At 36.5% G+C, this 72,089-nt stretch overlaps 6 protein-coding genes and 1 long non-coding RNA gene across 9 annotated transcripts; 5 read left to right on the forward strand and 2 right to left on the reverse strand.

Annotated features, from left to right (window-relative positions):
* Positions 1–22,313: 22,313 nt before the first annotated feature.
* Positions 22,314–25,728, reverse strand: LOC132631243 (uncharacterized). The gene is made up of 2 exons (XM_060346844.1): positions 25,348–25,728; positions 22,314–24,823 (listed from the first exon to the last, which is right to left on the reverse strand). Exon 2 carries the CDS (start codon positions 24,108–24,110, stop codon positions 22,314–22,316), a length of 1,797 nt encoding a protein of 598 aa, XP_060202827.1. The 5' UTR covers positions 24,111–24,823; positions 25,348–25,728.
* A 3-nt stretch (positions 25,729–25,731) lies between these two features.
* On the forward strand, positions 25,732–32,258 carry LOC132632160 (serine/arginine-rich splicing factor SR34A). 3 transcript variants are annotated; one of them, XM_060348001.1, is made up of 14 exons: positions 25,741–25,878; positions 27,437–27,895; positions 28,040–28,158; positions 28,899–28,964; positions 29,113–29,187; positions 29,292–29,406; positions 29,522–29,568; positions 29,649–29,706; positions 30,528–30,577; positions 30,898–30,954; positions 31,236–31,321; positions 31,406–31,480; positions 31,598–31,694; positions 31,853–32,258. In XM_060348001.1, the coding sequence occupies exons 3-14, from the start codon at positions 28,072–28,074 to the stop codon at positions 31,871–31,873; spliced, it is 834 nt and encodes a 277-aa protein (XP_060203984.1). In that variant the 5' UTR covers positions 25,741–25,878; positions 27,437–27,895; positions 28,040–28,071; the 3' UTR covers positions 31,874–32,258. The 3 variants fall into 3 exon arrangements, with proteins under 3 accessions (XP_060203983.1, XP_060203985.1, XP_060203984.1); XM_060348000.1 differs by lacking the exon at positions 27,437–27,895 and having other exon boundaries at positions 25,732–25,878; XM_060348002.1 differs by lacking the exon at positions 27,437–27,895 and having other exon boundaries at positions 25,732–25,878; positions 31,409–31,480.
* A 135-nt stretch (positions 32,259–32,393) lies between these two features.
* LOC132632161 (large ribosomal subunit protein P1-like) lies at positions 32,394–35,126 on the forward strand. The gene is made up of 4 exons (XM_060348003.1): positions 32,394–33,033; positions 34,286–34,380; positions 34,503–34,712; positions 34,837–35,126. Exons 2-4 carry the CDS (start codon positions 34,309–34,311, stop codon positions 34,888–34,890), a joined length of 336 nt encoding a protein of 111 aa, XP_060203986.1. The 5' UTR covers positions 32,394–33,033; positions 34,286–34,308; the 3' UTR covers positions 34,891–35,126.
* Positions 35,127–36,222: 1,096 nt separating this feature from the next.
* Positions 36,223–36,992, forward strand: LOC132632162 (uncharacterized). The gene has a single exon (XM_060348004.1). It carries the CDS (start codon positions 36,568–36,570, stop codon positions 36,874–36,876), a length of 309 nt encoding a protein of 102 aa, XP_060203987.1. The 5' UTR covers positions 36,223–36,567; the 3' UTR covers positions 36,877–36,992.
* Positions 36,993–38,448: 1,456 nt separating this feature from the next.
* LOC132632163 (uncharacterized) lies at positions 38,449–39,219 on the forward strand. Its single transcript, XM_060348006.1, has one exon. It carries the CDS (start codon positions 38,795–38,797, stop codon positions 39,101–39,103), a length of 309 nt encoding a protein of 102 aa, XP_060203989.1. The 5' UTR covers positions 38,449–38,794; the 3' UTR covers positions 39,104–39,219.
* Positions 39,220–41,199: 1,980 nt separating this feature from the next.
* Positions 41,200–41,941, forward strand: LOC132634086 (uncharacterized). The gene has a single exon (XM_060350393.1). It carries the CDS (start codon positions 41,509–41,511, stop codon positions 41,818–41,820), a length of 312 nt encoding a protein of 103 aa, XP_060206376.1. The 5' UTR covers positions 41,200–41,508; the 3' UTR covers positions 41,821–41,941.
* Positions 41,942–56,701: 14,760 nt separating this feature from the next.
* Positions 56,702–58,099, reverse strand: LOC132632164 (uncharacterized). The gene is made up of 2 exons (XR_009579269.1): positions 58,012–58,099; positions 56,702–57,792 (listed from the first exon to the last, which is right to left on the reverse strand). It is a non-coding gene; the product is annotated as an uncharacterized LOC132632164 (long non-coding RNA).
* Between the last annotated feature and the right edge of the window lie 13,990 nt (positions 58,100–72,089).

Consider the following 72,089-nt stretch of genomic DNA (forward strand, 5'->3'; position numbering starts at 1 on the left):
AGGAATTGTAATTTTTCCTAGAGTATTTTTCTTTTCGTTCCCATTACCAATTCACATTAAGTAGTCGCAGAAAGCAGGATCTATTTTTGCACGCATATTTTCTGTCAATTGTAAAATTTCAAGTTGATTCCAAATATCAGAGCACAATAAACTCTCACTAATAAATCTTGTTTTTTCCACTACGTACAACGGGAAGGGTCTGTATAAAATCACCGTTGAAAACAACTACTTTTCCACCAAATAGTATATTGGTCTCCATTAAATCTTTTAAAAGTAAATCTAAAGCCTCAACCATTTTCTATTTCGCCATTGAGATTTCATCCCATACAATTAACATAGTGTCTCGAATCAAAGAAGCTGATGAACTTTGTTTGCTTATATTACAACTAAAATTTTCTTCAATGTCAATGGGTATTTTAAAGCGTGAGTGAGAAGTTCCACCTCCGGGAAGGAGTGAAACCGCTACACTTGAGCTTGCTGTAGCTAAAGCTATGAACCCCTATGTCTAATAGTAACTAATAAGGCACATTATAAGAAGCTTTTGCCAGTTCCACCGAGGCCGTCAATAAAGAAAGCGCCTGATCAGTTTGAAAATATTCTTTCAATTATGATATGGTAAGCTCTTTTTTGTTCGATATTTTTTTTTCTAACAATAAATCTTGCTCACTAACTGTAATACTTCTTTTGAAATGAACATCTCTTGCTTCTTTTTTCTATCTCAGGGTTTTGTATCATTTCCGGTATAGGTTGGAATTCGTTGATATCACGACCCATTGAATGCTAAATATCATTAATATGATTTAATACTCTATGACGTATAACTCGTGTTCCTAAGTTGGTATATTTCTTAAAATCCTTAGACAACGGGTTCTCAAAATTTTCCCACAATTCTTTTAGATTAGTAGGATTGCAATAAGTTAATAATGTAGCAAATAAATGCCTCAGACTATATGGCATTCGGTAACTTATAGCTTCAGACATACATTCTATCAAATTGTTATCACAAAGTAACAATCCTTTTTTTCGGCTGGTTCTCGAAGTGTATTGTATGGTATTCTGTTTACAGTTTGCAAATCTTGATAAGATTTTGGTCCTCTTGCATTCATTAGTAGAAATCTATGATAATATCTTTCTCCTTCTGTTGGATGGCATGTTACAACATGACCAATAACTTTTCCTTGTTTGCGACATGACCATGTTTTATCTATTGACCACACAAAGTATTCTGGAAATTCTCGGTATAGTAAATTAAGGTTTTTAGCATCTTCAGCATTCATCAAGAAGAATTTTGTCAACATTGTTTTTCCGATCATAGGATTATTTAGAATTTTAGTAATGTTATCAGTACTTTTGAAGGAAACAAATTGTTGTCCTTCTAGATGTAGTTGAAGGTGATATACACTTGGAATCATTTCACTGATATGAAAAGCAAATATACGCCATGTAGCTTCTGGTGGTGATACCCATCTAGCAGATTGATATTGTTTTATTTCATCTATTTCTATATTTGTATCATTTGAATGTACATCAAACACAATTTTATCATGTCCTTTGCAAATATACTTAGAGCTCGTTTGGATTGGCTTATAAGTTGCCTATAAGCTGTTTTCAGCTTTTTTGAGTGTTGGCTGGCCAGCTTAAAGCCATTTTGTGCTTAAAATAAGCCCAAAAAATTAATTGGGTTTGTTTGACTTAACTTATTTAAAGCAGCTTATAAGTTGAAACAACTTATAAGCCAAAAAAAATTAGTTGGACTACACCAACTTATTTTTTTTTTACTTATAAGCTATTTCCAACTTATAAGTTGCTTTTTTTAAGCCCATCCAAACAGGCTCTTATAAATGTATTTAATAACTTTTATATCAGAACAAATCTCTACATCCTAAATTTACAAGTAAAGATGGATTATAAGATACAACCCATGAATTATCAATTAGATGTTCTCTAATTTTTACACTTTTGCCGGTGTTTCGTCTTCTATAAATTGGATATGAATTTTTCCCCTTGTTTGTTCAACAAACTCTCTTGGATATTTAAACTTGCAGTAACCTTTCTTTCTAGTACACATACTTGTTGGATTTAACACACCACAAGGACCATGAATCATATGTTTTGTAACAAGTGCATATAATTCAGGATTGGTATCAGGATCTGGTAATTCAGCACAAACATATTTTTCACATGCTCGAGGAGTCAATAACTTGTATCACTCCTCTAATGTAATGAGAAAATGAGCATGCGGAAGTCCCTTTTTTGGAATTCTACAGTTTCCATAAATGCCGCAACTTTACCAAATATATTTCTCCTTAAGATGTCTTTTTTTAACTCTTCTAATTTTGCATGAAATATCCGGCTAACTAAATCCGGTCTATTATGTACTTCATCTATTTGTAGGATATTAGATTTTATTTCAGGCCATGCAGGATTACATGTCATAGTTGCACCAATGCAATAGCATCCATATATCGGCGGCGCATGTCTCTTGGACCTCCTGTAAAGCTATGAGGAAGATATCTATTTCTACCTATTTGTGAAGCTTCTCTTTCTCCATGACATAACACATCTAAGAGTCCTCCAAACATATCTATTATAAATAAATCTTGATTAAACGAAGTAAAATCTAATCATTGACTTTCAATTTTAATCCATTCATCCACTGTATATTGTTGAAATAATCTTCCAGAATGCAAAATTATATTTTCATCATCTCTTATTTGCAGTTTGTAACAGTAATACTCATGGCAAGAAACAGTATTTCTTTTGCGTTTTCCTTTTTACATGTTTTCAGCTTCCATATCAAGAAAATCATCTATTGAACACATATTCCTTACACTAGGCAATTCTTCGTGTTCACAATACATTAAGTTGTTGGGTCAGACAGTTGAAGGTTTTATTTTTTTAATACCGCAGTGCCATCCATTTTGACCATAAGGGAATAGTAATGGATATTGTAATGAATCACAACAACCGTAATAGTAATTTACTAGTTGACTTCTACTACTTTTTGTGTATATGTGAATATGCGACGCAGACAAACAATTATTATTATCATCTTCTACCCATATCCCAGTAATTTCTGAAACTGTTGGTAAGTTGTAGATTCGTTGATCTAGACCAGTATCACATCTAAGGGCAATGTAAAAATCAGACAGTTAGGAAATGTTTATTAAAGACTTCAAAAACTTAGAGTAGGGATTGTAAGATTTTAAGATGTCCATCAAATATTTCACAATTTTTTCATTAAGCCTGTTTGAGCATGCCATTCGATTCCGCAATTCGTTTTCACTGTCAAAGAAATACAATTGTAAGTTCTTAGCTTTTTGATTAGTTGGAACCAAATCATTTATAAAATGGTACATTCGTCCTTGGACATTAAGGCCTCATTTGTTTGCACTTAATGGAAATCTGAATCTGAATGGTTCAGATCTTAAGTCATTAAGTGCATTTGTTACATTCAGATCTAACCACTTATTTGTCTGAATAAGTCTAAATCATTAAGATCTTGAACAAAGTCTGAATATCATTAAGAGGTATTTTGTATGGATAATTTTTACCACCGGCTCCACCCCCTATACCAACCCTCACCACTCACCCCTCAACCCTACCCCCTCTCACCACCAACCCCACCTACCCACCATTACCCACCACCCGAACATCCCACCCACCACCACCACCCAACCCCCGCCCTACCCCCACCACCCACCTACGTTAGCCCCAATCACCACCACCCACTACCACCATAATCCTAGACCCGCCACACCACGATCACCCACCTACCTTACCCCTAACCACCCCTCACCACCACCCACCCCCACGCTAACCCAAGACCCCCAAACCATCACCACTCACCCCCCACAACCCTCCACCTACAACACAACCCCCTAACCCTCCCACCACCACCCACCCTCACCCCCTACCACCCCCACACCGTACCCCACTAACCACCACACAGTAACCCCACCCACCACTACTATAAAACATCTCCACCATTACTAGCGAACATAAATATTTCAATTTTTTGTCAAATAATATTTTTATTTTATTAAAATTTGTATTTATTTTCTAATATTTTGTTACTTTTTAAATTAAATTATATATTTATTATGTTTTAAAAAAATGTTATGCACATTCAGATGTTGAAAAAAAAAGTCTTAATCATTCAGTGTTCAGATCTAGAGTCAACATCTTAGTCATTTAGATGTGCATTCAGTTTCAGACGTCTTAATCTTAATGAAAACAAATGAGGCCTAAAGGTATAAACTCCATTACTTCATTTTGCCAAATTTTTATCATAAGTTACTCCGAGTGATATGAAGGCGAATATGTTATTGTATGTTCTAATGTAAGCTCGAAATTCCTTTGATTCCTCAGTGTTTTCCAAATACAAATTTCTTAACTCTTGTGGCATTTGATGTGAAATTAAGTGAATCGAACCATTACTACAACAAAATGCAGGTGGTTCACATTCAAACTCTTTGGCTCCACAAAATTCACAATTCGAAACATCTTTCAAGCTAATATAACTGGTTTTTGCTTCTGCACTACTTGAGGTTCCAACTTGTATGAAATCTCTTCCTGCATATTAAACTTTAACGTAAGGACGAAGTAATAGGAAACCTAGGAAATGTGTGGTGATTCTTGTTTTTAGTGAAACGGTTGGAACCAACCTTGATTTGTAGTCACCGCTGACTTTTTACCATGATGTGCAGGCTTTGTGCCTGACGATGATCCTGTTCATTGAATAAACAAAACTTTTTAGCTTAAGTTATTTTTTAGGTAAATTTGTAAGTTGTAGAAAAACTGTCTAACCTGTTTCACCAAGAAGCAATGATGGTCTTACAACAGAGGAAGCCTGCTCCGCGAAAGAAGTGCTAACTTCAAAGGATGATGGATTAACTGAATTAGCTAGAACTGAATTGTCGTGCAGACAATGCTTTTTTATTTTAGCTTTGTTTGCTTATTGTTGAGCTAAACATGCCTCCTTTTTTTTCCAGGTGCCATTAGCTTATATAACTCCCGTTGCCTAGCCCTTTTCTTAACATTTATGGTTTCATAGGTTTAATCTTTTCTACATTTATCATCTGACATTACAAAAACTTTTCTAATATTTTTTGTAATAAGACTTTAATGAGTGCCATATATTCAGTCTGACTGTATAATTTTAAGAAAACAACTCAAACAAATGTAGAGCACATATTTTCTATACTCAAAGTAAATATACAACAAATAAAGAGATAGGAAAATCCCACAACAACAAAATAAATTGAAGAAGCAAAGCGACAATAATCAAACAATGTAGAAGAGTGACACTTACTTAAATCAAAGAGGCTAAACACGCATATGAACACATTTACTGCAACACATAGTCAAACTTGCAACAAATAAGATCAAACATAACATAGCAATCCGACTATTAGTAATATAAAACTTATTGTTATTTTCTACTCTTTGCAGCAATCTGCTTTTATTCTGCATTAGGAATATATTTATTTGGTACAAACATATTATGACATCTATTACAGGCACTGCATGACACTATCTTATTGACAATTTTCAACTTCTTGGATTTTATGACTCTTTTCAACTCAATTTTCATATTTTACATTATGAATGTCATAGAGTAACATGCAGCACAATAAAAGGCATCACATTATCAATACAAAGAAATATACAACTATAGGAACCAAACTCTAGATCAAATTATTAACCAATATTAGCACATTCATATTTATCCAACAGAGCCATTACTTCAGAAGAATTGATATCTTAGTGGAATAGTACATGAAACATCAACAATGAGAAATTAGTCCACCATCGGATTTTCCTTTTTGGATTTAATAATGTTTAGCTATTTACTACCTCGATGAGTCATTATCTCGGAAAACTTATCAATGATTAAGCAATAAGTAATTGTTAGTTCAATTATGGCCTTAGTTGAAATAGCCAACTTCATTGGTGTAAGTTGATTAAGGTCATTAGCCTCTATTTTGTCACATACTTCAAGGATGTTTGTTTGCCAAAATCTCCTAAACACCATCTTCTTCATTATTCCTTTTTTTTCCAATCCAACATTCTGTAGCTTCCCTCACCACCAGTATCTTTTTTTTTTTCTTTTTCTTTAAGACAATTATTATTCCTTGAACTCCATATTAATTCAAGTAATAGCATAAGTTGTCATTCTTTGAACTCCTCATTACTGGAATAAAAGCATGAGAACCCATATCTATTACTAAGAATTTCGAGATTGAAATAGATGCTATAATTTAAAAGCATGGAAATCGATATATCATGAATTGGCTAGTCGATTCTTATTAACTTAATCTTTAAGCAAAACCCCATTTCTCGTCAAAATCTCGCCTGATTTTTTTTTTTTTTTTTTTGGAAAATCTAAAGTTGTAATTGTTATAAAATTAAGCTACTTATACCTTATAGATAAAGAGTCTTATCAAAACCCATTACACATCTAAATCTTTGTAAAGATCAAAATCCACTACACATCCAAAGAATGGTATCAAAAATCAATTTTTTGCAATCCCTTTTTGACTCATATCTTGGTAAAAATAAAAAAATTATGAAACCATAGAACTAAATCCATCAAATGCCTAAATAGATACTGATGTAAATCCAGAAGAAGAGAGAAGCTTGCAGAGCAACAGAGAAGAACAAGGCGAAAAAATGCCTGAGAATCACAGTAGAGAAGATGGGGGATGCAAGTGAGTGAGAGTATGATTGAAAGGACATATAGCCTAACTAAAGAGGGGATTCATAAAAGGACTAAAGAGGGGATTCATAAAAGGACAAAGCTTATTCAGCAAAGTTGTTTTTCCCACGTGATCTCCAAAAGAGTGGTGATATCCAGTGCAACAGATTCGTTCGAGTGATGATATGATTGATTTGTTCAGCAAGTCTCTACTGACTGCAACTTTCGCAAAGATGATCAAGATTGGAATGTGAAGACTCAAAGTATTTAGATTGAAGTTCTCATCTGGGGGAGTTAATACGCGTCGTACTCTTTTTTCCTTAACCAATGTTTTGTCGCAATTGAGTTTTTTTGACAAGGTTTTTAATGAGGCAGCCGAAATGCGTATTATTAGAAATGTGTACTCTTTTTCCCTCACTAGAATTTTTTCCACTGAATTTTTCTAGTAATATTTTAATGAGGCACATTATCTATCGAACAGTCATTCAAGGTGGAGTGTTATAGAAAATATCTTTTGTTATAGATGTCTATCATATCATAGATAAATATCATTATGTCTATCTCTAAGAGAGAAATTAGGCTTTGAACTTTGATATTAAATCAGGTTTTCCCTAAAAATAGAGGTTCTCCGTCATTGTAAAACATCCCTCAAGAAAAATAGAGAATTTTCCTCTCTTCTCTCTTTCTCTAAAATATTATTCTTGCTTGCTTTATTATTTTTAACACATAATAATAATTAAATTACTATAATAATCCAATTCAAACTAGGCGTAAATGACTCCCTTAGAATTTTTTAGGAGGAAATGATGAAATGGCCAATTACAATTTCAAATTGGGTAAATGACCCTCTTAGTTTTAGCAATTTTTTTATTTTTTATTTTTCTATACATTTTCCTACATGGCATTTTACGTGGCAACAAAGGGTATGTTTTTGTAAAACTGAATTTAGAAAGGGTATCTCAGCAAAACTATAAAAAATTGTATTAATATCAAAGCAATACAAATGTCATTCTGTGCAAAACATTTGGGTCGTGTTTTCCTCAAACCCTAAAGCAAAGTTTCTTAACTCCTCTTAACATCAAAAATGAATTTCTTCATTGATTTTCCATTAGCTGCAAATTGAGCTACATTCTCCATTGATTATCAAAGTAAAGTTCTTCAATCTCCATTTATTTTCTTCAATTTTATTGGGCTACAAATTGTTCCCTTGTATTGGATGTAAATTGTTCTCTTAGCTTCTACTCTTCAAGTGTTGCTCTTTTTACTTTTTCATTGCATTTGATCTTTAAGAGATGACCAAAAAAGCTACTTCATCTAAATCTATTGGGTCGGAGTCCCATGGAAATGACGCTGAATTAGAAAAAGTTTACAATTAAACAAACGAGAAGGAGAGAGATGAAGAGCAGGCAATTGATGAGGAGAAAACAATAGAAGAAAGTGATGGGAATGAGTCAGATAAGGATGAATCTGCTGCTCAGGAAAAGAGTGACGATGAATCTTCTGCTTAACACGGAGATAATGTCGAAGTTGGGGAAAACGACGTAATTCAATTTTGTTGTTCGGCTCTCGCATGATAATGGAGGAAAATTGTCATTTCCATAATTTTTTAAATGAATTAGTCAATACTTTGTGGGTTCAAGAACCTTGGTATTTTCATAGGTGGTGTTGTTTACTTTTATGAGGAATTGATATGTGACTATTATGATCATCTTTTACGAATTAGTTCCAGTGCAAAAAAAAAAAAAACATGTATTTTCTAACTTCTAATTTGGTTTATAATTTTTGCAATTTTTGTAGTTAATAATCTTCTCCGTTTACAATCTCTTTGAAGGCAACAATCTCTTACAATTATTGAAGTTAATAATCTTTTGTTTACAATATCTTTAATTTTATAATTCAGTTAAGTTTATGTTTAAATCAGTCATCTCTTATGTTTTGTTATATAATCTCTTGTTTAAAGTAATATCTCTCCTGTATTGTTCAAATATATCTTATGTTTGTCTGATAATCTCTTGTGTTTAAAGTAATATCTCTCTTGTATTGTTCAAAGATCTCTTATGTTTGTCTGATTATCTCTTGTGTTTAAAGTAATATCCCTCCTATATTGTTCAAAGATCTCTTATGTTTGTCTGATCATGTCTTGTGTTTAAAGTAATATCTCTCCTGTATTGTTCAAAGATCTCTTATGTTTGTCTGATTATCTCTTGTGTTTAAAGTAATATCTCTCCTGTATTGTTCAAAATCTCTTATGTTTGTCTGATTATCTCTTGTATTTAAAGTTAAATATCTTATGTTTTGTTCTAAAATCTCTTGTATAACTAGTTGAAGGTCTTGCTACTCTATCTAGTCTATAGTTTGTACCATAACTAGTTAATAGTCTTTGCTGATGTATGATCAAATATGCAGGAAAACTAGTAATTCAGTTAATGGTCATTGTGTTTAAATAGGTGATCTCTTATGTTTTGTTTTATTATCTCTTGTGTTTAAAGTTTATCTATTATGTTGTGTTTTAAGATCTCTTGTATAACTGGTTGAAGTTCTTACAATTGTATTTACTATACAGTTTGTACAATACTAGTTAAAAGTCTTTACTGATTTGTGCTTAAATATACAGGAAAACTTGCATGGGGATTCACCCCCTACACCTATGAAGTTGAAATTCATTTTTAAAATGGTTCAATGTGAAACTGGCTATTTCCCCGGTAGAGTGACAGTTACGTGTAGAATAGGATTTGCTATAGAAAATCTGAGAAATTCCCTTGAAATGATAGAATCCGATGAAGTAGTTCGTCCCTTTTTGCGTAAGGCCTGCCTAGATCAATTCCTTGACATAAATGTTGATTGTTGGAAAAATAGCTTTCACGGTCTCTTGTGTCATTATTTGTTGCTGAGGGAAATCAAGACAAAGAAAAAAAAAATGAAATGTGGTTTTTGATTCGCAACAAACTTGTCCGCTTTGGAATGAAAGAATTTTGTCTTGTTACTGGATTGAATTGTGGTCCTTTTCGTATTAAAGCGAGTGCTATCAAGTATATCAGCGTGGTTTGAGTTTTGTGAGCAGAGTGAAGGAATATTGTTTTTCATTGAATGTGTCACGACCCAATTCGGGGTCGTGCGGGCACCTTCCTTTCCCACCTCGATAGGTGAACCCTCTCATTGAATACACATCAATTAAATAAGAACAATTCATTTAAACTAATAGACATTTAGAAATAACAACGGAATATCATAATATTTGTGTAATAAACTCAAGTGTTCATATGATTAGAACAAATACATGATTACAGACTCAATCAATCTTCCCATGACCTGGTCTAGACTAGTACAAGAGCGACTAATGACTTCATATTACCACTACATTCTATAACTCAACCTCCGTCCCGGAATGAAATAGGGGGGGGGGGGGGGGGGAGAGGCCTTCCAGATGGGCATCGCGTATTTCCACATATGCTTCGATCAATCACCTGAAACAATCTACACCTCAAAAAGTGTGTAGCAAGTGCAATATCAGCACAAACCACGGGTACTGAGTAAGTATCATAGGCCGACAATGGTTAGTAACACATATCAGTAAAAGAATTCATAGATAAACAGGATAACAACCCAATCAAGTCATACGTCTATCTATCACACACTGTATATCAATACCCTTAAGCATTAAATTCACTCTAATAATTCACCAGTCAAGCTCACAACGATCTCGAAACTCACATATCATTAAGTCGATCGTTTCAGTCTAGTAGTCAACTTATCATTCAGACACTCGTTATCCTGCATCACATAGAGACCAAACATATAATTGATCTTACGGACGGTCTGTGGGATACCTCAACAAGTTCGATCAATAAATCCAGATCCAAGTACATGTCATTGTCTAAGAAAAGCATCTAATCCCAAAATGTGCCGAGTTTGAATAAATCAATCTGAATCCATTCACCACAAGCAAACATCAAATCATCTCAAACAAGCCATAATGCAATGCAATGCAAGATGTATGAATACAATGTAATGCCATGCCATGCAAATGAGGTGTACACATGTACTCCGGACGAAAATATCAACGTCTCAGTAGCACAACTCAGTGTGACTCGCGAAGTCTAAGTGTCATCCGTCCCGGATCTTTGCCCAACAGACAGACGGTACCCTGGCTAATTGCTCACAGGGGGAGTCTCAGCGGCACCACTTTGGGGGACCCGCCGAGTCCATGCACTAACAACGATTCCGGGATAACATCGGAATCAACCATGCAACAAAGATGCCTGAAATAGCTCATCAGACATCGTCCTCCTCACAGTCAATCAAATAAAAGAGTCTGTCAAATATCAGTTTCACACAATCAATGATTCAGGAATTAAACCTCGGACATCGGCCTTCTCACAATCACTCAAGTAAAAGAGTTCATCAAAATATCAGTTTCATAAAATCAACGATTCCGGAATGCATCTTCGGACATCGTCTTTCTCACAGTCACTCAAGTAGAAGAGTTTATCAAATATCAGTTTCGCTCAATCAACGATACCGGATCATCACTGGGTATCAGCCATGCATGAATATGAGAGAATGCGTGCAATGCATATGTCAATCATCAACAATCAGGTTTAATATCACAAGTACCAATAATGGGGTATGCCAATAATGTATCATATCATAATACCAACAGTGGGTATGCCAACTAAATATCATATCACAATACCAATGACGGGTATGCCAATCAACGATACCGGATCATCACTGGGTATTGGCCATGCATCATGAATGAGTGAGGATGTATGCAACACATGTATCAACATCAACAACCAAGTTTAATATCACAAGTACTAACAATGGGGTACGCCAACAATGTATCATATCACAATACTAACAGTAGGTATGCCAAAAATATATCTGAACCACAAATACCACAGTGAGTATGCCAATAATATATCTAAACTATGACGGATAACGAGATCTAATCTCTATCAACAACGTATGGCATCGAGCCAACACAAAAGAACTGTCAAGCACAACACAACGGGGTGCCTAGTCCCAACACACAATAGGTCAATCAATCGATATACATTATTATCACTTCCTTAAATTATCCTATTAGTTTAGAACAAGTAATCTCACCTTACACTCACAATTATTCGTCACAACTCTTTTTAGAACTCAATCACAGTCGTTGGTGTATTTTATCCTCCCAATTATCAACTAGGTTCACTATTAATGGTATAACACAAAAATCACATATTACGGGAATTTCTCATCATTAGACACAACAATAGGTTTCACCCGCTACTTCCAAGTCACATATAACCACCGATATTAAAGAAAAACCACATCAAACAACCTAAAGAATCTATAAGGCAAAAGCCCGAACACACAAATCACACAAAAATACCATCCTAAGATTCCATCCCAATTCTCCAATTCCTATACATGCATTCTCCGTTTCTTCTAATACATGAATATATGAAACTAACCGGAGTCTACCGAAAGGGAAAGCCATAACCTACCTAGCAACCGAACAGGTGCCACGAACATCTCCAAATAATCAAACTCTATCACATATGAATTCTATGTAAGAAACTAGGAATAATGATATCCATATTGGCTACTTTCTATTCGGGTCAAATTCCAACCCTTAATTTAGGAAAAAGGGGCTCCAAGGGCAAAACGAGAATTTTATGACCAAAATACCAAATTCAATACTAAAAGGTCAAAACCTATTAATTTAATCATAGGAATACTCAATTAATTCTCAAAATCATCATTTATATGAAAACCCCCAAATTTGGGTCCAAGAACCCTAACTTTAATTCAAGAATTTCAACTCTAGAATGGAAGATTATTAGTTAATAAGCCTAGATATATCATTATCTAGTATAAATAGTAACATTAACATCATTTATTCACAATCTGGGAAGCCATTTCGTTTTGAGAACCTTTTCAAGAAAATCCCTTATAAGCCCTCTTTTAGTCTTAAGCTTCTAGGAATTTCTAGCATGGATTCTTACTTAGGAAGGGAAATGGAAGAGATTAGGATTAGGGAGCTTACTTCCAAGATAAATCTGACCATTAGCCCCTCAAGTTGCCTCCAAGGTGGTAAGAAAATATAATAGAAGTTATGGCAGGAAATAAGAGTTTTTAGAGGCTTTAAAACATAAAAACTGCTCGTCGACCGCTACGGCGGTAACCTTTACCGCAGTACCGCAGCGGCGGTCATCCTTACGGTTGCGGCGGTCACACTAGACACCCGAAAATCTGGTGTCTTCCAAACTTGAAAACGACACCCGGAATAATCCCGGAACCTCTCGAACACAAATCAAATATGCAGATATACATAAAAACGCTCTACGAACGCACTCGTGGTCTCGAAATTTCCAACGGAGGCTTCAATGAACAAGTCAACCCCTGATGGCCTAAATATCAACTTTCCAACCCAAGTCTCAAAACGCAACTGAGTGCATTAGGAACCGAACCAAACCCGCCAATCAATCACAAATGATTATCCGGACCTCTCAGAATTAACGGATTTCCGAAAAAAGTCAATTTGCCCAAAAGTCATCTCCCGGTCAAACGATTTTCGCTTAAAGCCAAATTTTTCTGGAAAACATTCTAAAGCCCAAAACGTTGCCTAGGAAGTTATGCCAACTATTTCCACGGGTCTAAATAGTTCTAACGAGACTCAGAAACGGGTCAACGAGGGCAAAAATGGAATAATCACGGTAACGATAAAACGGATCGTTACATCAGATACCAATTAAATAATCGCTCGTCCTCGAAAGCGAAGAAAGAGAGTAGGACATGCTTACGGTAACCAAGGAAATCATATCCCAACCAACATGAAGCTCTTACAACAAGAAGCAAACCCAAATCGCAACTCGCTCGCACTCAGCCGAAAGACCCAATTACTATACCTCTAAAACAAACAGGGATCTCATATACATAAATCGAATGACACAAACCTTTAGGCATAACTAAATCATAAAACACTCTTATCTGATAAGATATTCCGAGCTAGCTAATCCTTTTGATTTACCCTTTTTCCAAGTCGTTCCTTGAATTATAATTTCTTAGAAGTACACAATACAAACCGAAACCACGACTTACTCTTCCCCAAAAGAGAATCCTAAACCTTCCAGAAAACTCTAAGCTATTTCATTGGAACTTATCTTCCTCGTAGCCAACTTGGTCAGTCTTAAGTCTCCTTAGCTTTTCAATCACTTATCTAGGAACTTACCATCGAGTACCGCATAGAGCAGGACGTACCAACATCCAATGATCAGAACGGACCCTTATCGCAATCCTAGAATCTTTCTGAAGCACAACCATTATCATTACAACCCATTGTACTAACCGAAGGTTGACTCTAGTGAGATACCACAAGGACTACTAACAACAAACCTCAAAAATCATGCGTTCCTTATCACATACATAAATTGATTTACTTGGAACCCATCAGTTCTCTTGGAGTTACAACCTCGATTTAACCGGTTCCATTCAAACCATAATGATCCACAATGAACGCACCATTCCAGAATATATCAGTAATCACACAACTGATTCCAAGATCCGAAACCCATCACACTCTTACTGTGCATAGCAAACCATAAGTTATCGCTCTCGGCTTTAAAAGCTGAAACTTATCCAAATTGTTCTCAAGGAACCGGATAACTAAATCTTGCGAATGCAACCTCGAATTCCTTAACATTACCCAATATGCATACTTCGTACAACCCAAATTTTTCGACACTAAGGACATATGTACTCATAAATCAATCCTTTAACTATCACACTTTCCATTGTAATACCTGAATAACCCATAGTACTTTCGAAAGCATCAAAATCTCATAATCCCTCGCGCTAACAAGCATAATCACTTCGGATCCATCATATCCAAAGTCATTCCGTCAATGTTGTTCATAACATAAATCACTTAGCACAACCCGATCCCATCTCGAAAACACTGATAGCCATAACATACTAAGAATTTCTACAAATATTTTCTCTAATGCATACACTAACTCATTCACTACAAATTTAACTATCCAAAGGGGTACCACACAAGCCACTTCTTATAAATTCAACATGTCGGTTATCTGAAATCTCACTTCTCACTTAGCCACTAGTCATAACATCTTATCACTTACCCATTCTGTAAACTTACTTTCCCAAAATCACACAACAACCACAAGCTCGTCTATTCCATATTAGACAACAATACCACTGTTCAAATAGACTGGATTACTCCCAAGGGCGCACCTAATTCTTGCCACTCTCGACTAACACTAACCAATTCTCAAAGCCACTAAATCGATTACCGCAAATCATAAGTCTTGCACACTACCGAACCAACCTTGGAGATAGAATCACACCACACATTTTACACATTAGAGTTACCTTTCAATGCATCGGAGTCTAAACCTACTAAACTTTAAATCCAACAAAGCATATACTTGGTCTACAATGACCCACTTTCCTCTACCGAGGTTCCCTTATTACATTCCTTATTTTGAATTCCAAAATGATCTAGATAACTCAAATAGGTTTAAGCGTCATCTCTGATTCACTAAATTAGAACGTCCCCATTGTCGAACCTAAACACACCTATCCATTCGAGCGTCTATACCATCAACTCAACAGGATAACAACATTGATAAATAACAAAACTCACTGAAGCCACACAACAAGCACAAAGGCTCTCGGCCTCAATCCGATACTGGATATAACTCCTAACAGTTGCTTGGTTACTAGAATCTCACTCTCATAACAGTCACAAACACATTCTCATAGGCATGCCAAATACCATTTATTTCCTTCTTAGTGCCCAAGAAGTTTCCATCCAAATCCTCTTTATCACGACTTAATTCCATGTACACAACAAGTACCAATACCAATCCCCTTAAGAATTCGAATTCTCCATGCTCCCTCACAATATCATCATGTTAGTACTAACTCTCAACTCCTCTTATCTACCACACGCAATCACTATACTCGTCGAATCTGGTAATCCCTACCGGACTCACTCTCGTCCTCGCATACCAATAATAAAAACTTAGCCATTGCGAAATCATTGTCTTCCCTAAGTTCACATGTGCCACGCATGCTATCACAACCCTTTCGAAGTCAAAACCTTCTTCCCACGCTAGAACTGAACTAGGCCACACATCTAAACTGAGATGACACCTCTCATACCATACCACCACATAAGAAGTGTTATGATATAAGTTGAGCTTGAATTAAGAAATAATAAAGTTTATAAAATGCTATCACTAAATATAACGCTAGAGATCTAAGCCATGGTCTTAAGAGATGTTTAATTGTGCATAAGAGATTATTGTATGTGCATAAGAGATTATTGTATGTGCATAAAAGATTAAGATTGCAAGTTGATAGATAGCACGAGTGATAGACCAATAAAATAATCCCGCTTATTATTTCACGAGAGATTAAGAGGTGTTATGATATAAGTTGAGCTTGAATTAAGAAATAATAAAGTTTATAAAATGTTATCACTAAATATAACGCTAGAGATCTAAGCCATGGTCTTAAGAGATGTTTAATTGTGCATAAGAGATTATTGTATGTGCATAAAAGATTAAGATTGCAAGTTGATAGATAGCACGAGTGATAGACCAATAAAATAATCCCGCTTATTATTTCACGAGAGATTAAGAGGTGTTATGATATAAGTTGAGCTTGAATTAAGAAATAATAAAGTTTATAAAATGCTATCACTAAATATAACGCTAGAGATCTAAGCCATGGTCTTAAGAGATGTTTAATTGTGCATAAGAGATTATTGTATGTGCATAAGAGATTATTGTATGTGCATAAAAGATTAAGATTGCAAGTTGATAGATAGCACGAGTGATAGACCAATAAAATAATCCCGCTTATTATTTCACGAGAGATTAAGAGGTGTTATGATATAAGTTGAGCTTGAATTAAGAAATAATAAAGTTTATAAAATGCTATCACTAAATATAACGCTAGAGATCTAAGCCATGGTCTTAAGAGATGTTTAATTGTGCATAAGAGATTATTGTATGTGCATAAGAGATTGTTGTATGTGCATAAAAGATTAAGATTGCAAGTTGATAGATAGCACGAGTGATAGACCAATAAAATAATCCCGCTTATTATTTCACGAGAGATTAAGAGGTGTTATGATATAAGTTGAGCTTGAATTAAGAAATAATAAAGTTTATAAAATGCTATCACTAAATATAACGCTAGAGATCTAAGCCATGGTCTTAAGAGATGTTTAATTGTGCATAAGAGATTATTGTATGTGCATAAGAGATTATTGTATGTGCATAAAAGATTAAGATTGCAAGTTGATAGTTAGGAGGAGTGATGGCCCAATAAAATAATCCCGCTTATTATTTCACAAGAGATTAAGAAGTGTTATGATATGAGTTGAGCTTGAATTAAGAAATAATAAAGTTTATAAAATGCTATCACTAAATATAATGCGTGAGATCTAAGCCATGGTCTTAAGAGATTATTGTATGTACATAAGAGATTAAGATTGCAAGTTGATAGTTAGGACAAGTGATGGCCCAATAAAATAATCCCGCTTATTATTTTGTGAGAGATTAAGAAGTGTTATGATATAAGTTGAGCTTGAATTAAGAAATAATAAAGTTTATAAAATGCTATCACTAAATATAACACGAGAGATCGAAGCCATGGTCTTAAGAGATGTTTAATTGTGCAGAAGAGATTATTATATGTGCATAAGAGATTATTGTATGTGCATAAGAGATTAAGATTTCAAGTTGATAGTTAGTGTTATACCCCATTTTAACCGGGGTTAGAGCGGATTACAACATATTGGAGATTCCTAAATTGCTTTGTTTTAAGAAGTCTCCACCTAATTGATTTTTACGGTGAATTAGGACACCTAATTTATTAACTAAGGTAAAACTAATTAAACCTCCGTTAATAGCCTGCTTAACCAATGTGATTCTAGGTAAGGGTTCTACATTATCCTTAAGGGAAGGGGTTAGGCATCCTTTAGAATCCGTTAACTTACGGTTATCCGGCCAAACTTAAGTTAATTAATTAAAGCTAAAGATGCAAATGTAGGGTTTAAATTTTAAGAAAAACGGCTAAGAGATATGGTTAAAATTTCTAAAGGAGAATGTAATAATATTGTTTAAAAAATAAGATTTACAGAAAATAATGACTTGCGTAAAATATGATTTTAAATGCTATTTAAAATAATGCTTATGTTATTAAGATTTAAACATTTGTATATGATAATGCTATATATAAAATAAGGCTTGTGATTACTTGTATATAAAAAGAGGAAGCTTTAAAATGTGATTAAAATAAAGCTTATAAGTGTTGCTATTGCTTCAAATGAAAGTGTAATAATCCTATTCAAAAATAAGATTTGTGAGATATGATAATATGCATATAAGCAAAAGAAAAAATGCGAATTTATGCCGTGTTTTTGATAAATATTTAAAACGACCAAATGAGGAGGTACTAATTGACTTTGTATTTTTTAGAATAAACAAAATTATGTTTTATTAACTACATTCGACTAAAAGTATGCATAATTTGGATAACCTTAAAAGATGTTTACAAAATATTCTTTAGTTCTTTTCTTAAGATAACTACCCATTCCTAAACTAAACCTACTAATTCATCAGGTTTTATCTATACTAAAAAAGGGTTAGTCAAATAATACAAATTAATGTGCGCAAAAATAAAATGAAAGGGGCAATATTATCAAATGGGCCAGCCCACTTTTGAGGGACTGCTGCTGCTGCTGCTGTTGGGCTTCGGCCCAGCAGAAATTTCACAAACTGCTACGGATGGGGCTGGACACGGAGGAGATTTTGTTGGGCTTTTAGCCCAACACTGAATGTGGAAGAAGGAAGAGTCCCTCGGTCCCGTATGCGATGGCCATGCATAAAAATGAGAGAAAAGGAATCAGTATATAATAAAGGACTAAAGCATAAGGAAAGGAACTACGCTCATAAATTGAATTAGCACATAACACAACAGTAGGATAATTAGAGAGAATATTCAAACCCAAATAAGACAATGATAAAGAAACGACAGAAACCCATGTGGTTTATTTCATATCGCTGAATAGTTTAGACCTAGATACCAAACAAAATCGTAGCAGCTGTTTAGGAAAAGACAACTTAAGACAAGTAGTGTCTAAGCAAGAAATGTAGCAGCAATAGGCTACCCAAAGCAATAGCTACTGCTTCAAGAATCACCAAACAATGCACTAACGGGGCCTCAACTTGCAACTCAAAGATAGTAACAACTGGCCAAACGCATGGTGGTGAAGTAATTTCAGACAAGCGTAGATGTAAAACACCACACAAACATAAAGGTTCGTGCAAAATCCCAGGATTCCAAACAGAGGCAAAGACACAGCTGAAACTAATGATACCTTCCTACCAGTCCTCCGATACACTTTCATACATGAATGTAATCAACAGTTAAACTTGACAATTGCTCAACTCTTAATAAACTAAACGGACTGATGTGATACCCTTTACAAAGGGCTGGTTATGTTTTGTTTTTTTTTTTGTTTTTTTTTTAAAAGAATGCTTGCATAGAGGAGATCATACCAAGGACCATTTTGGTTATATCATATTTAGCATATTCACGGAATGCTCTAGCTAACAAACACCCATATCTAACTTGAAGCAGGTTTATCATATTAGCTCATAATCAAATCTGAGCATCTTTACCCAAATATCATAATAAACAACCTTAAAGACATCCGACCTAATCTAAATGACTCAGATTTTGCCTTTTAATTAGTACTTTAAACATACAGTATCACGCTATAGTTTGACATATCACTGATCATTTTTTAGCTGACAAACTTCCAGTTCGAACTTAAATTAGGCCGAGATGTGGCGTATCTCGTAAAATCAACTAGTCCATTAGCAAGCAGCCCTTACGCTAGATACATGATGGCTCACAGTTTTTCCACAATCACAAATACAAACTACACTCCACAATTTAAACACAAACTTGAAAACGAGTGAACTAAGCAATCCTGGACAGGTTTAAATTGAATCAAACCACACTGAGAATGTAAAACTGTTTAAACACACGACAGAAAATCTCAAAGCAAGGTTGAAACTAAATTGGAAAATAACATAACACTAATCTGATGATTGAGTCGAGCAATGAATCAAACATGTTGGAAGGCAAGTTAATATCGAATATACTAGCAAGCTGGGCATGATACATGGTTAGATACAACTAATTTAATCTAAATATACTAATCTAATAAAATAGCATGCCAGACTTTATGCATTGTGTCAAGCCCTTTCATATATGTGGGGTTCCCTCGACAAGCTTAACAGATACGATTAACAGGTCACCCAATCTAAACCAATGTATGATTAATCCAGTGATATTCCAGCAGATGCAAACTCAAAGCACGAGGTTAATCTAGACTTTCATATAAAGCCAATATGATCCCAAAAAAAGGGCTAAACTAAACAGGATCAAACATGCTTTATAACACTAACATAACTACAGACGGGATGACACACAACTAAACAGGCGAATCACCTAGACAATTCAGGGCACTCAAACAAACGCTAAAATAAATCGAAGGTAGGAAATTTACCTGCTTCGGGTGCAACGAAGTGAGGCGCGGGGTTTCGATATCTACCTCGAATGCTTCAAATCTACCTAGAAAACACTATGAATTCTGAATTTGCACATCCACGAATACAAAACGATGCCAAGGGCAAAAACACAGAACACAAAAATGGTGTGGTTTTCAACTCGATGTCAAACAAATACTGCTAAAGAACTAATATTTTCTATGGGGGATTGCTGGAACAGTTAAAGGGCTTATGTTTTCCAGAAAAAAAAAATGGCAATTCAAGAACTTTTCTTTTAAGGAATTTCTGCGGCTAACAACTCTTTCTTTTATGGGATTTTCGTCAATCAAAAAGAAGACCACTTTTCATTCTAGGAACGATTATTTATAGCTAGATTTTTTAGGATTTGGGGCTAGGGTTTTCGTGTTGAGGAAGAGAGAGAGGAGCGGGGGGACAGGAGAAAGTGGAAGGGACAGAGGAGCGTGGGGGACAGGGCATGGTGGAGAGGGGATGACGATGACGATGAAAGAGAGGAGTGGATCGGGTGAGCGGCGGAGGGGGGGGGGGGAAAGAAATGAAGGGAAAACCTAGGGTTTCCCTTATCTTGAAACGGGAATGGGCTGGACCCGGTCCTTTGTGGACTGGGTCAATTTCTTTTGGACTGGGTATTAAATAAATGGGCTAGTGCAATAAAACATGGACTGGTCTAAAAATTGAGATCAAAATATGGGCTGATCAAAAATGTTTATGAGTTGATTGGGCCACTACATTTAAACAAAAGACCAATTTAAATTACTTAATATAAAATGTGATACTAATACTCGGATAATAAATTATATGCCGTCATAATAGCAGTGCAATAATATTTGAAATTCAACAGTAAGTAAATGCTGTTATCTAATTATGCGAAGATAAATGCGATGCGTGTGCGTAAGATGGTAAAAAGTGCTGAAATGATAATTATGATAATACTAGTAATAATAATAATAGTAACAAAATAATAATAATAATAATAATAATAATAATAATAATAATGGTAGTAATGACGGTAGTAAAAGATAATGACAGGATAATGAAATGCCAGTATTAATAAAGCTAATTATAGTAAAAATGCAAATAATTATTTTTTAAAGTTGCCAAAATATTAGAAGTGAAAAATAGGTATTTTGGAGAAAAGGTGGTACAAAATTGGGTGTCAACAGTTAGGATGAGTGATGGCCCAATAAAATAATCCCGCTCATTATTTCACGAAAGATTAAGAAGTGTTGTGATATAAGTTGAGCTTGAATTAAGAAATAATAAAGTTTATAAAATGCGATCACTAAATATAACACGAGAGATATAAGCCATGGTCTTAAGAGATGTTTAATTGTGCATAAGAGATTATTGTATGTGCATAAGAGATTAGGATTGTAAGTAGATAGTTAGGACGAGTGATAGCCCAATAAAATAATCCCGCTTATTATTTCACGAGAGATTAAGAAGTGTTATGATATAAGTTGAGCTTGAATTAAGAAATAATAAAGTTTATAAAATGCTATCACTAAATATAACGCGAGAGCTATAAGCCATGGTCTTAAGAGATGTTTAATTGTGCATAAGAGATTATTGTATGTGCATAAGAGATTAAGATTGCAAGTTGATAGTTAGGACGAGTGATAGCCCAATAAAATAATCCCGCTTATTATTTCACGAGAGATTAAGAAGTGTTATGATATAAGTTGAGCTTGAATTAAGAAATAATAAATTTTATAAAATGCTATCACTAAATATAATGCGAGAGATATAAGCCATGGTCTTAAGAGATATTTAATTGTGCATAAGAGATTAAACAGTAAACTGCAAGAGATCTAAGTTGAGAATAAGAGATAAAACAGTAAACTGCAAGTAAACTAGTAAACCACAAAAGAGATAGAATCCTTATAGCATAAGAGACAAGTAAACCACAAAAGAGATAGAATCCTTATAACATAAGAGACAAGTAAACCACAAAAGAGAGCAGTCTTCAGATTAAAATGTATCATCAGTTATCTTCTAGGGCACTTTGTCTTATAGTGACCCGTTTGCCTGCATATTGAACAACTTTTTTGTTGCTTCTTCCTCTTTGGATTCTCGCCAACTGAAGGAGCACGATTCTGTCTCTTGCAACCTATAGGCATTTTTATGGAAGGATGATGAACCACTCTTTGTTCCTCTGATTGTCTCATCCATGTTTTTGGATAAGGAACAGGATAAATTGTTCTATCCCGAGATTTTTTCCACGTATCATTCAGGTACTTAGAATCACACAGTTTATATATCTCCTCCCATATGTCTTGGCCTGGGGTTAGTTTCAAAACTGCTATCGCGTGCTCACATAGGAGTTTATCCATTTGAAAAACCTTGTAAGTACATGTTTTATGCTCCAGATTACCCAAACAATCTATATCACCACGTACATGAAACTCATGTTCGTTTAAACGGGTAGGAGCTAGCAAACAAGAGGCAACATAGTGATCCCGAACCAACCCCTCAGCTTTAGGGGTTAAGAAATGAATGTTATTTTGAGCTCTGCCGCTGCATTCAACGTACCACTTGGTCATATTATCTTGGATAGCTTTGAGTACAGAAACAATAGGCCAACTTCTTTGAACCTTTAAAACTGCGTTGAGTGATTCTGAAATATTTGTTGTCATCAAATTGTATCTATTTCCAGGAAAATAGGCTCTCGCCCATTTCTCAAACCCAATATCATTTTCAAGATACCAACCAGCTTCCACACTTGATTTCATTATTGCATCAAAATAAACAGAAAACTCATCCAATGTGTATGTTTTTGCAGCTTCTTGAAAATTATAAAGAATGTCACAATCACCATACTTGGACCGCAAATTCATAGTAATATGATACATGCAAAATCCGTGATGTGCAAGCTTGTACACATCAGTAACAACATTCTTTATGCTTACATGTTTGTCTGATAAAATGCACAAATCATCACTATCAGGAATACATTCAGCAAGCTTCGTGAAAAAATACGTCCATGAGTTATCATTCTCCGAGTCAACAATAGCAAATGCAATTGGAAAAATATGATGATTACCATCCTGTGCACATGCTGAGATAAGTACACCACCATATCTTCCAGTCGAGAATGTCCTATCTACAGAAATTACTTTCCTCATATGAGAAAATCCTTCTATAGTTGTTCCATAAGCAAGAAAGCAATATTTGAAGTTGTTATCCTCATCTAACTTTAAGTCTGGCCTCGAACCCGAATTTGTTTGCTCCAATATATGCAAGTACCCCGGTAACAATGAATAACCTTCTTCAGGGGTACCACTTATGATAGCTAGGGCTTTTTGTCTTGCTTTCCAAGCTTTCCAGTAACTTACTTCACATCCAATTTCATTATATACTAAAGTTTTTCTCTCTTTTGGTATTGGCCCGTGTCCTGATGTATCAAAATTTTTGCGCATCATGTTTGCAATCAAGTCAGATGTAGCTTGTTTATGGTATTTTGGCGCACTTTTGATACCACAATTATGTTCACCACAATACCTTTTGACAACAAAGCGCGTCGAATTTGCCAACTTTATAACACGTACGCACCAAGTGCACTTTTCAACAATGCATTTTACAAAAACCAACTTAGGATTAGACTTCTTTGTCTTCATTTGAAACTTAGCAGTAAGAGCAATTTTTCTTAACTTCCTCAAAACTGTCTTTTTGTCTGCAAATATTTGCCTAAAATGAAGGTCAGAAAGATCACTAAATTTACCTTCGTTGCGACACTCGTCGTTCGGCATGGTTGTAAAGTTTTCATCCCAAGCCACATCTGCCATAGGATAGCCCCCTTCCGTATACACTGTTTCATCATCAACAACTTGATAATCGGAGGTCACATTCTGCTCCAATTAACGTTCGGCAAACTTATCAATTGGTTGTTCTTCTTCCACAAAAATAGGACTATAATGCTCTTGGATCGCATTCTGCTCCAATTGACGTTCGACAAACTTATCAATTGGTTGTTCTTCTTCTTCCACAAAAATTGGACTATAATGCTCTTGAATAACATTCTACTCTAAGTGAAGTTCAACAAACTTATCAACTGGTTGTTCTTCTTCCACAAATATAGGACTATAATGCTCTTGGATCACGTTACACCCATTACTTCCCACAAGAACATGTATTTCACCACTTTCACAACTTACTGCACTTGTCTTTTCTATTCTCTTCCCATCCTCAAGTAAACACACTTTCAGTGTGGGCCTAGCACCTCGTTCATCAACAATAATAAAATAGGATTTTAAGTCAAAATCATCCTCTAATGGAACATATGGTGTCTCTTGCCAAGTTTTATCCAAAATCATAGGCTTATAACTCAAACTAATGTTGCCCGAATCACATGTTATCTTGCATCGTTGACATAATACTTCTACCAACTCATTATAACATATTCTTTGACAATAATTAATCACCCTAAAATATTTTTCCTCCTTGAGTTCAAGCTCAATGTAAATAATCAGATTTGCCATTGTTACTTATAGATGATCACCTGCAAAACAAAAATAAAAATAAAAAATTAATTAATACCAATATCTTGCATCTTAAAAAAAACTCTTAGTGTTGATATAAATCTTTTGCTTAAGTCATTAGATCTCTTTTCTTGTTCATCTTCAACTTCAACACCCAAATCTCTTGTGTTTTGACCTTAGATCTCCTACGTTATTACACAAATCTTTTGCTTCAATAATCAAATCTCTTATCTTGTTTATCTACTACTAAAATACACATATCTCCTCTGCTTCTACTAATATCTCCTATGTTTAAATACACAAATCTCCTACATCAACTATCAAATCTCTTTTCTGGTGTATCTTCTACTTCTATGGTTCCTCCATTTTTTGAATTTCACCCCCAAAATAAACACAAAAATAAACTTCAAAGAATACATCACTTAGCCAGAAATCTATCAATTCAAAACAAGAATCTTTTGCAAAATATCTATTTTTTTGACACCATGAGTTTGAGAAGCTTGATATAATCACAAAACAAAATTTGAAAGAATATAATACTTACCCAGAAATCTATCAAACTAAAACAAGAATTTTTTGCAAGGCACTATTTTTCACACCATCTTGCTTGAGAAGCTTGATCAGATGGAGGGAAAAGAACCAGCTGGTTTCAAATATGTGCTCGTTTTTTCTATATTTGTTTCAACAATCTTTTAATTGCAATAAGGCCCTTCTATTTTGCAAGGGAATCACAAATGCTAGTTGGCAATTTCTTTTGAATATGTAGGTCCCACAAGGATCATAAACTTTTTTTTTTTTTGTAGAGTTCCACAAAGCAAAAAGACCATTTTGTAAGGGGTCAACTAACCACTTGACCCATTTTTTAGACAGGAAACTGATATAACGAACAGGGAACATGTGTAAGTAAACCAAACCTGAGGGGTTAAAAGAAACTAAAGTAAAAGTCCTGTTCGCTTTATAAGCAGAAAAGCCCTAAAATTAGGAAGCATCTAGAAGAAGAGTGCAGCACCAGGAGAGAGAACCCGATAAGAAGCTGATCGCCAATTTCATCATCAAACCATAATTGAGATTCCAGGTAATATCTAAGATTCTTCTTCATCGCCCTGTTTTTACGTTTAAGGTACATTCGTTAATTTACCATTCCCTGAAAATGATAACCGGGGAAAGAAACCCTAGTTATACATCTATCAAAAAGTTCATCGAATACAGCACTTTCTGTATTTGCTGGATACCTTGTGTTGCGAATTGATCGTTTTCTGTTTGTACAAGAATGGTTCATATTTTTATTCGGGTATTCCCAGGGTTTGTTTTGGTTTGGGTGATATTTCTCAGCGAAATTATCGGCTTTTGCTAGAAAAGCCCTAAATTTTGTTGATCCTACTTACTTGTAGTGATGTTTCTTTTATTACATAACAGTATTTTTTTTTTTTAATCATAAGTGGAGTTCTTGCTTCAAAGAACATTGTTTCCCTTCAGAGAACTGCAATCATAACATCAGACTTGCTCGGAAGAGTGAGACCGGCAGGTGATTATTGGAATATTGGAATTGTAAGATGTCATAAACAGAAAAATTATACTTGTGTAATAAGAAAATACTTGAACATCACGGGTAGGGGTGTAAAATGGGTGGGGTGGGCATGTCAAAATGGGCTGAGTTAATAAATGGGCGGTTCAAGTTACCTGGGCCCTCCCAAAGTTTCTTGGGCTGAAACGGGCTAAAAACCGGGTTGTAACCCAACCCCTTCAATTCTTACTAAGTTTAAAGATCTTTGTTTGTTTTCTCATATAATTTGTAGTACCTAAAAAAATCTTTTTTTCCGTATATTATGACTATATGTAACATATCAAATAAAAAATGTCTTTTAATATTTTTTATAAAAAGTTTCTCATGGGTCAATCTCGGCCCAGTTTTTAAATGGCTGAATTAAGCGGTCGAAATGGGCTGAGTTAATCATATAAGCGGGTCATGATTTTATGGGCTGATTTTGCCACCCCTAGGAATTCACGGGTGTGCTTGGTATGGCAGCAAACATTTTATTCAATAAATGGTTTTCTCAATGAAATCATTCTCCGCTGTTTGGTTAACTTGAATGATAGAAAATCTCCACCAAAAGGGTGGAAATAATGGAAGTCATTTTCCTTTATGAATATTCCGTATCATATCCCATATCACTTGCTTCAGCCAATATGTAAAGGTTGTTGTCAACTTGAATTTTTAAAAAGATTTCACCAGAACACTATCCCTCATCTTTTATGATTGCCATATATACCTATTTTTACATCCAACCAAATATTGAAAAATGTTTTAGACAATGATTTGCCAAAGTAAATCCTTTTTCACTGAAAATATTCTGCATCGTATTCTATTCTCATCTTTGCAGTCGTCTCCTCAGTTCAAGCAATGTTTTACTGACATTTAGTGACTTAGAAGTCTGGTCCTTATCTTAGGGTTCAGGGAAATGACATCAGTTGCACTAAACTGGTTTTGTGTTAACTAAATGGAAAAGGAATATATTGCATGTCTTGTAGGATGATTTCTCAGTGCTCTTAAAAAACAAACTGAGAAAGGGTAAAATGCATAAAGTATATCACGATCTCACCTCATCTTATGACAAATGCTTTCTTTATGATAGATTTCAAGCGCTTGGAACAAAAATGAGCTTTGGAATCATACATAGGGATGTATTTGGGGAGTGGGACAAGTCAGGGTGGAGTATTTGGGTTTTGTGTATAGTTGAAGGTTCTTCCTCACTCAGAAGAGCTATCATCTGCAAAATATATTGAGTGGATGAGGAGATCAAAATTAATTCAAATAGTTTTTTGCTTTGGAGCATCTTGGAGCATATGAGCAATGGAGCTTGTGGAACATAGCTTAACTTGGGGATTGCTCTCTTGGTTTAATTTTTCTGTTTGAATCTATTATTTTGGAGCATCACGGAGCATTTGAGCAATGGAACTTTTGGACATAGCTTAACTTGGGGATTGCTCTCTTGGTTTAATTTTTCTGTTTGAATCTATTATTTTGGAGCATCACGGAGCATTTGAGCAATGGAGCTTGTGGAGCACAGCTCAATTGGAGGATTGCTCTCTTGGTTTGCTTCATAATTTTCTGCTTGAATCTGTTATTGTCAAGTCAAAATCAGAATGATAGAAATTTATCCATTCTAATTGTTTAGTTATATCTCATCAGCTTTAAGTGGAATCTCAAAAAGTTTATAAGTTTCATCTACCTGCAGTCTTGCAGTGAATTATCCCTTCATTGCCGAGAATGAGTGGCCGTTTTTCACGCTCAATCTACGTTGGCAACCTTCCAGCAGATATAAAGGAATGGGAAGTTGAAGACCTATTCTACAAGGTCTGTCGCTTTTACTTATTTAAACACTCATAGTTGCAAAGGCTTACTTTTCTTTTGGAAAATTTAGTCATCAATTGTACTTAACTCATAGGGCTCTGGGTTCAACCTTCGATGCATAAGCTATACTTGTAATTAACAAAAAACAATGGCTTTGCTTGAGATTATACTGCAGATGAATGCATTCTAGTTCCTTCGATGCATAAGTAATACTTCTTTTAACAAAAAAATGGCCTTGCTTGAGATTATATTGCAGATGTATGCATTCTAGCACCTAGTTATGCTCTTACTCTTAATTTCATTACAATGTCATCTTTATACATGGATAATTTTTTTCATTTGCCCCTTGTTTGCAAAATTTTGGAACTAGAAAGCCCAAATGTAGCCTCTTAAGAGAATCTGTCGCAGTACTAGTACCAATATTAATTTATGGTTGAAAACAAAGCGTGATGGTGAAGGAGGCTTCTTCTTTGCTATCCTGCACTGCATCCTCCGTCTTTTTTATTTTTCCTGTCTTAGGTTCATGCTTTCTTCCCTACTTGCTACTATAGGCTATAGACACTAAGTAGTCAATACCACCAGTATACTGGTTGCCCAATAGAGAGTTAACAGTTGGGAGACATCAATTTGTAAGCGTTCAGTCTTGTCCTGAAATATAGGCTGGTTTAGCATATGGTCTTTGCTAACAGTGTATCTTAAACTTATACGCTTACTGATTTTTTGATTCCTCTCCTTTTTTGCAGTATGGTCGTATATTGGATATTGAGTTGAAGATTCCACCTCGTCCTCCTTGCTATTGTTTTGTGGAGGTATGTTTGTTTAGCATATTGACATATATACGGTCTTCTGTAGTTTGAAATTTGACCACCTGTTGCCAATTACTACTTTTTTTTTTTGGGTGGTTGTGAGTTACTTATTTTTTTATTTTGTTTATCTGGTTGTCAATTACTTCTTTAGTTTGAAAGTTCTCGAGATGCAGAAGATGCCATCAGGGGTAGAGATGGCTACAATTTTGATGGTTGTCGGCTGAGGGTAAGAACAATTCGTACTTGATTCTCTCATATTCATAGATACAGAGACCTATTTAGGGAATATGAGCTTCCGTGTGGTTGACTTTTTTAGATGCATGATAATAGGTTGAGCTTGCTCATGGAGGAAGAGGGCCATCATCTTCAAGTGATCGCCGAGGCAGCTACGGAACCAGTGGTGGAGGAGCGCGTTATGGCGTTTCTCGACATTCTGATTACCGAGGTTCCGCTATAATTTATTTGGATGTCTCATGAAGATCCCTGTCTTGATTGCTGTAGATTAATTGTCCTTGATCATATAGATGTCTCTTAACCTTTTCCTTTTCATGCATATACAGTTATTATTCGAGGTCTTCCATCTTCCGCTTCCTGGCAAGATTTGAAGGTAAGTGAAATGGGCAAGATATTTGTTTATGATGGTCCGTATCTGTAGCAATTGCAGTAACCTGCTAGAAAATGTGTCAGGATCATATGCGGAAAGCTGGGGATGTGTGCTTTGCTGAAGTTTCTCGTGACAGTGAAGGTATGAATAGACCTATCTCACAGGATCCTTTTACTTGTGGATTTTACAAAATGCTCAAGAATCCTAGAATCGTGGTGAAAACTGCATGAGCGACTCTGATTTCCAAGGTAAGAAAGATTAGAAAATTTGCTAAGAATTTAAGTGAAACTAAAGCGCGGTTTTTTGTCAAGGAGGAAAGACAACTTAACTACACATGCAATGTAAGGAAAAGCTGCTACAGAGAAACTAGAATTGATTAGGTGAACAAGAGAATAGGAAAACTTCAATTGAGTACAAGGCGTAAAAATCGCACTATTCAAGTTTAGAAACCATATTAAGTTTCTAATTCAAATGCATATCAGCTGTAAAGTTCTTCAGATTAGTGTATTGTTTTCTTAATGTTAAATTCCCTATTTATCTATTCCTAATTACTATGTTATTCATTCATAAAATGTTTCCTTAATGATTAATATATCACTTTGCCAACAATATTAGTTTTTACCTCTTTGAGATAGTGCTGGGTTATGAGGCGTAAAACTTAGCCCCTTGGGGTTTGTAGCGAAGTGCTGAGACTGTGCGGCTGAGGATATGCTTCAATGCACTTACCTCTGGGCCTTTATTAGGCCTTAAGCAAACAAAACTGGACTGCAAAATATAAAATGCAAATGTTAGGCCTTAAGCAAACAAAACTGGACTGCAAAATATAAAATGCAAATGTTGTATTTTTATTTTTTGAAAGAGAGTAGAATATTCAGGAAAATTGCTTTTTGGTGACATTTGTGTTTTGTTCTTGTGTGAACTGTTTTATTGTATGTGGCTCTAAATTTTCTTATCCATATCAGGAACCTTTGGCTTGGTTGATTACACAAATTATGAAGACATGAAGTATGCTGTAAGTTTCTTATCTGCCTCACTACCTAATTGTTTATATACACTTCTTGACGCTGCTATCTACTTTTATTACTGAGGATTCCACCCTACTTCCAGTGTTAAATTTCCCAAACTTTTTAAGTTCTTTGGTTCATTAATCTGTTGGAAGGATGGTTATTTGCCGGTTCTTAACAATTTTCCTCTGTCAGGAATTCTTGTGTTTTGTTAGTTTTCAGTATTCAGCCACAAGTGTTTAAATCTGTAACTGGCTTGATAGTGGTTATTTGTTATTTCTTTGTGCCCCTTTGGAAAAGGTGGTTGAAATGTTTTCTTCTCGTTCAGATAAGAAAACTTGATGATACTGAGTTCAGGAATCCTTGGACAAGAACCTACATCCGGGTATTTGCTTATCCTTGTTTTCTTTATGCTTCAATTTATTTTGGTTTTCCTCCTTCAACCACTTTTTTGAAAAATTCAATGCTTAATCTCTCAACATACTTAAGGGGTATGGTGATGATTTCCTAATTTAATGGGTGGCTTTTAATATTGGTTTTATGGGGTTCTTTATGATACAATTATCCAGTGAACGTGTATGCTTGAGTTAGTAGTAGCAGGGGTTTTCGTTTCTAAAATGTATGTTTACGTTGATGCTCACTTTCATTTTTTGTCTCTTCATCTAGGTAAGAGAATACAAGGGTAGTCCTTCAAGAAGTCGTAGCAGGAGCAGGAGCAGAAGCAGAAGCAGAACTCCAAGGAGGAGTAGGAGGTATATCAAGTTGTAGATAATAAATGAGCTCGTTTATGTACATTCCTTTTTCTTTTGATGTCTTACCGGGAGTTTATTCTGCAGCAGATCACCTGCCCGTTCAGTTTCGAGATCACCACCGCCAAAGTCTAGATCTGCATCTCCAGTTAAGTCGACCAGGTATATGACATTGCATTATTACTTGAATGTTTATTTTTTTCATAGGTACTAATAAAGCCTTTTGTTTTCTATTTTCAATTTAGCCTTTTAACACGTGAGCTCATACTCTGCATTCAGGTCCAGGTCAAGGTCAGTGTCCAGATCAATGTCAAGGTCGAGGTCTAGGTCTAGGTCTAGGTCACCATCAAGGTCCCGATCGGCATCACCACGGCAGGTTAAGCAATGTTTTTGTATTTAATGTTTGAGTTTGCATCTGGGAGATAGCTTTTTTCTTCTTCTTGTTGCAGGTGGTCCTGACCAACATTCTGGATGCTTCATATTATCCATGCGTTTAGACCTTTCTAATGTTTGCATGTTGTGGTCTTATTTCAGGCACGATCAAACAGTGGCTGATGCAAGATTTGTTTAGTGGTGTTCTCCTCTTGAAAGGAGAAATTGGAACTATGTACTTATTTTGATTAGGAATCTGCTATGGACTAGAGCTGTATTAAAGGCTGGAACCTTTGGAGGTCTGTCCTAGTAATGTGTTTTCTTATCTGAGAGCTATGCAGTATCCTGTTCTGTCGGCTGTCAGTAGTGTGTGGTTTATTAAACATGTAGGATTTACTTCTGCAAGTGATTTTGCTGCTTAATGGTTCTGATTATTAAACATTGGCTTGTTGAGTCAGTTAATTACCTTTGTTGACGATTTGATGCTGCATCAGATCGTCTCTTTTAACAGATGGTATTGGTTGAAGCTTTTGATATTCGTTGCCAAAATACTTCGCCATAAAAACTACATAGATTCTCTTGTTGTTCCAACTACCTCCCTCTGAAATTTTGTTGTGGATAGTGCCTGTGTGAAGTGATAGCTAGTTAGTACATTAAGGTTGAGCCTTCAATTTATATTCCTGGATGGATCCTCTCTTATCCGTGTTTGAGGTGGGTATTTTTCCCGCGAATGAGAAAATGATTCCTCATTTACGTGTGAAGACGCTTCTGTGAATTTTATATAACAAAGGGAAATGGTAATGGGGACTGGGCGGTCAAGCCGAATCACCTACTGAGATTAGTATTTTTCATCTTACAAACAGTGAGGTTGGGATAGAAGCTCGACTTCTGTTCAAGGATATAAGAACCCTGAGGAATGGAACAGAAAACAGACAGATATAGAGCCTTGCATGTGGGATTTTGTGATTCAAGCTCAGAACTCCTCGAAAGACGAAATCAGAATATTATACGTAGCTAGACGAAATCAGAATATTATACGTAGCTTTATGTTTCAAATTTTAGAAACCGTAATCAGCTTAAGAGGTAATTTCGTTAAAAATATCTTACGAACTTGAATTCTCCCAATAGTAATGGATTTGCATTTTGCAAAGAAGTACATGGTTTAATCATATGTGCTAAATAGTTGAAGGCATTTGCTTGATCTTAAGTTGCAAATGATTAGCACTTGAAAGTCCAAACAGTACTCAACAACAAGGACACTGCAAATACCATAATCTAAGGAACGTTGACACTTTCACCAGTTGGGCAACTAGCTGGATTAATTACCTGGAGATACCATTCAGGTATCATTTCCTTACCCTTCGCCTATCTAGTTGCTCCCATATGTTCCATTCGTTAGGTAGAAATTAGAAAGTGATGTTATAACTATTTTTCACCAATCACTAATTGATGTTGTGCAGACTATACCGATTTCTTTTCACTGATTGGTTTTACTAATCTGATTTGCGTAGCTTCCTGTTTTAGTTTGTTACTTTTTACATAATTTAGTTTTACAATTACGACTGAGAATCAATCAATCACCGAACTCGTTAACTAGGCTATACATAGGTTGCTCAATCTATCTTAATACTCAAAATTCTAAGAAAATACACTCTAAAGAGTTGAAAACTCAAAATTCTAAGAAAATACACTCTAAAGAGTTGAAAACAAACAAAAGATAGATTGAGCAACCTATGTATAGCTATATAAAATATACTCCCTCTTTCAATTTATGTGAACCTTTTCGGAGGATGAGAGTCAAATTTTATAACTTTGACCGTAAATTTTGATATAGATTTTTCAAGTTTGTAAAGTTAAAATTTACATATTTAGAACCTACATAAAAAGTACTATAAGTCATGGTAATTTATAATTCAAATAGTTTAGAAAAATTGTAACGAAAACGTGGTCAAAGAACCACCTCGTAGACTCCCCAAATAGTAATAGGTTCATAAATAGAAACAGAGGGAGTATATGTTATTTATACACCGTAATTTGAGTTGGTATTCTGTGTTTATAATAGGTATATACAAAGTATATGTAATGATTACATATAGCTATACAGAAAATATACATTATATATATAGCAATTTTAGTTGGTTTTGTGTGTTAATGCATAATTATGCAAAGTATACACATTATATATAGAGAGTATATGTAATGTTTATATATAGCTATACAAAACAGATACATTATTTAGACACCAATGATACAAACTAGATGCGTAAACTGTATAGCTATACAGAACATATACATTACCTATACACCAACGATACAATGAGCTATATCGGCTGCAAGCTAGATGTGTGAGCTGTCTATATAAGTTATTTCCCCAAATAAATATTGAAGATAGTAAAAAGATTAAGAAAAATGTAATGAAAGCTCTTCGTAAGTAAAGCCGTTAGACTCGTAGCACCTGAAATGCGTAACCTACGCCTTGAGTCTTGATCACACCCTAATATTTCGTAACTTTTAATTCACTAGTCCTCTATATACGAACGTCTTTTCCATATCGAAGTGATTTTGCTATATTATTCTTATCCTTTCCAAATTTAGAGAGTTAGATCAATCGTGCAAAAATGTCATCAGTTGGAGAACTCGGTTGTACCTATGCTGCTTTGCTTCTCTTCGATGATGGCATTCCCATTACGGTAATCATCTTTCATGACGCGATAATTAACTCTTGTTACATACAAAAATCAAACAACAATTCTTTTTCATACATTTTAATTACATTAATGTTGTTGCATGTATATGGAATATGGAATTTCAGGCTGAGAAGATTGCTACGGTCGTGAAGGCAGCAAATATATCAGTGGAGTCGTACTGGCCTAGTCTTTTTGCCAAGCTGTTTGAGAAGAGGGACATCGAAGATTTCATCTTGACTGTCGGGACAGGTGGCGGTCCAGCCGTGGCTGTTGCTGCTGCACCGGTTGCCGGAGGTGGTGCTGCCGCTGCTGCTCCCGCTGATGAGGAGAAAAAGGTAGTAACAAAGTCGTAATGTAGTAATTAGTACACATACTATTTGATAAACAATTGATCTAATTAATTAGGCTGTATTTTTTAATCTAGATTATGATCGCGTATGTTTAATTGTGTGATTGTAGGAGGAGACAAAGGAGGAAAGTGACGAGGATTTGGGATTGAGCTTGTTTGATTAGGAGTTTCTCTTTTAATATGCAGCATAGTGAGTGGGATCATTTAACTAATTACTCACTGTTGTGTTGGTATGATCCGTACCACTAATGGTCAGGTTTATTGCAAGTTGGTTGTTGAGCAAATTGATAGGTCAAATCAGTAGAAATCAAATGCGTTAGGCACTAAATTGATGTCTAAATATTGTTGCGCTTGGTTCTCTCATAGGTTCTGTTATATGAGTACTATATCTTTTTTGGTGCTTGTTTTTGTCATCTGTTTGTTAAGCACTTAGAAATAGATTCTGCAGAGTTATGTTGCTGGTGATTTGGTACTCTAGGCGGCACAATGTCCTATCTAAATTGTTTGTTACACAATGCCTACAACTTATGTCCTAGCCATGCATCTATGGAAGGTTGGAATTGAAATCTCAACAGACAAAGATGTCAGGCAATTCTTCGCGTTGCATGTGCCAGTGAGAGAAGGCAAATTAGTACTCTCAGGAATATTCGAGGTGCACCACTACATTTATAAATTAAAAAACACTTATTCCTACTCATCATCGGGTTTATTGGTATCTCCGGGTGAGAGCTATAGACCACTTGGAATAACCACGTATATTGCTCTTTGACAAGAGATGCATAGGTGTATAGACTATTTTAAAGCTGGGAAGAGAATATTTCACACGATTTACCTTGTGGTCTATTCTTAGGTACCCAAGATAGGATCAGAGCTAATTAATCACTACCCTTAACTCATCTAAATATAGATAACCTTCGTATACCCAGTTTCATGATTGCTTGCCTTATGTGCACTCTTGGGTGTTACCAACCTCACGTTACAATTATATCTAAGGTTTGTTAAGTAACAAATACGTTATGTTATTCTCTAAGCTTATTGGTTGGATTTAATAAGTCTTAGATATTGAATAATCAGGGTCGAAGAAGACTCCTTCATTCACCACTTGCTAACAAACAGGGCAACGTCAAGATTCTGAGACTTATCTCCTTTAATCATGGCTATCTTCAATTTTGAAGGTTGTGACAACAAGACCCCTCATAATCCATATACAACTTGAACAGCTTTCAAACTCAATAATTTATTGATCAGGTCAGCCCCACCAATATAGAATTGGTCCGACCTTATCCTCAAAGAGCGAGAAACTGCCTTGACAATAGCAATTAGCAATATTTTAGCATGCTCCAAAAAAGAGGTAAAAGAACACGCACACGCATTCATGCTCAAAACAGAGAGAAACATGACACGTTTCAACGTTCTATTAGTATTTTCTTCTAGACCAAGTAGCACGTAATTAATAATTGCAATTAGGCAATATCCAGTTGAATCCAGAAGATATACATCATGTCTTTTACAAAAATTAATAGATCCAAATAACACGCGTTAAGAGGAGAGTGTTAGTTTTCCAAGTTCCTTCGCCAACCCAAATAATGGAAATTTCGTTTCTCCTATTTCCACTTTCCAGATCTTTCCAATTTTAATTGGGAAAGGACTTCCCAATTCTTCAATCCACCCCCCCTATATATATTCTTACTTCTGCAGCTTCTTTCTTCGTACACAAGTTGAAACGCACAGCTTAGACTTCTTACATAAACCACTCAACAAAGCAATCAGTATATACTTTCTTGTCTTGTTATTTGTTACTCCTAATTTGCAAGTTAGAAGCAAAAGAGAAAACACCAACTATGATGATGTCAATATTCAGTTCGTTTGATGCTCTCTCTGCTGAGGTTTTTGGCCAAAAATTGAGTCTTTATAGGGCATCCACTACTGAGACAAAACAACAACAACAACAACAAGGGGTTGGGCCTGTTGTATCAGGTAGCAAGACCGTGGCTTCTCCACCGTCTTCTTCTTCTTCTTCAACAGGTGGTCTGAAGAAGGCTGGAGAGGCGACGCCGCCATCTTCTTCTCGCCAACAGCAACAGAAGAGGCAGAGGTTTGCACTGGAATTGGACGGCGTCAACTGTTTTGAAACTATCGTTAGCTACTGATTTTATATTCCTAAAATTCTAATATTGAAATTCTTTATTATTGTCTAGGCATGATTATGATCATGTACTCTAATGTACATTCAGGAGATTGATAATACAATTTTTGGATTCTGATATATATTCCCTTTTTTTAACTTTTGAGTGAAAGACTTCAATTCGTATTTTCTCTTTTGTTGCATATTATCTCCTTTTTAATCTTTTGGAAAGTGACGAGGATTTGGGATTGAGCTTGTTTGATTAGGAGTTTCTCTTTTAATATGCAGCATAGTGAGTGGGATCATTTAACTAATTACTCACTGTTGTGTTGGTATGATCCGTACCACTAATGGTCAGGTTTATTGCAAGTTGGTTGTTGAGCAAATTGATAGGTCAAATCAGTAGAAATCAAATGCGTTAGGCACTAAATTGATGTCTAAATATTGTTGCGCTTGGTTCTCTCATAGGTTCTGTTATATGAGTACTATATCTTTTTTGGTGTTTGTTTTTGTCATCTGTTTGTTAAGCACTTAGAAATAGATTCTGCAGAGTTATGTTGCTGGTGATTTGGTACTCTAGGCGGCACAATGTCCTATCTAAATTGTTTGTTACACAATGCCTACAACTTATGTCCTAGCCATGCATCTATGGAAGGTTGGAATTGAAATCTCAACAGACAAAGATGTCAGGCAATTCTTCGCGTTGCATGTGCCAGTGAGAGAAGGCAAATTAGTACTCTCAGGAATATTCGAGGTGCACCACTACATTTATAAATTAAAAAACACTTATTCCTACTCATCATCGGGTTTATTGGTATCTCCGGGTGAGAGCTATAGACCACTTGGAATAACCACGTATATTGCTCTTTGACAAGAGATGCATAGGTGTATAGACTATTTTAAAGCTGGGAAGAGAATATTTCACACGATTTACCTTGTGGTCTATTCTTAGGTACCCAAGATAGGATCAGAGCTAATTAATCACTACCCTTAACTCATCTAAATATAGATAACCTTCGTATACCCAGTTTCATGATTGCTTGCCTTATGTGCACTCTTGGGTGTTACCAACCTCACGTTACAATTATATCTAAGGTTTGTTAAGTAACAAATACGTTATGTTATTCTCTAAGCTTATTGGTTGGATTTAATAAGTCTTAGATATTGAATAATCAGGGTCGAAGAAGACTCCTTCATTCACCACTTGCTAACAAACAGGGCAACGTCAAGATTCTGAGACTTATCTCCTTTAATCATGGCTATCTTCAATTTTGAAGGTTGTGACAACAAGACCCCTCATAATCCATATACAACTTGAACAGCTTTCAAACTCAATAATTTATTGATCAGGTCAGCCCCACCAATATAGAATTGGTCCGACCTTATCCTCAAAGAGCGAGAAACTGCCTTGACAATAGCAATTAGCAATATTTTAGCATGCTCCAAAAAAGAGGTAAAAGAACACGCACACGCATTCATGCTCAAAACAGAGAGAAACATGACACGTTTCAACGTTCTATTAGTATTTTCTTCTAGACCAAGTAGCACGTAATTAATAATTGCAATTAGGCAATATCCAGTTGAATCCAGAAGATATACATCATGTCTTTTACAAAAATTAATAGATCCAAATAACACGCGTTAAGAGGAGAGTGTTAGTTTTCCAAGTTCCTTCGCCAACCCAAATAATGGAAATTTCGTTTCTCCTATTTCCACTTTCCAGATCTTTCCAATTTTAATTGGGAAAGGACTTCCCAATTCTTCAATCCACCCCCCCTATATATATTCTTACTTCTGCAGCTTCTTTCTTCGTACACAAGTTGAAACGCACAGCTTAGACTTCTTACATAAACCACTCAACAAAGCAATCAGTATATACTTTCTTGTCTTGTTATTTGTTACTCCTAATTTGCAAGTTAGAAGCAAAAGAGAAAACACCAACTATGATGATGTCAATATTCAGTTCGTTTGATGCTCTCTCTGCTGAGGTTTTTGGCCAAAAATTGAGTCTTTATAGGGCATCCACTACTGAGACAAAACAACAACAACAACAACAAGGGGTTGGGCCTGTTGTATCAGGTAGCAAGACCGTGGCTTCTCCACCGTCTTCTTCTTCTTCTTCAACAGGTGGTCTGAAGAAGGCTGGAGAGGCGACGCCGCCATCTTCTTCTCGCCAACAGCAACAGAAGAGGCAGAGGTTTGCACTGGAATTGGACGGCGTCAACTGTTTTGAAACTATCGTTAGCTACTGATTTTATATTCCTAAAATTCTAATATTGAAATTCTTTATTATTGTCTAGGCATGATTATGATCATGTACTCTAATGTACATTCAGGAGATTGATAATACAATTTTTGGATTCTGATATATATTCCCTTTTTTTAACTTTTGAGTGAAAGACTTCAATTCGTATTTTCTCTTTTGTTGCATATTATCTCCTTTTTAATCTTTTGGCCGATCAATATCAAATACAATTAATCACTTCGATGGCTTATTTGAAAAAAACATCAACGAACTGATAGTTTTTGGAGCTAATTTTCTAAGACGATATTGAGAAAGACTATTTTATTCCAGAAAGTTTATTATGATTGGATTTTCAAGTGCCAGATTTCTTGCAAATTCATTGTCTAGTACTATTGCTAGGTGAGAATGCATATAACTATCCAGCATGTCAAGTGATAAAATTGCACTCCATCTGTTTCATTTTAAAAAACTTGGCATACGATCAAAACAACTCTCGTTAGACAGCCGTTCCTTTCTTTCTTTTTATAGCCTAGTGGAGGATTAGACAAACGAAAGAAGGAAAGTTTCAGGACCAGGCAGTGAAGCCTAGCGTGGTTAAACATACTATAATATTATGTGTCTATAATATTATTCAGATAGGACGAGGCAATGTCCGATCTGAATTGTTTGTTACACAGTGCCGCTACTTATGTCCTAGCCTATGTAAGGCTAGAAATTGAAATCTCAATAAAGATAAAAATATCAGGTGATTTTTCAAGTTTGCACGTGCTAGTGAGAGATAGCAAATAGCAGAGTCCGGAGCCTAAAAGGTATAAAAATATACGGTATTTATCAAAAGGGGATGACCAAAAATTTATATACCAAAAAAATTTTTTTGCGGCTGTCAACAAAAATTAAAAATAAAATAAAATTTAAACGTATAACGTGGACTGATCCACGTTATACAATATATTTTGTATAACGTGGACTTTATATTATGTAAAACGTGGACTGATCCACGTTATACAAAATATTTTGTATAACGTGGACTTTAATTTTTTTTTTTTTTTAATTTTTGTTGACAGCCGCAAAATTTTTTTGGGGTATATCGTGGGCTGATCCACGATATACCCCTTTTGGTATATAAATTTTTTGTCATCCCCTTTTGGTAAATATCGTGTATTTTTATACCCTTTAGACTCCGGACTCGCAAATAGCATGTGTCCTCAGATATATTCGAGGTGTACATAAGTTATGGCTCGACACTATATTTATAAATAAAACCCTTATTCCTATTCATCATTGGGGCTCGACGCTACATTTATAAATAAAAACTCTTATTCCTATTCATCATTGGGTTTGTTGGTATCTCCGGGTGAGAGATATATACCACTTGGAATGCCTACGCATATTACTATTCAACAGAAGATGCATATATAGACTATTTTAAATTTGAGAACAAAATTCACACGATTTACCTTGTGGTCTATTCTTAGGTACCCAAGATAGGAGCAAAGCTAATTAATTACTACCCTTAACTCATCTAAATAGATAACTTTCGTATATCCACTTTCATGATTGCTTGCCTTCTATGCACTCTTGGGTGTTACCGATTACCTCACGTTACATTATATCTAGGTTTGTTAAGTGACAATATACGTTATGTTATATATTATACTAGCTTATTGGTTGGATTTCATAAGGCCTGATACTGAATAAATCAGGTTGTAGAAGATTTCTCCATTCACCACTTGCTAGCAAACAGGGCAACGTCAAGATTCTGACTCTAAACTCCTTTTAAGTCAATCATGGCTGTTACAAGTCCATAGTCCCATATACAACTTGGGCAGCTTTCAAACTCAATAATTTATTGATCAGGTCAGCCACACCAATATAGAATTGGTCCGACCTTATCCGCAAAAAGCGAGACACTGCCTTGACAATAGCAATTAGCATGCTCTAAAAAAGGGCTAAAAGAACACGCACACGCATTCAACGTTTTATTAGTATTTTCTTGTAGACCAAGTAGCAATAAATAATTGGAATTAGGCAATTTCCAGTTAAATCCAGAAGATATATATCATGTCGTTTTATTACAAAAAAATAATAGAGCCAAATAACACGCGCTAATAGGATAGTGTCCATGTTCCTTCACCGACCCACTAGTCTTGCGAACCAGTTCAACGAATATGTAAAAAATATTGGTAATTACCTTTCTCCTATTTCCACTTTCCAGATCTTTCCAATTTTAATTGGGAAAGGGATGCCCAATTCTTGAATCCACCCCCCTATATATACTCCTACTTTTGCAGCTTCTTTTTCGTACACAAGTTGAAATCAATTTTAACACACTTCTTACATAAAACCACTCAACAAAGCAATACTTTCTTGTCGTGTTGTTAATTGCAAGTTATAATCAAGAATACACCAACGATGATGATGTCAATATTCAGTTCGTTTGATGCTCGCTCTGCTGAGGTTTTTGGACAAAATTTGAGCCATTTTAAGGCACCAAGTACTGAGACCAAACAACAACAACAACAACAACAAGGGGTTGGGCCTACTGTATCAGATAGCAAGAGTACCGTGGCTTCTCCACCGTCTTCTTCTTCTTCAACAGGTGGTCTGAAGAAGGCCGGAGAAGTGGCGCCTCCATCCTCTTCGAGGCAACAGCAGCAGAAGAGGCCGAGGTTTGCCCTGGAATTGGACGGCGTCCACTGTTTCGAAACTATTGTTAGCTATTGATTTTATATTACTAAAAATCTAATATTGAAATTCTTTATTCTTGTCTAGGCATGATTATGATCATGTGCTCTAATGTACATTCAGGAGATTGATATAGTATATTACAATTTTTGGATTCGGATATTCCATTCTTTTTACTTGATTGGAAGACTTCATTCGTATTTTGTCTTTTTTTGCATATTATCTCTTTTTTAATCTTTTGGCCGAGCAATATCACAATGAACCGCTTCGATGGCTTATTAAAAAAGAACATTGACGGCTGATAATTTTTGTAGGTTATTTCCCAAGACGAAATTGAGAAAGACTATTTTATTCCAGAAAGTTTATTATGATTGGATTTTCATGCGCCAGATTCCTTGCAAATTCATTGTCTTGTACTATTATTAGGGAGTTAGAACTTACAAGCTTTAATGACACTTAACTTTGGGCAGTTGGTTATCACAGTTATTCAATTTTATTTTATCTCGTAATAGTCGCTCAATTTTGGGTGGGTGACACCTATAATCACTTAATTTTTATTTTTCAAAAGTCACTTAGATCATTTTAGCCGAAAATATAATATCGTATCTATTTAATGTCGTGGTAGAAAATATTTAAAATTTTAATATTTAAACTTACTTAGGATCCAATTTATTATAATTAGTGCATACAATACTTAATTTTAAAATATTATTCATCATAAAAATAATAAACATATAAATATATAAAATTTAGATTGAAAAAGCATGTCGCGTGATAAAATTGTACTCCAAAAATGCTTTCTGCCTGGTCTAGGAATACTATTGGTAATATCTTCACCAATATAAAAGTCGTGGAAGAAAAAGTAGTTGATCTGGAAAATCTCTCCATTAAAGACAACTCTGAGATTAACAGGACGATCTTTAATCAGGCCAATGCTGAATTAATCAGGGCTTACAAAAAAGAAGAATCCTATTGGAGATAGAAGTTTGGTACTAAATGGTTTGTGGAAGGAAAAGTTAACTCTAAGTTCTTCCATTTGTAATGACCTGTTTGGTCGTTGTTATTGCATCTTCGACCCCTTTTGACCTTTTCCCGAGCTTGGTTAGCTCACTTTTGATCCGAGGGGATCGTTCACACGCTTCCTGAGGTGTTAAGATTTGATTCGGGTGCCTTAGTTGATTCAAAGTTGACTTTTGGGTAAATGGACCTTTTTCGAAAATCCGTCGATTCCGAGGGGTCCGGATGGTCATTTAGAACTTGGGTGCATATTTGGTTCGGTTCCCAATGCACTCGAGTGCATTTTGGGACTTGAGTTGGAAAGTTAGTTTTGAGGTATCGGGGGTTGACTTGATCAACGAGACCTCCAACGGGAATTCTGAGGCCACGAGTGCGTTCGTAGTGTGTTTTTATGTATATTTGCATATTTGGTTTGTGTTCGGGAGGTTCCGGGATGGTTCCGAGGGTCGATTTCAAGTTTGGGAAGACACTAGAAAAATCTGGTGTATGGTGACCGCTTTGGCACCAAAGCGGTAGCGTGCCCGAAAGCACGGCTGAACCGCTGAAGCGGTCGCACGAAAGCAAGGCGCAAAAGCGCTGGTCCGCCCGCGGAAGCGGGCGACGGAACAGATTCTTATTTAAAAGGCCCTAAGTTTTTCATTCATTACCTACTCCGAAAATAGAGCATTTGGGAGCATTTCAAGGCATTTCTTGGAGGAGAATCATTGTGGTAAGTTCTTCCATCTTCATTACCATTCCTTATTCCTAATCATCTTAGTACCCTTTTTCCTTGATTAGTTCATTAGTAATGGAAGATTAAAAGTGGGTTTTGATGGATTTTCTATCTAGGCTTATTAATGATGAAATTGATTAGGTTTATGCTAGATTATGATGTATCTAAGGTTGTTAATCATATATTTTCCATTATTAGTGTTGAATTTTTTAATCAAGAGTTAGGGTTTATACCCAAAATTGGGGGTTTTGCTTGAATTTTGAAATTAGGTGAATCCATGAGTTAAATTAGCAATTAGTTGTTGGGATATGATCACCTAGTGCTTAATTTAATATTTACCCCCGAGTTTTCCGTTTTGACCTTATGGGCCCCATTTCCCCAAATTCTAGGGTTGGATTTGATCTAAATTGAATGATAGCAATATTAGTATTGATCTTCATGATTTCTAATCTAGATTTCAAATATGCCTAGACTTCTTTGATATTGAGGCTCAGCGGAAGGGCAAGGCTAAAGAGTGATTGTCGGTGTTTGCTGTTCGGCCATCCAGGTAGGTTATGGCTTACCCTTGGTGAGACTTCATGTAACGAAGCATATATTTAGATGATATTTTTGGAGAAAGCATGTAAACCTTCGGGTATGAAATTGGGTTGGACATTGTCTTAGGTTGGGCCCTGTTGCGTGATTGAGGCTAGCCACCCCGTTGTGTTATAACTTGATTGTTCTATTGTGTTAGCTTGATGCCACGTGTTGTTAGTAGATATTGGAATCTGTTGTTCCTTCTTGATTGTGATATTGTAGTATCTTACGAGTTGACGTTGATACGAGGATAGAGTTCTATATGACTTGTGTAGTCTTTCATGATATTGTTGGCGTACCCATGTTGGTACTTGTGACACTGATATATTGTTCGCGTACCCATGTTGGTACTTATGACACTGCTACATTGTTGGCGTGCCCATGTTGGTACTTGTGACGCTGATACATTATTGGCGTACCCATTGTTGGTACTTGTGATATTGATCTGATTATTGATGTTGATACATGCATTGCACGCACTCTCATGAGATACTGTTGATACATTGTTGGTACTTGACGAAACACTGTGATGAGCTGGGCTCGGTTTTTAAATGAGAGTGACGTGAGAGTTCGATATCCGATGTTGGTCCCGGAATCGTGGATTGAGTGAGTGCATGGATTCTGCGGGTCCTCCAGGATGGTGCCGGTGAGAACCCCCCTCCCCCCGTGGGCAAAGATCCGGGACAAGTGGCACTTAGACTTCGCGAGTCACCTTGTGTTGTGCTACCGAGACGTCGATACTTCCGTCCAGAGTACATGTGTACATAACATTGCATTGCATTCATACATTACTGCATTGCATCGCATCATGGCTTATATTGAGATGATTTGGTGTTTTACTTGTGATGTTGGTTTCAGATTGTACATATTGATACTTGACACAATTGGGTTTAGATGCTCTACTCAGGTGATGATGTGTTGGTCTGATTATGTTTGGCTTATACCTGTTGATTTATCTGCGTATCTTGCTTTATTGTCTAGATTATGTTAGCTATACCTAGTCGGTCTTTGATACCTACCAGTACTGTGGTTTTGTACTGACCTGCACTTGCTGCATTCTTTGATGAATACATAGTACCAGGTTGGGTCTTCCTCCGTCTCCCGTGGCTGATAGTCGCCTTCAACTTAGCATCGAGTTTCCAGGGTGAGCACGAGTCGTTCGCCGCCATGAAGTCTCTTCTTCTTATTATTATTATTATGTCTTACTTTTCTACTCTGAGACATAGACAGATTGATGTATTATTATATTCCAGACTTGTATGACTTAGACCAGACCCTGGGGGTATTTTCCTTACTTCTACACCATTTCTATTATATATTATTGTGAGATTTACGTAATTATTCTTTTCCGCTTGCTTGATTTATTTATTCATGTCTTTACTTATCGTTGAGTTGAGGGTTCACTTATCGAGGTGGGAAAGGTAAGTGCCAGCACGACTTAGTCAAAATGGGTCGTGACACCATTCTATTGTGAAAGGGAGGAAAAGAAGGCTTAATCTTACTAGTATCCAAGATGGTCATGGCAACTGGATCAGTGGTGATGATAAAATTGTTGGCTATACAATTCTTTGAGAATCACTTTACTAAGGAAGATACTTTGATGGATGACAATGTCATGAACCATATCCCAAAGATCATTAGTGAGGAGGACAACACCATGTTACTGGCTCCACCTTCTGTAGATGAATTGAAAGCTATCATTTTCTCTATAAGCACTCATAGTGCCCCTGGACCAGATGGTTTTTCTGGTAAATGCTGTCACATTTGCTAGGATGTTATAAATGGAGATCTTCTTCTCATGATTCTGGATTTTTTTGCTCGCACCCTTTTACCTAGGTCCGTTACTCATACCTGCCTCATCATAACACCTAAAATTGATTCTCCTCAGCACTTCTCTGAGCTCAGGCCAATTAGTCTTAGTAATTTCTCTAACAAAATTATCTCTAAGCTAATGAACCAGAGATTGACACCTCTTATGCAGAAGATCATCTCTCCCTATCAAACAAGTTTCATTAAAGGGAGGTCCATTTCAGAGAACATCATCTTGACTCAAGAAATGGTACATAACATTAATCAGTCTCCTCAGCATGGCAATATTGTTTTGAAATTAGATATGGCAAAAGCCTATGAAAAAGTGGATTGGGATTTTCTGTGTTTGGTCATGAGAAGGATGGGATTTTCTAATCTCTGGATTAACAGAATCTGGCGACTCATTTCTAATGTATGGTACTCCATCAACTTGAATGGTAATAGACATGGCTTCTTCAACTCCAGCAGAGGACTAAAATAGGGAGACCCCTTATCCCCCATCTCTTTGTTATTAGTGCTGAAATATTATCTAGAATTTTGACTAACCTTCCTAATGAAGGATTCATACCCTACTCTTGTGATAAGAAGGGGCCGATAATTACTCATTTATGTTATGCTGATGACACTATCTTGTTTTCCTTAGGTGATCTTCCTTCCCTCAATACAATGATGTCAAAACTGGATGCTTATGAAAAGATCTCTGGCCAAATGATCAACAGAAGGAAATCTGGATTTTTAGTGTCAACAAACTTTCCAGCTGACTGCATAAATGATGTTGAGAACATTACTGGATTCTCTCAACTCCAATTCCCTATGCAATACCTTGGTTTCCCCATTTACAAAAGGGCAAACAAGATTGTATACTACAACAAAATGGTTGTTAAGGTCTCCAACAGATTACAAGGGTGGCAAAGTAAGTTACTATCCTTTAGAGGTAAAGCTACCCTTATCAAATCTATCATTTACTCTCTCCCTCTACACTTGTTATATGTCTCCTATCCCCCTAAGAAGGTGTGCTTTCTCAAATTGAATCCATTATTGCTAATTTCTTTTGGGGTCAAGAAGACAGTAAAAGCAAACTGCACTGGAAATCTTGGGAAGATCTTTGTTTCCCCATCCTTGAGGGTGGTATTGGATTTAGATCTTTAAAAGATTTCTGTATCACTTCCTCTGCCAAGGCTTGGTGGAATTTTGGACTAATCATAGTTTTTTAAGGGAATTTCTAGAAGCTAAATATTGCAAAAGGGAACACCCAGTTCTCAGAGATTGGTCCTATGGTCAATCTCATCATATGGAAAAGGCTCATGGATATAAAAAAAGATGTTGAAAACATCGTCCTATGTAAGGTTGGCAAAGGTAATATCTCATTCTGGTGGGATAATTGGTCTGGTAAAGGTGCATTGTCTAAACTCATTAACTATCACAATGATCCAAAAAATCCTATGGTTAAGCAATTCTTTTATGAGAGGGGTTGGAACATCCCTCTTCTCAATGAGAAACTTCCTTTCTATATTGTTAATGGAGATCCATTATAATTATGATGACTGGCCTATTTGGACTATTGATACCAAGGGTGTTTTTTCTTGTAAGACTGCTTGGCATAAGCTAAGGATTCAAAGAGCTCACTCATTCAATTCCTCCATGATCTAGCATAAGAAGCTCCCTTTCAAGATTTCTTTTTTTTTTATCCTTAGATTGATTGAGAACAAAACCCATACTGATGTCGCAGTTAGAAGATTCAATGTTAAAATCCTTCTATATGTTGTTGTTGTTCTATCCACAAGGTAGAAAACACTTTTCATCCATTTTGCCAAAGTGATATTGCTTAACAAATATGGTCCTTCTACAGTCAAAGTTGTGGCATTACCATCATACTTGGGGACATCTGGCAACTCTTCATGCCCTGGTGGCTATCTCATACTAAGAACAAAATTCATGCCTCATTTATTCAATGTCTACCTACCATTATCTGCTGGGAAATATGGAGGAGTAGATGTAAAGCAACTTTTGAGAATATTCAAATGTCTCCCAAATCCAGTACTAGACAAGTTTGCAATACAATAGTAATGCTTCTTAACTGTCTTTTTCCCAGTGTTTTAAAAGGCGAGGGCGTAAGGCGGGGCGTTTTACGTCTGCCTCGGTGAGACGTAAGCCCCATGGGGTTTTAATTTTTAGTATTTTATAAAATGATATAATTATAATAAATACTTTTAAATAGGTGAAATAACGTAAAAAATTGAAGAAAACTATAAATAAGTGATATATATATGCTCCACCCCCACAAAAAAAATAATTAGAGCAATCTATTATATGTTACTTACAAGTATAAGTGACTACTCGTTACTTTTTGAGATAGTAGAAGACAAGATAAATAATTGGAAAAGAATATATATTAGACATTCTAGCAATAAAAAAAGGTCTTGACTTTTAAATTTAATGTTTCAGTTCCTTTTTAAAATATTTGAGTAATTACATGTTCACTTTTGAGAATTTGGGCATTATATTAAGGACTTATTTAACAAATTTCGTTTTAGTTTGAAGAAGTTTTCTGGGCTTACGCCCCAACACGCCCAAACAAAAAAAACCTCGCCCCAAACGCCCGGGCGTACGCCCCGAATTGCTAGGCGTACGCCTTTGGAGACTTTCGCCCCGACCCATCGCCCCCGGGCATTTTTAGTACGCCCCGCCCCAGGGCTCGCCCCGAAAACGCCTTTTAAAACACTGTTTTTTCCTTATTTTAATTTTCCTACTAACTGGTTAAATCCATTGAGATGGCCAAACAACTTGTTATTAGTAAGTTAATCAGGTGGTAGAAACCAGACAATGAATGGTTCAAACTCAATACAGATGGAAGCAGTAAAGGCAATCCAGGCAGAGCAGGAGGTGAAGGAATCATCAGAAATAGTGAGGGATCTTTTTTTGTGGCCTTTGCTGAAAACTACGGGACCTATAGTAACAATGTAGCAGAGGCTAAAGCCATTCTTCAGGGCATCAAGATCTGCATCAACATGAAACTACCCAATGTAGTCATTGAGACTGACTCTCAAGTAATTATCGACATGATTAACAACAAAATAAAGCCACCTTGGCAGATTCACCACACCATTGATCACATTATCCAACTCTCAAACAAAGCTAATTTTGTTTTTGTTCATACTTACAGAGAGGGTAACAAAATTGTTGATCTCCTAGCTAACTATGGGAATCTATCCTTCACAATACCATCATGGACAATGTCAACCTTCTCCCGGATTCTGCTAAAGCCTTGTTGAATCTGGAGAAGTTAGGCATACCAAATTTCAGGCTTAAGCCAAGGAAAATTCATTTTGTTATTAATGATGCTTAATAAATATGTGCTAATTATGCTAACTAAGTATATAACACACTTTTGGTCTTTCTTTCAAACTCCAACTGAGAAGGGGATGCCTTCCAAAGCTGGGCTGATATTTTTTCTCAAAATGTATACTAGGATAGCATCCTACTTCTTTCATTTTGTTTTGGAGGCTATAGTCTATGTCCTCTTCCATGTCCTTACTCTTTTTGATAATAAACAGGTTGGGTGACATGCATTAACCCCATAAGCCACCATGGTGGACTGTTGCTGCTAAAAATAAAAAATCTATCACGTTAAGCGATAAAATTGTACTCCATCTGTTTCATTTTGTTTGTCCCAATGTTCAGTAATAACAACTTCTTTTAAAACAATTTGGCATACAATCAAAACTGATAAATAATGTAAATATGTGGTCAAATAATATTTTGTAAATCTTCTAATTTAGGTTAGTATATTTTGTAGCCTAATAGGACACTGTAACGATGGTATATTTACCAACTCAATCAATGAGAATAATCACGGAATTAATCTCTTTCATGGTATCAGATACTAGGGTTTCTTTTCCTACTCTTCCGCTGCCCTAATTTTTCCGTCGTCCTCTTCCTTTTTTTTCCGTCCACCTTCTTGCCTTCCATCAATGGCAGACACCAAGTTCCATCCTGCTATGGCTGTCTCCAACATCAAGAATCACATTCCTATCGTTCTTGAGATGGAAACGGATCATTATTCGGCTTGGGCCGAATTATTCAAGCTTCATGCCCGGTCTCACCGTGTCCTTTCCCACATTCTCCCGACCGGAAAGGAGAAGGCTCCTTCCACCGATGACGAAAAGGAGTTGTGGTCCACCTTGGATGCCATGGTACTTCAATGGGTGTATGCAACCATCTCCACTGACTTATTGCATACGATCATCGAAGAAGATCTATCGGCAAAGGAGGCTTAGGATCGCCTCCGTAATCTTTTTCAAGACAACAAAAACTCCTGAGCCGTTGCATTGGAACGTGATTTCTATCATGTCAAGTTGCGGGATTTTCCGCACACTTCGGCGTATTGTCAAAGACTCAAGACCTTGGCCGATCAACTCAAGAGCGTGGGGGCTCCGGTGACCGACAACCGCCTCGTTCTTCAACTGGTGGCTGGCCTCACCGAGGCATACAAGAATGTGGGCACCTACATCCGGCAAAGTAAGCCTCTTCCATCATTCTCCGAAGCTCGGTCAAGTTTGTGCCTTGAGGAAAAGGCGTTGGCTGAAATGCATGATGACTCGCCCACGGCTATGGTGGCTAATTCCCAACGTGAGTTTGATGATTCCACTCCTCTGGAAAATTCAGGTCGTTCTCACCATCATCGGGGCAAAAATAACCACAAAAATCGTGGCTCTAGCGGCGGGAAAAATAACGGCGGTGGCCGTGGTTCTGGCGACGGCAGTGCCAACCGACGCCATGGTGGTCGTTCCTCAGGCGACCGACAGCAGGTTCCCGTGCCGCAGCAGTGGCAGCAATCATCTTCACCATGGCCATGGGGGTGGATGCCGCAATGGGCTCCCCCTTGCCCGTATCCCATCCAGCAGTGGGCTCGGACACAGCAGCAGTGGCAGCCGCAACCACCTTCTTCTGGTTGCAGGTCGATGGCCCAACCTGGAATTTTGAGCTCGTGACCACAGCAGCAAGCGTATGCAGCAGCAGATCCAACGACGCAGTGGACTCCGACTGATATTGAATCGGCCATACACACGATGACGTTGAGCCAACCCGATCCGAATTGGTATATGGATACCGGCGCCACATCCCATATGACATCCACAAAGGGTACTCTCTCGTCTTATTTTAATTTGAGCGATCATAATACTGGCATTGTTGTTGGTGATGGTAAGTCAATTCCAATTCGAGGTTGTGGTCATGCTAAATTGCCTCCCCCGAACCCTCCATTATTATTAAATAATGTCCTTCTTGCTCCAAAACTCATAAAGAATTTAATATCAGGTCGTAAATTTACTACTGATAACTTTGTAAGTGTTGAATTTGATCCTTATGGGTTTTCTGTGAAGGATTTCCGGACGGGGATGGCTCTCATGAGATGTAATAGTAGGGGTGCTCTTTATCCATTGTCCACCTTCAAACACCCCATCCACTCACCATCAACTTTTGCTGCCTTGTCTTCTACGCGTTGGCATGATCGTTTGGGCCACCCGGGAGCTTCTATTTTGGATTTTCTTAGGCACAATAAAAGTATTGAATGTAATAGTTCTAGTTCATCTAGTATTTGTCATTCTTGCATTCTTGGTAAACATATTAAGTTTCCCTTTGCTAGTTCTATTTCCGAGACTTTATTTCCATTTGACATTATTCATAGTGATTTGTGGACTTCTCCCATTTTGAGTTCTATGGGGCATCGTTATTATGTTTTGTTCTTGGATGATTTTACTAATTTTTTGTGGACTGTCCCTTTGGCTAGAAAATCTGATGTTTACCCAAAATTCATAGATTTTAAGTCCCATATCGTTACTCAATTTGAACGTCCTATCAAAAATGTCCAATGCGATAATGGGAGGGAATATGATAATGGTCAATTCGGAAAATTTTGTGCGTCCAATGGGATGTCTTTCCGTCTTTCGTGTCCTCATACATCCTCTCAAAATGAGAAAGCCGAAAGAAAAATTCGTTCAATAAATAATGTCATCCGAACTCTTCTTGCCCATGCCTCCATTCCTCCATTTGTTTTGGCATCATGCATCGCAAATGGCGACTTATCTCCTTAATATTTTACCAAGCAAGTTGTTGGGTCACAAATCCCCTTTAGAAGTCCTTTACCAACGGAAACCATCTTATTTTCATCTCCGGGTCGTTGGGTGTTTATGTTATCCCCTTTTTCCGTCTACTACTATTCACAAGTTGCAACCTTGGTCAACTCCATGTGTCTTTTTGGGATATCCACCAAGCCATCGTGGCTGCAAATGTTTTGATTTATCCTCAAATACAATCATTATTTGTCGTCACGTGTTATTTGATGAGACTCAATTTCCGTTTTCTAAAATCCACACTCCCACTCCCACCACATATGACTTCCTTGATGATGGCTTTTCCCCTTACTTGATCCGTCATCTCGCCACCATCCCCCTCCACCGCTGCCGTGTCCCCCTCCCCCGCTGCTCAGTGGTTTTCCGCCTGGTCTGGGCCAGCTGCCCACGCCACCTTCGGCTGGGCAGCAGCATCTGCCTTCCTCTACGCTGGACCAGCCCGCACCTATGCCAAGCCAGCTTGCCAACAGCCCACAAAACTCCACCACTCCTCCTCCTGTCCAGCAGCCCCCTACCCAAACGCGTATGGTCACTCGTAGTCAGCGCGGGATTTTTAAGCTCAAGCACCCATTTAATCTACATACGGCAGTTACCAGGTCCCCCATACCTCGTAATCCGTTGGATGCGCTACGTGACCCGAATTGAAAATTGGCCATGGATGATGAATATGATGCTCTTATTAAAAATAAGACGTGGGAGTTGGTACCCCGTCCACCTAATGTGAATGTTATTCAGTCTATGTGGATTTTTACTCATAAAGAAAAGTCTAATGGTGATTTTGAGAGGCATAAAACCCGTCTTGTAGGTGATGGCAAAACACAGCAGGTTGACATTGATTGTGGTGAGACTTTCAGTCCGGTCATAAAGCCAGCTACGATTCGCACTGTCTTAAGTCTAGCTCTCTCTAAGTATTGGCCCATTCATCAGTTGGATGTCAAAAATGCATTTCTTCATGGCGAGCTCAAGGAGACAGTATATATGCATCAGCCAATGGGTTTTCGAGACCCATCTCATCCCGATTATGTGTGCTTGTTGCGCAAGTCCTTATATGGGCTTAAACAAGCACCGAGAGCTTGGTATAAAAGATTTGCTAACTTTGTTTATTCCATTGGTTTTGCTAATAGCAGGTCCGACAACTCCTTGTTCATCTACAGCAAAGGGCACGACTTGGCCTACATTTTACTATATGTGGATGATATTATTCTTACTGCATCTTCAGATAATCTCCGCTGTTCGATTATGGCACTTCTTGGCTCAGAATTTTCAATGAAGGACCTAGGTCCTTTGAATTATTTTCTTGGCATTGCGGTGACCCGTCACAAGGGTGGTATGTTTCTTTCGCAACGAAGTTATGCTTCGGAGATTATTGAACGTGCAGGCATGTCATCGTGTAAGCCTTCTTCCACTCTGGTTGACACTAAACCAAAGGTCAGTGCCTCTTTTGGCGATCTTTGTGGAGATCCTACTCTTTTCCGGAGTCTTGCAGGTGCTCTTCAGTATCTTACGTTCACTAGACCGGATATTTCTTATGTCGTACAACAGATTTGTCTTCATATGCATGCTCCACGAGATACGCATATGCTTGCTCTTAAACAGATCATTCGGTATATTCAGGGTACTCTTGATCATGGTTTGCATCTCTACCCATCTTCGGTCACTGATTTGATTTCCTATACTGATGCTGATTGGGGGGGATGTCCCGACACACGACGTTCAACGTCAGGTTATTGCGTATTTTTGGGAGATAATTTGATATCTTGGTCATCCAAGCGAAAACCTACTCTATCTCGCTCCAATGCAGAAGCAGAATATAGAGGGGTTGCTAATGTTGTCTCTGAATCATGCTGGATACGTAACCTCCTCTTGAAACTACATTGTCCGGTCCCTAAGGCTACTTTGGTTTATTGTGATAATGTCAGTGCCATTTACCTGTCAGGAAATCCAGTTCAACATCAGCGCACCAAGCACATTGAGATGGATATCCATTTTGTTCGTGAGAAGGTGGCGCGCGGCCACGTCCGTGTCCTTCATGTTCCATCGCGATATCAGCTCGCCGATATTTTCACTAAAGGGCTGCCACAGGTCTTATTTGAGGATTTTCGGGACAGTCTCAGTGTTCGTAAACCTCCCGTTTCGACTGCGGGGGTGTGATAAATAATGTAAATATGTGGTCAAAGAATATTTTGTAAATCTTCTAATTTAGGTTAGTATATTTTGTAGCCTAATAGGACACTGTAACGATGGTATATTTACCAACTCAATCAATAAGAATAATCATGGAATTAATCTCTTTCAGAAACGACTCTAGTTAGATAGCCGTCTCTTTCTTTCATTTTATAGCTTCGTGGGCGACTTGACGAATGACACAAGGAAAATTTCAGGACAAGGTAGTGAAGGCTCGCGTGGTTAAACATACTAGTAAATAAGCATGAACATACCTCCGACAATTAATTTAGAACGTCGTTGGCGTTTGTTACGATTCGGGTTTTTTGATCACAAAAGTTCCACTATAATAACTTAGTTTATTAAGAAGAAATCTTTGTGCTTAGACTTAAATAATGTGGGTTATACTTGCTGACAAATTCTTTATCTGAAATTTTCTTAAAAGTTGTTGGCCGGGCCTTTTGAGATGGACCTAAAATACCTTCGATTCTATCACTATGAACTTTGATACTAATGACGTACAAGGCATCACCCATATCTTTCATAAATCAGAAGTTTTAGAGAGGAAGTTTCACCTAATTTAACATCGCTTTATCATTGGTTGCATGTGAGATACCATATAATAAAGGTAAAAGATAAACTTTGCATCTACTATCCTTCTGATATATATAAATTTGATCCATAATATTTCCAACAAAATCAAATATTATTATGTGTATTTAAAAATTTATAATAGCATGTAATCGAGACATTTATTGATAAAAAGAAAATAGAAATATGTTATTTATTAATGTAGCGCCTTAAGATATTCGATACCTTATTTATGAGCTATAATTTGTTCATTTGTTTAGATTTGTATAAGAGAGGAAACTTTGATGTAGTTTTCACAAATTGTGAGGGTTTCGTATTTATGAGAAAAAATATAATATAAGAAATTTAAATTAAATGTTCAAATAAAATTTTGACTCCAAATCATAATTTGAAATCATGATCAAAATTCACAAAAAAGTTTCTTGGTGACAAGCAGGGCAAGTTGAGATTATGACTCTAACCACTGTTTGAGTCAATCATGGTTGTTTCAAACTTTCAATTTGAAGGCTGACTACAAGACCCCCATAATTGACAATCCATATACAACTTGAACAGCTTTCAACTTAATCCAGTGATCAGCTCAGCAATCCTTTGATTTTTAATGACAGAAAGCCCCACCTAATATAGACTTGGTCCACTAGCTTATCCGCATAACACTGGCTTGACAATAGCAACTACTCCATGCAACATGCTCCAAAAAGGGCTGAAAGGACACGCATTCATGCTCTAAACTAGAAGAAACATGACACGTTTCAGTGTTCTATATTTAGTACCATTTCCTTTTAGACCTATTACTTTGAGGTTTAAATTCTAATCAATAATATAAAATATCTATTTTATCATATTGATATAAAAAAATTATAATTTATATTCATTTCGTCTCAATTGAAGTGTCTTACTTTTTTTTTTATCCATCCCAAAAAGAGTGTGTATTTATATATTTTGTAAGTTGATAATTCAAACATCCTACATGACAAGTTTATAACCACAAGATTCAAATGACATTTTAATAATATTTTTAATTTAGACTATAAGATTCAAAAATTTCTTTATTTATTAAATTTCGTGCATAGTCAAACTATAATATATATTTATATATATAATTTAATTTCGAAAATTAGTAAATTTAATAACTGGAATTAGGCAACTTCCAGTCAAATCTAGAAGATATACATCATGTCGTTCAAAATAATAGAGCCAAATAACACGCGTCAATAGGATAGTGTTAGTTTTCCAAGTTCCTTCGCCGACCCACCAGTCTCCTAAAATGTCCAAACTTGCAAACCAAGTCAATGAATTGGCAAATTATATTCGAATTTCCTTTCTCCTACCTCCACTTTCCAGATCTTTCCGCATTTAAATGGGAAAGGCATTCCATTCTTTAATCCACCCCCCTCTATATATAGCTATAGCTCTGCAGCTTCCTTTCTTGGTATACAAGTTGAAAACACTAGTTTAACACACTTACATAAACCAAAAAACAACAAAGCAAATACTTTCTTGTCTTGTTTTATTTGTTTCTCGAGTTAGTACCCACCAAAAAAAAAAAATCAACGATGATGATGTCAATTTTCAGTTCGTTTGATGCTCTTTCTGCTGAGGTCTTTGGGCAAAAATTGAGCCATTTTAAGACACCAAGTACTGAGACAAAACAACAACAACAAAAAGAACAAGGTGTTGGGCCTATCGTATCTGATCGCAAGAACGTGGCTTCTCCGACTTCTACTTCGCCACCATTGTCTTCGCGTAAACAGCAGCAAGAGAGGCAGAGGTTTGCACTGGAATTGGATGGTGTCCATTGTTTCGAAACTATTGTTCCATATTAAGTTTAGAACTAAAATTTCGAGATTATATTGAAATTCATTATTCTTTTCTAATTAAGATCATGGTCATGTACTCTGCTGTAAATTCATGAGATTGATATAGTACAACTTTCGGGTTCTGATATTGACTTTTTTTTTTTTTTTTTTTTTTTTGCTTATTTGTAAGACTTCAATTCGTAAATTCTCCTTTGTTTCATATCTATTTTTTAATCTTGTCGGCGTTCAATTTCAAATACGATGGATTACAACAAAATACAGTAACAACTTTACTGATGATTTTCGGAGCTAATTTTATGAGATGAAATTGAGGGAAGACTATTTAATCCCTGAAAGTTTATTATGACGGTGTTATCCTCGTGCCAGATTTCTTGCAACTCTATTGTCTAGTAGATTGTTAGGTGAAGAATGCATATAATAACTACTACTGCTGCTATATAAGTAATAAAAATTTATTTAACAAACACATGCTGATTTTTTTTTTTTTTTTTTTTTTTTTGTCAAAAAAAATAGGATCAGCTGGGTAAGTTTGTGAGTTTTCAACAGTAAAATTATTGTATCTATAAGTCATGAGTTCATTGGCGTAGGCTATTGTATGGGTAAAAAATCACACCTAACACATGGACAAACATGTAGTCGACACAGGGGCGGATCTATGTGGAGGGCTGGGGGTGCCACGCCACCCGGACACTTCGGTAGAAATTCGTATATGTATGTGCATATGTATACAAAATTCAATATATATTGATCTTGCCACCCATACTAACAAAGGAGGGAATGGTGCCACTGGTGAAGGGCATACCATACCACACAATTGACCTGAGTTCGAATCTCATCTAGCACATATTTTTTGGCTTGCTCTTTTGCTTGCTGCTAATTACACGCATCAGCTGTATCCTTTTTCATTTTTCATTTTTTATTTTTTTCTTCAATTCTTCTTTACTTGCTTTAATTAATTCTTGACCTTTTTTTCCTCCCTCTTTCTCAATTATTAATCTCTTGATATACACGTTGCGTGCATATCCCATATCAATGAGTACTAAATTTTAAAATATCACATAAATATTAAGTAATAAGGATAAATAATATTATGATAAAATTTAAAGGATATTGTGATCTTTCACCGATGTTTGCGCTAAGTGAAGATGATTGAATTAAAGCTACAATTCTTGATTCTTTCTCAACTTTGTATCTGCAACAACACACAAAGACATTGGAGGATGAAGATATTGAAGTAACGATATTAGATGGTTTATACAGGTAAGGATTTTAACGTGGAAAATCTGTTTCTCTCTAAGTTTTAGAGAATAAGGCATCCTGTTCCTACAATTTTTTTAGACTGCTTAGATTTCTTTAATCTCAAAATATCTAGAAGAGAACACTATTAAATAAATCGAAAAAGATAAATAACCTGAACCGTAACCCAAAATCCAACAAACCGACCCGTTTATCCTATTTGGATGGTGTGGCACCCGGAACCTTCAAATCCTGGATCCGCCTCTGAGTCGACACATGTTAATTTAAACACAATGGCGTATAAAGATTTAATGGTAATGCTAATGGCGTATAAAGATTTGATGGTAATGCCGAGCATAGCATTTACGAAGAGGCAGTTGATGTCGAAGACTAGGTCAACGAAGAGAACATCAACGGAAACAACATATCAGACCCTTTTTATTACATATTAAATGAAGTTAATGCAGTAACGGCAAAATGATTCCTAATGGCCAGAATCAAGAAATTAAAGGACAATTATTAATTCTTTAATTAATGATTGCTGTTACTTACATACAACGGGAAGGGCACCAAATAGGATCATATATGTATAAATAAGGTTTTCACTTGTATACCTAGGCATCCAATATTAACTGGAAAAATACACTATTACTGATTATTGTTCTCTGCTTATTATCATTGTCACTATTCTTTTATCATCAAGTTCTTACTTATTCTTGGGAACGAGGAAATCCATTACTATTGTTCATTAAATTGGCATAAGTTTACTTTTTTCTTTTATTTACTTAGTCTTTATCGATTGTTAATAATTTGCTTGTGTTAATTCTAACTTTTATATAAAATTACTATCAATTGTGGTTAACCTTAGAACGAAATTCAACTATTTGGGTAAAATACGAATTTTGACTCAAACAGTTTGGCGTCATCTGTGGGAATTCTACAGTTGGCTTTATAGTTTGATTTCTGCTTTATCTCTGATTACGCAAGTATTATTACTTTGGTATTTTCTTCTGTTCTTGCATTCAGATATGACAGTAACCACGATTCCGAATAAAGATAATTTAGGAGCAAACGGGGAGATCATCGCCAACATTGCAACATAAGCAATTTGAAGCTATATCATTCCTAACGCAAAGATACATTCTACGAGTTGTACCCTTTACCCGAGTTTAATCCCTATTAAGTTTTATCGGGAAGAGGCAGTAAGAAGGACATACGGGAATGGTGTACATGCTACATTGCTTGAATATTCATACTTCACACCCAAACAATGGGGGACTATCAGTCTGTATGTATACACTAGGGACTGCAAGTCATCCCGATAAAATTGTAAATTACTCAAAATTACAGTACCTTTGTCTCAGTACGGTTTCAAAGTCGCACATCGGAGAACATTGCACAAACATGATCCCGATTCATGGAGCGATTATATCAACCTTAGTTCCGGTTATTTAAATAAATCTACTACTTTTCAAGGGAAAGTCAATTCCACATTATTAATTAAAGAAACAAGGAAAATGAGAAAATCTGCTATCACACGCTCATAAAATGATTCAAGCAAAAGGTTTATTCAAAACAAGGAAAACACGATAGAAGGATACTCGGATATACAAAAAGTATACATGGATCAACTTTTCTACTTAAAGATAGTAGGAATCTAAGAATCAGCAATGGTGATCATTGTTGATAGCAGAAATCTAAGAATCAGCAACGGTGACCACAAACCAAATCAGCACACACTTTTTCAAGATTCTTAACGTTCTTGGAGGAAAGAGTGATTCTAATCTCGGGAATCTTCTCTGGAATTTTCCAAGTCTTTAAGAGATGCCGATGCAACTCGAAGCTCATTGGTAACAGCTTGAAGAGATGCGGTCAAATTAAAACTTGGAGTAAGAGATTCCTCAAAAGCTTTTTTTCGAGATCTGAGGATGTCCACATCACGTTAAAGGCGCAACAGCTTACACCGGGAGTAACAACTATCACGAGAAGTTTCAACACTTTTAAACCGATCTTGAAGGTCCGCATAGGATGTGCTCAATACTTGCATTGCATTATCCCGATGCTGTAACACACAAACAACATCCTCTAGACGCAACATCAAAGCAGCTTCAACAGAGTCGGAATCCCAAAGGTCGGACTTAAGCTCTTCATTACTTTTATCTTAAGCAGTTCGTTTTCTTTTCTCAATTCAACAACATGTGATGAAAAAGCCGTAGTAAGGGAGTGACCTTGTAGGGGCATCTCGGATAAGTGAACCAAGGATAACTCTGCATCACCATGGGACGTTCTTGGTAACGGGAAGGATCCCGAAGAGCTTTCTTGTTGGAAATGGTTGACACTCTTCGGAGATGCTTCTCTCACCGATATCTCGGGATTAAGCAGAGGAGGGGCAACAAAATGACGTATATCAGCTTGAACCTCCTCGTCATCGTCCTCTATTATGATTACATCCCTCTTCCATTTTCTATTTGAAGGTTTGGGCCTTTCTAAAGGAAAAACTGAGGGAAGGATCCTTAAACTTTTCCAAGAAAGTATAACATCCCGAGAGGCTTCCAACAAACCCGTGATCCAATCAAGAATGTCTGCAATTTCATTCTGATTAACAGGATTCAGAGTTGGGTTCCATATCTCCGGAAAAACATTATCGGAGGGGTGATGGAGTAGTTCTGTTCTAATTCGAACAAATCGCTTTAATCGGTCCACGTCGCCGGAATCAATAGAGTCGATTAGGTTACGTTCTCCATGGGGAAACAAAGGAATCAAGCCACCCCAAAAAGCAAAAGGAATGTATAGAGAGATCAGATGATCCAAGGTAAAAGGAAGATTAGCCTTAATGGCTAAAAATTACAGGCAAGAAAATAATCGCCAGGTATCAAGAGCAATTTGACCAACACACACATTGTATCGGCGGCAAAATTCCTCAATAACAAGAGGAATGGGTAACAGAAACCCAATGAGAACAGGAAAAATAGGCATCAAAGTAAAACCATCAATAAGGTCATTGAGTTTTGTCCCGTTGTCAACAGCTAAAATGACACACTCCTGAGCAACTGAAGTAATATCTTCAGGAGCAATAGAGGAGTCAATATCCTCTATGGGAGAAGAATGATGGAAATTTTCAAAATCTTTAGAATAATCGGAACGAGTTGGAAAAAAGGCATTGGCAAGGGTCTCCAATTCAAAAGGATTAGATGGAATTTTAGAAGGATTTTTATCAGAAGAAGCAGACATATTTTCAGAAAAAATATGAAAAGATTGCAGAGAATAATTCTTGCTTTAAACGATTTATGAAAGGAAAGAAGACTGTGATATATTTGATCAATGATTCACTTCCTTATATAAATTCAAAAGAGGAATACAAAGGGTTGGAAATGACGGTTCCAATAAAAGCAGCCTTTATGTCTAATGTCACGACCCATTTTACCTAGGTCATGCGGGCACTTACCGTCCCACCTCGGTAAGCGAACCCTCATCCCAACAACGAACCAATACATGAATTGAAGAAATTAAGTGGCGGAAATAACAAATACGTAAGTCTCACGATATATATATATATATATATATATATATATAAAAATACCCCCAGGGTTTAGACAATAAATACCCCCAGGGTTTAGTCTGAATAATATAAGAGCATCTAGGGAGAATAATACAATCTGGAAGTACTAATACATAATATCTATGTCTCCGAAATAAAGTAAGATATGAAATAGAAAAGTCTTCAAGGTCAGCGGTCGCCATGCTCACCCTAGAAAACTCGAGTGGGAGCTGAATTGGATCAGCCACGGGTCAGACAAGTAGATCCGACCTGGTACTCTGTATTCATAAAAGAATGCAGCAAGTGCAGGTCAGTACAAACCACAGTACTGGTAGGCATCATCGGCCGACTAAGCATAGTTAACACAATTCAGAAGATAAGCAGATAGCAATGAATCTAACAAGTATAAGACAATAAGGTTACAACCAAGTATCCATCATCGCCTATGTAAACCTCTAACTCAAATATGTCAAGTCGGAATATATACAAACCAATCTAATTATCACAATTCAATCACCAAGAATCTCAATCAAGTCATAATGCAATGCAATGCAAGATGGGGTGAATGAAATGTAATGCCATGCAAATGAGGTGTACACATATACTCCGGACGAAAATATCGAAGTCTCGGTAGCACAACCCAGCGTGACTCGCGAAGTCTAAGTGCCACCCGTCCCGGATCTTTACCCAACAGACAGACGAGACCCTGGCTAATTGCTCACAGGGGGAGTACCTGAGGGACCCGCGGAGTCCATGCACTAATAACAATTCTGGGATATTATCGGAATCAGCTATGCAACAACGATGCGGGAATAGATCATCGGTAATCGGCCATTTCACAATCACTCAAGTAAAAGAGTCTGTCACATATCGGTCTCACATAATCAACGATTCCGGAATTGAACCTCGAACATCGTCCTTCTCACAATCACTCAAGTAAAAGAGTTTATCAATATCATTTTCATACAATCAATGATTTCGGAATTGATCTTCGGACATCAGCCTTTTCACAATCACTCAAGTAAAAAGTTTATCAAAATATCAGTTTACTCAATCTACAATACCGGCTCATCACCGGGTATCAGCCATGCATCAAGAATGTGTGAGAATGCGTGCAATACGTATATCAATTATCAATAACTAAGTTCAATATCACTAGTACCAACGAAGGGGTACGCCAACAAGGTATCATATCACAACACCAACAATGGTATGCCAACAATATATCAATATCACAAGTACCAACAAAGGGGTACGCCAACAATATATCATATCACGAGTACCAACAAAGGGGTACACCAACAATGTATCATATCACAATACCAACAAAGGGGTACGCCAACAATGTATCATTCACAATACCAACAATGGGTATGGCAAATCTATCTCAATCAGGATGATAACACAGCTTCTGAATTCTACCACTACTGAGGGCATCAAACCATCACCATAGAACAATCAAACGCACATAATGAGGTGGTTAGTCCCAACACACAATAGGGCCCAGCCTAAGGCAATATCCAACTCGACTTCATACCTGAAGGTTCACATGCTGTCTCCGACATTATATTCTAAATATGTGCTTCGTTATGCGAAGTCTCACTAAAGGTAAGCCATAACCTACTTGGACTGCTGAACCGCAACACTAACATGTCACTCCTTTGCTTTGCCCTTCCGCTGAACCTCGAAACTAAAGTAGTCTAAGCATAATCAAATTCTATATTAGAAATCACGAAGAATGATATTAATATTGCTACTATTTCAATTTGGTCCATTTTAACCCTAGAAATTGGGGAAATTAGCCCACAAGGGCAAAACGGGAAATTCGCGGACAAAATATCAAATTGAGTCATAGGTAATCATAATTCCACCATTAATTGCTGATTTAGCTCAATAATTAGCCTAGATTCTAATTTCATGTAAAACCCCAAAATTGGGTATAAACCCTAAATCTCCCAATCCGAAATTCAACATTAAAAGTGGAAGATCTATGATCAATGAACCTAGATTAGTCAATATCTAACAAACCATCACCAATTTATTCATTAACAATCCTAGGAACAATATTCTTCCAAACCCTCTTCCAACTCTTACCACCATAGGTTCATCAAGGGAGAAGGGGAATTTAACATGATTATGGTTTAAAGGAAGAATAAAGAAATGAGTAGGAATTACCTCCAAGATTTTCCTCCAAATATCCTTAAGAGTAGTTTCTTCGAGCTTAAATATCAAAATGGGGTAAAATGAGGGTCTAGGGCTTTTTAACAATTCATTAATATTATTAACTGTCTGTCACCCGCTGTAGCGGTACCTAGACCGCCCCAGCGACCACTTGGCCGCTTCAGCGGTAATGACTAAAAGTCATTGATCGCTCCAGCGGTGCCACTGCCACGGTGCTGGGGTCGCCAAAGCGGGCACCAGACACCAGAAACTTAACCCAAGTTTCATCTTTTGATCCAATTTTTGACTAATTTCCGAGCCCATCTGCGCACATACCAAACACCTAGTCTCACATAAAAACGCACTACGAACGGGCCTGTGGCCTCGGAATTTCCAACGGAGGTCTTGTTGACCGAGTCAACCCCCGGTGCCTTAATTCCAATTTCCCATCCCAAGTTTAAAATGCATCCGAGTGCATTTGAGAACCAAACCAAACACACTAAACGACCATCCGGACCTCTCGGAATCGACAGAATTCCAAAAGGTCAGTTTGCCTAAAAGTCAACTTCGGGTCAAACATTTTTCACATTAAGCCTATATTTTCACAAAAGTTGCCTGAATGCGGCCTAGACATCTCGGGAAGTGTGTCAACGGTTCCTTCGGGTCACAAGTGAGCTAATCAATGCTCGAAAACAGGCAAAAACACCGAAAATGCTAGAACGACTAAACGGGTCATTACAGCTAATTATGAGACGTTACGCGAATCGAAGAGGATTACCGAAAAACTAAACTGTCCTCTCAGTCTTAGTCATATCCTATTTTCTCGCCAAAATCCAGGTGAGTCCACGGGAACTGAACCGTTTTCCGAGAAGAAGAAGGGATTAATTGTATACATGCATGACAACAATTCATGTAATAAACATAAATGCGAAATGAACAACGCCATAACGGTAAAAATGACGAGTCCAATGTGCATAGGTATTTTCTGTTCGTACTCTGTCAAATTATAGTAAAGTTTAAGATATCGTCCCACAGAGATTAGAACCACCTAGGCTACAGATTTGTATTATTTTTGTTACTATTTGAGAGGATCAAATTGATGAAAAGAGAGTTTTTCAAAAGTCTTGAAAATTATAATAATAAAATAAGAAATCTTTTTGGATTTTTCTAATAAAAGATAGAGGTTGGGATATTTTGAATCGGCAAGATAAAATTATTAAAATAAAATCGAAAGTTTATTATTATTTCTATGTTTAAAGAATGATAGCTTATTTCTAATACAATCACTTCACATAACGACAATATGTTAACAACACCACTCTTGCTTATACTATTAATTTATTGACAATTAATTAGTGACATTAAACAATAATTAATTAATAACACCTCTTTCTATTAGTGTAGTTACCAATTAAAGTAATGGCTTCAAACAAGAATTATCTTAGTTGAGTGCACCAAGTGAACAAAAGCCTCTTTCGATTAGCTTTTGCTAAATAAATAAACTTATTTGAGTCAATCCCTCTGTGAGAATTAGGACTGAAAGAAATAAGACAAGGATCCCTTAAATCAATAAACTTATTTCAGTCAATCCCTCCGTGAGAATTAGGACTGAAAGAAATAAGATTAAGATCCCTTAAATCAATAAACTTATTTGAGTCAATCCCTCCACGAGAATTAGGACTGAAAGAAATAAGATTAAGATCATTTAAATCAATAAACTTATTTGAGTTAATCCCTCTGCGAGAATTAGGACTAAAAGAAATAAGATAAAGATCATTTAAATCAATAAGCTTGTTTAAATCGTTCTTGTTATACCTCGAAAAAATCTCCGTTGATGCACAGTGAATAGACTAACGGAGGGCATGAAATGCGATGTTTTAATAAGTAAGAAATAGCATTTAATGACCCTAATTGATATTGCAAAGACATTTGAGGTAAGAGAAGAAAGTTGCCAAGGAAGGCAAGGTATACGTTACGTATAGGAAGCGATTTACGAGTATCAAATTAATGATGACTTAACGATGCTTTGGAGAAGAGTTATAACATCCCTTAGATTGTTAATGAGGTGCTAAACAAGTGTTAAAAAGGTTCCATAAGTATTGGAGATCAAACGAGTCGATGAGAACGAGTTCGGAAAAGCTAGGCATTACATGGCCCAACATACTGGTCGTATAAAATATACTTGCCGTATGTTAGGCCGTATATTCAGCCCAGATTGGCAGCCGTCACTGGACCAAAAGTACGGCCAAACATACGGTCAGTATAAATTATACGGACCGTATGTTGGTCCGTGAAATCAAAGCGGGACAGATTGTGAATTATTAATAAGGGGACCAAGTTCATTTCATTTCATTTCATCTTCACTCCCCTTCTCTATAGAACTCTCTAGAACATTTCTCCACACCTCTCCCACAAGAATTCAAGAGATATTAATGATCAACTTCATCAAACCAAGAGAATCAAGTGTAAGAAACTCATTAAAGTTCATCCAAGACAAGAAATCCAAGTGGAAGTGGAACTAGGGTTTTTCTCAAGTGAAGTGTTTCCACCCAAAGTTCATTCCTACACCATATAAGGTAATTTTTATGGTCTTTACATGTTGTTTAAGGTATTAAGAGGTTGAAATACTTAGATTGTAGAAGGAGATAGAAAATGGGTCATGAATTTGAGAATAGTGATATTTTTTAGTAGTAGCTTGCATTGAGTCATGATTCTTGATATGTTGTGATTATGATTATGTTATAAATGGCGTTAAAACATGGGATAGACATTGTATATGAGTGAATGTAATAGTGTGTCATGACCATGATTATGGATGATTTGAAGTGGATTTAGAAATATGGATAATGGAGGTGAATGAAGTCTATTGTTATGATGTTGTGAATGTTATTATAGATGTTTGGGAGTTGATATATGATATGGGGGAAGTTCTATAAATAAAGAAGATGCTACCCAATTTTCTCTAGCTTTAGTCAAGTATGCTAAGCTATCGATTTTCTAATGTTAGTATAAACTCTAATGAAGGTAGAAACGTGAGCATTGAAGGAGAACGTTCAAGCGATAGAATATTTGAATGAAAAGGTATGTAAGGCTAACCCTTCTTTCAATAAGGCATGGTTCTTTGGCCATATATCTATTCTTTCATGAGCCTATGATGACCTCCAAATGATTCTATCTTTAAAGCTATCAAAGCTCATGATTCTCGTTATGTTTATGATTCTACTAAATTCCTTATACGATGGGTGATTCTCTAAGGATAGATGTAATAAAACGACGATAGTAATGATGTCAAAGATGCTTATGAACTCTTACGTATATGTGTCTATGTATGACTATTATGGAACACAGAGCTTATATGGCCGAGTATGATATGTATTGCGCGCACACCACTGCAGTTGGGTACGGATAACCTTGAGCCTTGGTAGGGCCAGGTATGTATAATCACCGAGACTTGCCATGGCCGGGTATGTGAAACACCGATCCCTCATGGTCGGGTATGCTATGAATACGAGTATAATTACGATTATGAATATGAATGTGGATATGGAAATGTAAATAAATACGGACACGAATACGAATATGGATGTATGTACACAAACACGCATTAGAAATGGAAGGTCCCTATAAAAAGCAAGTAAGTGTTTATGACGATGGTTCTACTACCTTCCATCTTATGCTATTTCTTATGTTGACTCTTATACTTCTATAATGATGTTGATTATGCTTTACATACTCAGTACATTATTCGTACTGACGTCCTTTTGTTTGTGGACGCTGCGTCATGCCTGCAGGTGGCTAGGGAGATATGTTTGATCCATAGCTTTATTTCTCAGGGACTACGTAAAGGAGCTCCATTTCATTCGGAGCTACAGCTTTTGGTATCTATTCTTTTGTGTACATACTTATGGGCATGGCGGGGTCCTGTCCCGCCTATATGATGTGACATACTCTTCTTAGAGGCTCGTAGACATGTGTATATGGTTAGATGTCTTTAGCCTTACCGGCTTATATTTTGTATATCATTTTGATAGTCTCGTCGGCATATGTACATTTATATGGGCATAGTTGTTGATGGTGATATAAATGTATTTCTGCCCAATGGAATTAGTATGAATGATGGCTAGAAAGTATGATCAGCTATGTGGCTCACCTAGATGTAAATGTGAATGTATGATAATAGGTGTCCGGGTGGGTTAGTACCGGGTACCCGTCATGGCCCTTCGGTTGGGTCGTGACAGTTCTCTTCTCCCGAATAAGAAATAAAATAACAAGATAAAGATTTTTGTAAAGAGATTTAATTACATCCAATAATAGATATAATTACTATCAAATACCTTGGTGTATAAAGATGATAAAGAAAAAATTCCAAAATAAGAAGATAATAAAATAAAAATGTTTATTATAATATCTTCATCAAGCTTCATCTAGTATCCCAACCAAGGAAACTTACTCCATTATGGAGTATAAAACTAAATACAAATAAAGACTAAGAGAATATATTTTTTTTACTACAAGAAAGAACCAAGAGAGACACCAAGACTAGTTCTTGTATCCTCTTCACTCTTGGATGCAAATAGAATGAAAGATTGGTTTCTTTTCTTCTACAAACATATGCCTATTTATAGAAAAATTCCTAGAAGTCTTGGAGAGACATTGCAAGAGAAATTCAATATAATAATATTTCCTTGATGAGAAATTGGCATGGCAAATTATCATGCAATCTTGAGAATTTGGCATGTTAATTTATCATAAAATTTTGGTGAGAATTTGTTATAACTTTGTTTCTCTTGACTATGTGTAGTCTTTGGTGAAGTTGTCACGGATGCATCCTCCTTTCTTGGCTTTTAGTTCTTGCTTCTTCTCTTTTTCCATGTATTCTTTTCCTGCAAGATTTGTTAGAAAAGTGCGAGAATATGATATAAATTATTTATGTTTTATTTTTAAAATATTATATTTTTATATTGAAATTGCATGAATAATTTATACCCATCAAAAAACATTGAATACAAGCTTTACCAAAAGTTACTCATTATGAAGGGATTTTGCAATTTAATTGCATGATGCCCCTTCAGATACCAAATACAACAAAAGATTCCAATCTTTTGGTATTCCCGAATAGGTTAGTATCATGTTTTTGAATTCCGATAACGGGATTATCAGTGATATACTATCCATAGAGGAAATCTTTATCTCTGAATATTTGGAGATGTCGGGCATGGATAAGCTCCGTTCGCTTGAATCATCAGCAATTTAAGGTATTTTTGCCTTTTGTATTTTAAATTACTTTGTGATTAAGTGGAAAATAAATTATTTAAACTTTCTTTTTTACAAAGAAGAATAAATCTCCCATTATAAATAAAGCCCTCTTTTTCGGCATTACGAGTGAAGGAATTTATTCGTAATGAGTTAGATGCTCAAACCATTTTCCCGAATATATTTGCGGCAAAATTACAAATCTTCTTACAAGTATTCTGAGGTTGGAATTCTGGAACAGATTGATCACCCGGGAAAGGTTCTAACTAAAGAAATCTTACAAGAGATTTATCATAAAAAGGGAAAGATGAAATATGGATAAGCAAAAGCTTCATTCATTACAAAGTCAACACAAAACAAAACTATTACAAAGCAATCGCCAAATCCAAGCGGAGCAAAAATAAGAGAAACAATCAAACATTGGAGGGAACATAAATACAAGAGCCTCTGAAATGATCTAAGTATGATCATCATCGGATGGAACCTTCTTTTCAAAAAGCAAATCATCACTTGCATCCCCGGAATCACTTTCCTCCGCAACCTCCTCTTCGTCATCTTCTTCTTCGGCATTCTCATTTCCAGACAGGTCACCGAGAAGATCACGAGCGTCCTTTAGTTTTTGCTCAGCAATAGCGAAGGCGTCGGCATGATCAAATGAGAAAAGATCAAGGCTTTTAAGAAAATTGAAGCGAGTTTCAAGAGCATCCAGGTTAACAGCATTTTGTTTTTCTACGGCATGGGCTTATTTCAATCGCTTGGCCTTTTGCTTATACTTGTCTTTCCGGTGCATGAGTTACCTTCCACGCTCCTGCAGATCTTCTAGTTTTCTCAAGATTTTAGCAATAAATTTATCTTTCTTCTCCAATGAAGCTTTCATCTCGAGATCTTTCTCAGTATACTTCTCTTCAATTGCAACTACGTCTCTTTTACTTTGATTTAAATCAATCAAAGCTCTAGTTAGATCACTAGAATCTTGAATGCTTTTAACTTGTAATGATTGAAATTTTGCATCAAGCTCGGCGAATTCGGCAATCCAAGAAGACAATATATCTCGTAGATTCTGAATTTCCTCAGTTGCTTTTTCAAATTTGTCCTCCCTCTGCATAAGTTTTACCCTCAAATTGTTGATGGTCATATCCTTCTCGAAAATCTCTCCTTTCAGTTTTGAAAAATCGGATACCTAATCTTGAAGAAGCTTCAACTCTGCTTTGTACACATCGATTTCTGCCTTGGCTTCTCTCAACTCCGCATCAGAGCAAGATTGCTTTGCTTTTAAAGCTGACAACTCCTGAGTGAGAGCGATGTTGTGTTCATTGAGTTTATCAATATGTTTGGACTCACCCTTAGAACGTTTAAGACTTCCCGCCAAATAAGTCTGAGCCTGCAAGCAGATTACCAAAAGTTATAGCGTATGAGGAAAATCTATAGAGAAAGTTGAAAAGAAACATACCTGGATTATAAACCCTAAAGCAATCATGTTCATATGATATGTAGGCATATCCTTTAGAATGGCATGTTCTTTTGGTCATATGAAATTATTGGCAAAAGTGCTCATCACATGAGGATTAGCCAATAAATTTGCCTCATCAGATAAACTGAAAGAACGGCTATGATTAACAGTAAAAGGAACAAAACACTGCATCCACTTGATTGCGGGATCATTAGCCCGAAGAGCTTCATCACCAGTATCAGCTTCATGTCAATCCTCTTGACCAGGTTTTTTTCCTTCTACATGATCAGAAGATCAACTTGAAGGAGTTGTAGTATCTCACGGGATGGTGTCAACTTTAGGAAAACTTTCAACCTCATCCCGAGAAGCGTCAACTTTGCGAACATCGGTAATTTCCACCCCGGCAACGTCAGTCTCAGTCATATTAGCAGCAGTAGTTGTGCTTTGGAAAGGTACCTCGGAAACATCATTAATAATCACCAACTCAGAGAGAGTAGCCGATGAATCTTTTTCCCGAGAAGGAACTTCAAGGATTCCAGATAAATCTTCAGAATCCTTCATCGGAGATACCTCTGAGACATTTATAAGAGAAAGGTTAGTTCTTCTTCTTTTTCTCAAAATCAAAGACGATTTTTCCTCGGAATTTGTACTTTTAGTGCTACGCCTACCTTCAGTCTTCCCCATCGCGGAAGGACCAGAAGCAGATTGCTTCTTCAATCTCCTCTTCTTGAGAACAGGTTTACCAACATCCTTTGCACCTTCCGCCTCTGCACTCGACCTATTTCTAACAATAGAACGGATATTATCTAATGCCGAGTCGTCATCATTTGGAAGAATCAAAGCTCTTGATGATGGTCTCCTTTTACTAGAACGACCTGACAAAATAGAGACAATGAAGATAATTGTGATCAGGAAAAGAAGATTAATAAGAATATTTCCTTTATTCTTTCCGGAATCGTCCAAGATACAAATGCCCCGTTGCACCGCCATTAATTCCCAAGTTCTAACGCCTGCCGAGAATCGGATTATTGTTCTGTAAATGCACGAATATTCTTCGGAATATTTAGCTCGGGATTAAAAGCTCTTGCGTTCCATTTCTCCGAAAAATATTCGGCATCACTACTCACTAATTGGTGAGTAGGAATAAACCCAAACTCATTAAACCATAAATGGTCATGGCTATCCTCAGGATCATCGAACAACTTATTCAAGCCCCTGGCCCTAAACATTATCATAGAACCCCTTATAAAACGAAGGGAGTTCAAATATAAAATATGATCCAAGGTAAGATGTACATTGGCAAGTCGAGCAACGTGTTGATATAATTGAATCAAACGCCAGACTCCGAGAGTGAGTTGAGCTACACAAATTTGGAGGCGGCGGCGTAATTGATCAATCAGCGAAGTTAACGGTAAATTAAACCCAATAGTAAAGGGGTAGATGTACACTGCAAAAAACCCCGGCAAATGAGAAGTGGCGGGTCTACCCGGTTCAGGAACAGTCACTTCCACACGGTGAGCCTTCCAATGACACCTTTCAATTACAGAAGGAACAAGGTCTTCGGTAATATGGGATTTAATCCCAGAAACCATAGCCATTCTTTCCATATCAGTTTCATGTTCGTTTGCAATCTTTAAATCAGTAGTGTGAGTAGGATTTTTGGGGAGTACACTATCAACAGAAGGAAGATTTACCTTTCCAACTTCAACATCACCAGCACCAGAAGATATTGAAGAGGAAGGCTTAGGAACAGCAGCAGCAACAATAGCATCGCCCATAAATTTCTTGGGAGACATTCTACTCTTAGGTTTTTCAGCGCCCACATAGGGAGGAAAAGCGTCAACAATGACGG

This window comes from Lycium barbarum, chromosome 3, assembly GCF_019175385.1.
Source record: "Lycium barbarum isolate Lr01 chromosome 3, ASM1917538v2, whole genome shotgun sequence".
Classification (NCBI taxonomy): Eukaryota; Viridiplantae; Streptophyta; class Magnoliopsida; order Solanales; family Solanaceae; genus Lycium; species Lycium barbarum.

What these genes read in the sequence shown, in the direction of transcription:
- LOC132632163 (XM_060348006.1), top strand. Translation starts at nt 38,795, where the DNA reads ATGATGATGTCAATATTCAGTTCGTTTGATGCTCTCTCTGCTGAGGTT.
- LOC132632161 (XM_060348003.1), top strand. Translation starts at nt 34,309, where the DNA reads ATGTCATCAGTTGGAGAACTCGGTTGTACCTATGCTGCTTTGCTTCTC. An exon ending in ATGATGGCATTCCCATTACG is followed by an intron (nt 34,381 to 34,502) that starts GTAATCATCTTT and finishes ATGGAATTTCAG; the next exon opens with GCTGAGAAGATTGCTACGGT. An exon ending in CCGCTGATGAGGAGAAAAAG is followed by an intron (nt 34,713 to 34,836) that starts GTAGTAACAAAG and finishes GTGTGATTGTAG; the next exon opens with GAGGAGACAAAGGAGGAAAG.
- LOC132632160 (XM_060348000.1), top strand. Translation starts at nt 28,072, where the DNA reads ATGAGTGGCCGTTTTTCACGCTCAATCTACGTTGGCAACCTTCCAGCA. An exon ending in GGACAAGAACCTACATCCGG is followed by an intron (nt 30,955 to 31,235) that starts GTATTTGCTTAT and finishes CTCTTCATCTAG; the next exon opens with GTAAGAGAATACAAGGGTAG. An exon ending in TCTCCAGTTAAGTCGACCAG is followed by an intron (nt 31,481 to 31,597) that starts GTATATGACATT and finishes CTCTGCATTCAG; the next exon opens with GTCCAGGTCAAGGTCAGTGT.
- LOC132634086 (XM_060350393.1), top strand. Translation starts at nt 41,509, where the DNA reads ATGATGATGTCAATATTCAGTTCGTTTGATGCTCGCTCTGCTGAGGTT.
- LOC132632162 (XM_060348004.1), top strand. Translation starts at nt 36,568, where the DNA reads ATGATGATGTCAATATTCAGTTCGTTTGATGCTCTCTCTGCTGAGGTT.
- LOC132631243 (XM_060346844.1), bottom strand. Translation starts at nt 24,110, where the DNA reads ATGGCAGATGTGGCTTGGGATGAAAACTTTACAACCATGCCGAACGAC.